The following is a 72,089-nucleotide window of genomic DNA, read 5'->3' on the forward strand; positions in this document are numbered from 1 at the left end:
CAAACAGCAACTGTGAACAGGAAAAAAGCATCGCGAACAAGCAATTCCGCGTGTTTGCGGAATTTCTGCATGTTCGCAGAGATTTTTACAGTTTCGCGGAGATTTGCGTAACACGATTACGCAAATTCCGCCCACCCCTAGTAAATTCGCACTAGGGCAAAACGCGAGCATTGTTTCTCTGAGCTGCGTTATTCTAGATCGAATTTCTCATTCTGGATTTGAAGTTTACTCGCGGGCACTGTTCCTTTTGTGCCTAGCGGTACCTAAAGGCTGCAGGAATTAAACTCGTGCGCACGTTTCAGTTCGTGCCCAATACCCGCAAGGTTACAGAAATTCCTATGCAATATTTATCATCACATTTTTTCCCTGAGAAGGAAAATATTAAACTGCACACGTCTTGGCAGCCGCCGTAAGAGCTGTGATAAATAGTCATACCAAACTGATTATAAGCACCTTCTCTAATTGGCTGGGAAGCATAAATCAGCAAATCTTCCATTTAGAAAAAATCTTAGAGCGGTGCAATTGTCCTCATATCTCTATTTAATTGAAGTTCTCATACTTCAGGCAACAAATTATAAACATCTCAATCACTTTTCCAGTAAGTGCATAGGTAGGAAGGGAACATGGAACTACATTACATACTTACAGAACAGAAAGATAACTTACCTTGTTTTTTCCTTTATCAAGACAGAGAACCTTAGAATACAACGGCCTGCAAGGAAAAGAACAAGTGATTAGAGAGAAGGCTTCTCTGGGTAAACACACACAACGCTCAAGAGAAGTAAGAAGAGTGGCAAGCCCAAAACTACTTACTGGTGAGATCAGTTATTCAATGTATATGTATCTATATTAAGGAAAGCAGTCTGTCAAGGTAACCGATATATCTGACTATTTAATGTTTCTAGCCTAACAACCTGAAGAAGAAGATTAAGCAGGACCAGCAGTGGTTTGGAGCTGTCTCTTCTCTGTCCAATCCCTTTTCCCCCCTCAGAACTTACCTGCGATGGATTTAAACAAACCTAGCAGGGGGGGTCCTGAGAAGGGCATTGGGAGTTAGCGTCATTCTGCTCCTGTGTGATTCGTTAAGTTCCCCTGACAGATTGTTCCTCTTTCATCTGCTAATGCTAGCTGGTATTGCACTTTGATCTCTTGTTTCGCGGTTTGTAGTAAGTTTTTGTTGAGCATTAAATTATATTGGTTTTGATAAGGTTTGTTTTCTTCTTTTGGTTTGTTAGTAATATCTTGAATTGAAAGCATCTGAAGTTATAAACAAAGATGTTAGTAGATACATATTTCTTTAACTGCTACCCATAATGAATTGTGATCACTGTAATAGGATTCTAAAGTTCCATAGTACTGTAATTGTTCATTGGTGTATGTGTATTCTAATAACGTTTGGTTGTTTGTGGTGTAAGTGTTCATTAGGGTGCATTTAAATTGTTTGTGCATACATTGAAGATGGCATTTTGCTTTTAAATTAATGTTAAAATTGCCCATGATAATATATTTATAATTTCGGTAGAAGGGGATTATGTTTGTCATTGTTTGTAATAGTGTTTGTATTGGAATATGTTATGGTTTGTCCAATATTGCAACTAGGTAGTTGTTAATATGTAGTGTAAAATGTATAAAGTCAATTCCTTGTTGTACATCATAAATAGGTAGCAGGAAAAGCTCCTTTTTGTAGTAAAGTGCAATTTCATGGTTTGTTGTTTGTGGTATTTGTCAAATATTATATAATGACATTGCTTAAGAAAGAAGGTATTCCTTGTTGCCTTTCTAGTAGTGTTCTTTTCTGTTAAGCAAATAATGTCTGCTTTCATTAGGTTTTTTATCAGATGTCATTGATTTGAAATATTTCTGGAGGTGAACGTATATTTTTTACAATAATATTTTAATGTGCGCTGTATGTGCCTATTTGTGGTACTGATATATCTAATGGCATATTTGTTCTTAATTGTTGCATTTCTTCTTTTACTTTGGGATGTACGAGTATTTTGTTCGTCATGGTTTTGAATGTATATGTTTGATATAGATTTTGCTCATATTTGTGAAAAACATTGAAATGTCATAAATTATTATTACTTTAAGATGCATTTGTTGACTTTGAAGAACAGTTCTTTGTTCATTATATAGTGATTTATAAGTTAAAGTTTGTGACACAGTTGTTTTGAAAGTGCTATGTAGTATGTTGCCATTAATTCGATGTGCTGTTTTGCCTGTTGGAACTGTAGAAATACATAAATGTTGCATGGATTTTCACCCACTTTGGTATTGTAATAACTCAATAATGTTTGATAGAGTACAGTAATAAGAAAGCTTTTTTCAAACTCCTGCACCACCAGTTCATAATGTATTGAATGGTATTTCTTTAGTTTTGATCCAATCTAAATGATGGTAAACAAAGTTTAGTTGTGCCACTGTTAAATTATAGATATAATTTGTTGGGCTTTCTTCTTCAGTATTGCTTCTAATACCTAAATCCAATGACAAGTCATATATGATTTGCTGTTCATTCTATTGGGCATCACTGTATGTTGTATCATGTGGTATTGTGGTTACTGGTGATAGTGGAGGTATTATTACTGTTTAATTGCTGCTGTTAATATTACGTTTTTAAATTAATTTATAATTTATATTACACTCATTGTGATGTTCATCTACAATCTTCTTAACTTGGATATATCTTTCATAGTATGTGTAGTTATTTAAAATTATTTTGTTTTCTTCCCTCCATTGATAGTATAGCATTAACATTTCTGTATAATGATTTTCGGAGCCATTGTTTTTGTTAAATCTGCAGTAACGTATAATTTTGTTAAATTTGCATTTAGGTAAGGTATAGTCTGTGCCCATGTGTATATAGTCTTCTTCTTGGTTTTCAAGTTGTTTATTTCAAGTTATTCCTTATTTGAGCTGTAAACAGAAGTTTTGGTGGTTAAAATGTAGTTTTGAGCTTTTGTTACTTCACGCTTGGGCTTGTGATTTTATGTAGATGCATATTCAGCTTGCTGTGTTTTAATATGTAATTGTCAAATTATATGTTAGTTGATATATCTGGTAATTAATTTCTAGTATTTAGGTCTCATTAAATATGTTCTTTTTTCTGGAGGATTAGTATTAATAAATGCAAATGACCAAGGACTTTTGCGTAATTGAATTGTAGAATGAGTTAAGCAGCTTCCTGAGCACTTACTTCTGTACAGTTTAGGAATGTGTTACCTATGTGCTAAACCCATTTGGTTTCGAGGACATAACGGTTATATCCTTGACTATGGCACTGGTGTGCCAAGGACGTAACCGTTAAGTCCTTGGCACACTACTGCAAGATCCCTCTGCTGTAAAGCGCAGAGGGATTTCCTTTTTATTTTTTAGCCTCAGGAGGTTAGGAAGAGCTTCCCAAACCTCCTGAGGTATTTTTTTTCAATGTAATGACAATCGTGTACGTGACGCGCTGACGTCAAACTGAAATTACTTAAATGAGCCGATCGGCTCATTTCAGTTTACTGATTTGGTGCTCGTGGGGTGTTCTGCTTGGGTCTTTGGATCAGATAGAACCCGCTCAGCAGAGCCTCTCTAACCCAAACCAGAACGTTACCCCCTCCCTAGGGCCTATTTACACCTAAATAACCACATATATGTACCACCTAAGGACAGGGAATTCCTACTATATATACCAAGACCTACAAGTCACAGCCTCGCGGTCCCAAACGGACCCAGGACTTCCTGCCCAGACGGCAGCCACAGACTTCCTGCCCAGACGGCAGTCACAGCCTCGCGGTCCCAAACGGACCCAGGACTTCCTGCCCAGATGGCAGCCACAGCCTCGCGGTCCCAAACGGACCCAGGACTTCCTGCCCAGACGGCAGCCACAGCCTCGCGGTCCCAAACGGACCCAGGACTTCCTGCCCAGACGGCAGCCACAGCCTCGCGGTCCCAAACGGACCCAGGACTTCCTGCCCAGACGGCAGCCTTAGCACAGCCTCGCGGTCCCAAACGGACCCAGGACTTCCTGCCCAGACGGCAGCCACAGACTTCCTGCCCAGACGGCAGTCACAGCCTCGCGGTCCCAAACGGACCCAGGACTTCCTGCCCAGACGGCAGCCTTAGCACGAGTTCATCCTATAATTACCACGAACTATATATCAGATCACACAGAGACAGCTAGTTGAGCACAACTTGTTCCCTAGTTCGAAGGGCTCCTTTCTCCCTTACTCAGTTACCACCTACCTGATCAGGATTAACATCTGTTCATGTCAAGTCACAGCTTACTAGAAGAATAGGTTACCCTCTTACACAAGAACATGTAGCACATATTGCTTTACTACAAACTGAATACTTTATTTAGTTATTACATGCACACTCACGGAACATAATACATATCACATAACCTGCAAAGAAAAGTGAAAGATTAAGTTGTACACTCTAATAGTAAGGGGTTGACATCACCTTGGTCGTATGTAGCCTGCACTCAATGGTCATCTAGGTTCCCTTCTCGTCTGCGCCTCGGCTTCGCCTGGAAGTCACACCTCCGCAATCACGGGTTTACTCCCGTCTCCCTCTCCGAGTCACTGGGACCTCTTCCTCATCGGCTACTCTCTTCTCTTTGGAATATCTATTTCTCGGTTTTTCTCCACCTCCAAGTTTGTCATCTGTCTTCCCTGGAATAAGTAGCAGCTTTACTACTAACGGCCAGGTGCCGCCTATGGACTAGAAGCAAGTGCCAGTATCTGCCTCAAACTTTCACTAATATAGACGTGTATTTCCTCATGGAAAATTCCAGCCCGTAACCTGCCGCCCACCAAATTCTTGTAGCTCCCCGTGCCAAGGACACGTTCCCAGCCGGCCGGCCTGATGTAGTGTCTTCGGCATGAAGAAAAATACAATCCTTCGATAAGGGCCGGCCTGAACCGGTTCTCTCCAAGCGAATAACACCTCATAACTAAAACATAACTCTTGACCTAGAAGAATCCCAAGCTGCCGGACCAGAAAGAAAGATGGAGTCTCTCCCGTTTGAGGCCTACCAGGCCTGCATTCAGCACGGCTCCATGAAATACCCTCACTACAGGACAGGTTATCCCTAATACTAACGAATCTATCCCCTAGGCTATATGTGCAAGCCCTGATCTATGGGGAAGAGCACAGAATCATGTCGAAGTGCCTAGTAAATAGGCTCCATTCACTACTCTAACCCTTAGACTTGAATGGAAAGAGACTGAAGTCACCTAAATCACCCTTCAACACGATAAGACCGGAAAAATCGAGCAGTACATTTCACCCTTGACTTCAGTCTATTATACATTCATTAAATGGAGCTAACATCTGTGGAAGAATAATATGAAACAAAGCTAACTGATCTATGTCTAGTACCAAGTGTGCAGAATTGAAATAATGAAGGAATACACTGAATAAAGCAACAGATAGAAATCAAAACAGCAATAGTAATCAAAATACCACCTAATATTTGGCGTAGCAAGTGTATATCAGGTAACCAATTAAAGAGCCAGTCAAACCAGCCCTGGTCAATGTGTTTTCTAACTTCTTCTGTTAAGTCACGCAACTTGTCGATGTGAGCACGAATGGATTGTGTATGGTCAGACAAGTTAAAACAACAGAGACCTTCAAAGTCCGAGCAATCATGTCCATGTTTAAGCAAAAGATAATCAATGGCTGCTCTATTTTGCAAAATGGCCCTACGTTCACCCTGGGCGTCTAATAGCATGTCAGACAAAATTGTAGAAGTATGATTAATAGATTTCACCATCCAGCAGGCCATTTTCCCAATAGATTTGGCATTATAAACCGCCAAAGCAGGAACACCAATAATTGAAACAGCTAAGCTAAGGTATTCAGACTTGGAATATAAATGCAAAGATGGGTCACAATCCTCCTGTAACATTACAGTATCTCGAAGCACACGAGAGTTGGCATTCGGATGCGATGCGAACATCAACAAACTGAGTCTCGTAATGGCACAAGGGCCTCCGGAAATGTTTGCAGGGACAAATGGCCAGGAAGTATTACCACATGAGAAAAGCCATCCGGCAGGTAGTAACATCGTGCGATAGTGACTGGGGGTAACTACCAAACTATTACAAGTCATATTGTTCTGAACTGAAACACATGTGGTCGGTGTCCTTTGAAAGCACAAAGTCCGTTCGTGGGTTGTAAACGAAGTGGCGCCTTTTAGTTTTAGGCGCAGACATTCAGAGATCGCACTAGGATTACACGTAAGAAAGAAGCACAAATCACCTTGTGTGATATTATAAGTAAGTATTTGGGACTGGATGGGGGTTTGCTCGTTCGGCAATTCAATACATAGGGGGCAATATACATGGGTAGCAAAATCACCCAGGAGAATATTGGGACGGGCCTTCGAGACATTAAAAATATGAGTTAAAGTTTCCAATGAGGCGGGGACAGCAACCAGGCAGGTCGCCAGAATGTCATGAACAGATCTCATCGGTGTCAAACAGAAGTGAGGGGCGTCAGTCACCTTTTTAGCCAGTGTGGTCCAAAAGTTCGATGATGAATCCCATGCAGCGAAGGAACGCAACACTCGGGTTCCCAGTTCATCCCGGGTTGATAGGATCCCTCCTTTCTCGTCGTACCAGTCCGAAAACAGTCCGGCTCCGACACATCCTGCAGCAACAATCCAAAGAATGATCTGAAAGAGAACCAAATACAGGCATTAATCATTCCCGTAAATAACATTTATCAGCCGGGACCGCTTCCCAGCTATCTTTCCCTGGTCTCATAACCAAAATGGTATTATCCTGACCGGTGGCAATGACCTCTGCTTGTTCAGGGGGATTCTTAGGCGACTGCACCCAAACTCTGGCCCCAGGATTATCCGTGGAGCCAAAACCTTTCTGGCCACGGACAGTTAGCAACGTTGGAGCAGTGCCTTTCATTAATACGCCACTGAAAACAGGCATTATGAGTAATTGAGCCACTCGGTCAGTGCGATGTATCAGTAAGTCAACCTCACTGCTATTTAGCAGGAGCACCTTAATCTCTCCCTGATAATCACTGTCGATAATTCCTCCAAGCACCTGAATGCCTTTTACAGCCAGCCCCGATCTAGGGGCGATCAATCCGAAATTTCCAGGTGGTATCTGAACACCAACACCTGTCTCTATGATGACTCGATCTCTACTTTTTATAACAATGTCATCCATAGCATGCAAGTCTAAACCTGCCGACCCTGGGGTCGCTCTACATGGAGCCAAAGCTCCGGGAGTAATCTCCCAATACATCACAGTTTCTCTGATTTCATTAGGCATAGCCTCAGCATTCGGGGGAAACAAACGCATAAGTGGAGATTCTGCATTTAAAAAAGGACGATTATTCAAAATCAATAGTGCTTGGGGCAAAAAATCTCGCCAATTTTTATACTTGTCATCCGTTAACTTACGCAGCTGGTCCTTTAGCAGGCCATTCAATCTCTCCACCAGGCCCGAGGCCTGTGGGTAGTAGGGGATATGGAATATCCATTCAATATTGTTTTCCGCACAGAATTCCTGTACCAATCTTCCACGAAAATGGGATGCATTGTCAGATTGAATTTGGAATGGCACACCATAGTACATCATAATTAATTCTAATGTTTTAATGGTATTCAATTGGGTAGCTTGCTTACAGGGAAGGGCTACCAGCAGGCCACTGTATGTATCAACAATAGTGCAAACATATTGACAATTCCTACTCATGGGAAGTGGACCAATGTAATCGATCTGCCAAATTTGAGCGGGCAGTTTGCCGCGATGTAAATGACCTTTAACAATTTGGGCACCTTACGCCGTCTGATATGCTGACAAACGGGGCAGTGTAAAATAACATTTTTGATTAAATCTAAGGGAATATAAATTCCTCGATCAGCAGCCCACCTGCTAGTGGCCTTCTCTCCAAAATGTCCTGCCTTCTGGTGTGCCCATTTCGCCAATCCCGCAATATCAGAATCTTGCCTGTCCACCACTGCCTCAGCAATTTTAGACTTCTCATCTGCAATGTTATGAAAAAATTTGTCAAGAGAATCTATCGGGGTGTGAGCGTCCACATGGAAGATTGTAACAGTACTCTGTGGGAGCATTTCCCAAATTTCTTGCCATAACTCTTTTCCCCATAATTCTTTGGAATGTAACTTCCAATTATGGGAATGCCAAGTTGGCAACCAAACAGCCAGTCCATTGGCAGTAGACCAAGAATCAGTGAAAATATGACATGTACCAGGTAACTCTTGTTTCAAAACTTGGTAAACAGCGTAAAGCTCGGCAAATTGGCTGCTTTTACCTTCACCAGTTGTGCTCAACAGTTTCTGTGTGATCGGATTATAGGACACCGCCTTCCAGTGCCGTGTCATCCCTATAAACCTCGCTGAACCATCAGTGAACCAAACATGGTTTCTTTCCGCTGCGGACAAATCATCAAAAGGCTTACCCCACTTGACAGGAGACTCCTGTGCTAAAGGTACGGAACATTCACTCTCAGTCTCAGTCGATGGCGCTCGCGCCACCTGCTCATGTAAAGAAGCAACTCCTTTCGGGCCCACACGTGCCCTGTCTTGTATGTACCACTTCCATTTAATCACACTCGCCTCTTGAGCGTGTCCAATTCGGTGAGTTTTCGGCGAACTCAGAACCCACTGCATGATAGGAATTTCCGGACGCAGAACTATATCATGTTTCAAAGTCAATTGCTCGGTATCCACCAGAGCCCAATAACAAGCAAGTAACTGTTTCTCAAAGGGTGTGTAACGCTCACCAGCATCAGGTAACTTTTTGGTCCAAAAACCTAACGGTACTTTACTCCTGCCTTGTTTCTGCCACAAACTCCAATTTGCATAAAGGCCCTGTACAGACACATTCAAATCCACGTCACCATCACGTACAGGCCATAAATCCAGAGCATGTTGAATTGCCTCTTTTGCCAGACTAAACGCATCTTGCTGTGGTTTATCCCATTCAAATGCATTCTTTTTACGCGTGACCCGGTACAAGGGGGCCAATATTTGACTCAAATGAGGAATATGCTGGCGCCAAAAGCCAAACAGACCAATGAAGCTCTGGGCTTCTTTCCTATTTCTAGGAACTGCAAAATCAAGAATCTTCTGTTTAACCTGAGGGATCACTTCACGGTGCCCTTCATGCCAATTAATACCCAAAAATTTTACAGCCTGAGACGGACCTTGCAATTTATCTGGGTTGATTTCCCAACCTTTCTCACGCAGGCACTCAATGACTCTGTCTAATTGGGTCTGAACTTCCTCTTGTGTTTCGCCTTGGATCAAAACATCATCAATATAATGACAATCTGAATTTGGGGATGAACCGGTACCTCAGCCAAATGCTCTGCCACCAGCCGGTGACATATCGTAGGACTATGCACATAGCCCTGGGGAAGACTTCTAAACGTCATCTGACGCCCGTTCCACGTAAAACTGAATTGTTCCTGACACTCTGGGGCAATCGGAATTGAAAAGAAAGCATTAGCAATATCAATGGACGCGTACCATGTACCTGGATGCTTTTGGATTCTCTCAATTAGTGTAATAACATCCGGTACTGCAACAGTCAAAGAGGGTGTGTGCTTGTTCAATTCTCGATAATCAACGGTCATGCGCCAAGAGTTATCACTCTTACGCACCGGCCAAACAGGATTATTCCAAGCAGAAGTAACTGGGGTTATGACTCCTGCATCCACTAACTCCTGAATAGTGGTACTAATCTCCTCATGACCACCTGGAATACGATACTGCTTCTGACAAACCACTTTTGTCGCATGGGGAACTTGTATGGGGGGCATTCTTAAACGACCAACCCGTATAGGTCTGGACGATATATAATGCGTTGTTCCAAATTGGTAACAACCGTCATCTAGATGCAAAGTCATTCCTCTCAAAATATCAATCCCAATTATGAATTCTAGAAGTGGCACTACTAGTACAGAATACTCTTTTCTAGGAATTCTACCTATTCTCATTTCAAGCAAAGTTTGAACTGCAGGGGTTTCTTTTCCACCTAATCCGGTAATAGTAAAAGGCTGACCTGTAAACTTCTTCGGTTTTCCATGAATAAGAGTGGCCTCCGCTCCTGTATCTACCAATGCTCGGGCCCTTTGGATATTACGATGTCTCCAATAAATGTCAATATCTACATAGGGTCTATTATCTCTGTGAGCCCATCTGTGTACCGGAGCTTGACCTCTTTCCTAATCATTCTTACTGCATTCTGTATACCAGGATAAATCAGGATAAAGACTCTCACGCTTCTTAGGTATCGGTACCTCCTGTTCATATCCATTCCCAGTACGGAACGGATTCGTATCTTCTGCATTGTACTGCGGGTTACGATCGACCAAACTGTGACGATCCTCTCTCCTCCTCAACTCAGGGGATTGATCCCTATCATCTCTACGTCTGCTGTAAACATAGTCAGTTCTCCCCCTTTCTCTTTCCCCCTCTCTCTCCCCGTCTCTCTCTCGACGGGGGGACACATCACGTGCAGAACGTCGATCATCACGACGAACAGAGCGCCCACGGCGGTCGTCATCACCGCTACCGTCAGAACCACCACGATCACACTCAGTGGTCCGAACACGCCGGGCACCCTCCTTTCGATCCAAGCCACGTTTGCGAAACAACTCCCACAAACGAGCGGTAGTCTCACCATCAATGTCCTCCCTCCGCACACCATCAGCCAGAAGACCAGAAAAAATATCACGTCTAGTAAGTTTATTTTCACCAGGAGTACGAGTGTCAGGCCGGGACTGACGTTCAGGTTTAAACCACTCACCCAACTCACCGAGTTGGCGCACCGATTCCAAAACCGTAGATAACACGTTACCAGTCTGATTAATCAATAAAGTCATCATGACCTGCTTATAGGCAACAGGGGAAGATCGAATGATACGGTTCCGCACAGAAGATGTCAACGAACCATCAAGCAACCTGTCAGCAGTACCCAGAAAAATTGCCGTTTTCATCACCTCCTCTTTGAGACGTTTAGCAGCATCACGCAAAGTATACCACGGCTTGTCATTCACAGGCCAGTCAGATTCAGTAGGATATTTTACATTACAACCCTCAGTCGCCAATTGGAGTAAAGAAATCTGACCAACACCATTATAGTTACGAAAATGATCCTGCACAGTAGAATCCAAACTCAAGGAACCGAACTTTAAACAATCGCCAGTATCCAACATAATACCAGCAGCGCCCAGTTCATAAAGGCGCACCATCCATGTGAGCAAGGACTCACCAGCTCGCTGCCGAAATCGCTGCAAAATATCACTAATTTCCTGCTGAGTAAAGTCTTCTAAACAGTCCAAAGAAATACCCTGCGGAGCATTGGGAGACTGCTGCAACTTCCGACGGAAAACTGGATGCGCAGAAACCGCGGGACGAGCATCACAAGGAGCCCGATCAGTACTCGTAGAGGGACAATCAGTGTAAGAAGCATTGATCCCACTCGAAGAACGAGCGTAATCACGGGGTGCACCATCAAAGGTGCGAGAAGCAGACTTACAATCATGGCGGGAGCGAGAAGACTCGCGCTTGGCAGACTCCTCACCCGAGGAACAAGAATCAGTCGAGTTCCAGATATTACCATCCCATTCATCAGGATTCCAATCCAGCCCGGCTGTCGCCACGACCAGACGCACCTTTCGCGTCGAAACCCGACCGCGCCTGTTCTTGTGTTTATAACGAGCAATTCGCACAGCCGCCCGTTCGGCAATAGTTTGGTAAGTCTCAAGTTTATCAGCAAGCAACTTATTTTGACACCGCAACAAAGTATGAGAATTCTGAATCTCAACAAAGTGCGCTTCCACATCTTTAAGAGATATCTGTAACTTCAACAATCTCTCATGCAGAATCCTGTATGCAGACAAAAGAATCCAACCTCTGCGCCCCAAAATGGGAATCTCCTCACCCTTCGATACCGGTGCCTTCTGCAAACAAGCAATCACATTAGCCGGCTCTGCCAGCTCCAAAGAAGAATTCCAATTCTCACTCAAACCAGTAGAATCAGCCCACTCACGGGCCAAGGCTTCATAAGGCGTTGAATCCCATCCGGGAATATCAACGGGCAACTTAAAAGTAGATTTAGACCTTCTAGAAAACAGGAAAAAGAAGAAAAGAAGAAAAAGAAAAGAAGGAAGAAAAAGAAAAACTATACACAGAAATATACAAAAATAAAATGCAAACAAAACCACGCACGCGCCGAAATCAAACACAAGACAACTACAACGCACACAGGTTTCGTAAACGGTTCGTGACGCCAAATGTTCTGCTTGGGTCTTTGGATCAGATAGAACCCGCTCAGCAGAGCCTCTCTAACCCAAACCAGAACGTTACCCCCTCCCTAGGGCCTATTTACACCTAAATAACCACATATATGTACCACCTAAGGACAGGGAATTCCTACTATATATACCAAGACCTACAAGTCACAGCCTCGCGGTCCCAAACGGACCCAGGACTTCCTGCCCAGACGGCAGCCACAGACTTCCTGCCCAGACGGCAGTCACAGCCTCGCGGTCCCAAACGGACCCAGGACTTCCTGCCCAGACGGCAGCCACAGCCTCGCGGTCCCAAACGGACCCAGGACTTCCTGCCCAGACGGCAGCCACAGCCTCGCGGTCCCAAACGGACCCAGGACTTCCTGCCCAGACGGCAGCCACAGCCTCGCGGTCCCAAACGGACCCAGGACTTCCTGCCCAGACGGCAGCCTTAGCACAGCCTCGCGGTCCCAAACGGACCCAGGACTTCCTGCCCAGACGGCAGCCACAGACTTCCTGCCCAGACGGCAGTCACAGCCTCGCGGTCCCAAACGGACCCAGGACTTCCTGCCCAGACGGCAGCCTTAGCACGAGTTCATCCTATAATTACCACGAACTATATATCAGATCACACAGAGACAGCTAGTTGAGCACAACTTGTTCCCTAGTTCGAAGGGCTCCTTTCTCCCTTACTCAGTTACCACCTACCTGATCAGGATTAACATCTGTTCATGTCAAGTCACAGCTGACTAGAAGAATAGGTTACCCTCTTACACAAGAACACGTAGCACATATTGCTTTACTACAAACTGAATACTTTATTTAGTTATTACATGCACACTCACGGAACATAATACATATCACATAACCTGCAAAGAAAAGTGAAAGATTAAGTTGTACACTCTAATAGTAAGGGGTTGACATCACCTTGGTCGTATGTAGCCTGCACTCAATGGTCATCTAGGTTCCCTTCTCGTCTGCGCCTCGGCTTCGCCTGGAAGTCACACCTCCGCAATCACGGGTTTACTCCCGTCTCCCTCTCCGAGTCACTGGGACCTCTTCCTCATCGGCTACTCTCTTCTCTTTGGAATATCTATTTCTCGGTTTTTCTCCACCTCCAAGTTTGTCATCTGTCTTCCCTGGAATAAGTAGCAGCTTTACTACTAACGGCCAGGTGCCGCCTATGGACTAGAAGCAAGTGCCAGTATCTGCCTCAAACTTTCACTAATATAGACGTGTATTTCCTCATGGAAAATTCCAGCCCGTAACCTGCCGCCCACCAAATTCTTGTACCTCCCCGTGCCAAGGACACGTTCCCAGCCGGCCGGCCTGATGTAGTGTCTTCGGCATGAAGAAAAATACAATCCTTCGATAAGGGCCGGCCTGAACCGGTTCTCTCCAAGCGAATAACACCTCATAACTAAAACATAACTCTTGACCTAGAAGAATCCCAAGCTGCCGGAGCAGAAAGAAAGATGGAGTCTCTCCCGTTTGAGGCCTACCAGGCCTGCATTCAGCACGGCTCCATGAAATACCCTCACTACAGGACAGGTTATCCCTAATACTAACAAATCTATCCCCTAGGCTATATGTGCAAGCCCTGATCTATGGGGAAGAGCACAGAATCATGTCGAAGTGCCTAGTAAATAGGCTCCATTCACTACTCTAACCCTTAGACTTGAATGGAAAGAGGCTGAAGTCACCTAAATCACCCTTCAACACGATAAGACCGGAAAAATCGAGCAGTACATGGGGCTATCTCAGCGCCCGAGCAACAAAACACCTGGGAAAGGTATTAATGGAAAGGAGAGAATCTCCCATTTCCAATGGTACTCTTTTCTAGTGAATTCCTGCCTGGGGATTCCTGTAGGAGGGTGATCCCAAAGCAGGGATCCACCACTAGACACCAGGGAGGGGGGAGCGGCCCCTTGAGCAGGGTGTTTGCTCCTTCCATAATATTTTGTGCATAATCAGTTTTTCTGCCCTCGCTGGAGAGCCGATGGGGGCACCAGCCCCCGATCTGTCCCCTGGGAGGCAGAAATCGCAATAGGCATGCCAATGCCCCCACCCCCCAAAACAAAAGGGACAGTCTTTCTGCCCCACGGGGAGGCAGATGGGGGTTATTACCCCCGATCTGCCCCTCAAGGGGGGGGGGGGTCAGAAAGCCTAGTAAACACCAGGGATTTTTATGCTTTTAATATAAAAGAGGGATGGGGCTGCCCACAATGGACAAGACCAATTGTTTTTAATATGTAAGGTTAGGGGCTGCCCAAAAAGGGCATTTCAATGCTCCCACCCCCAAACAAAAAACAAGTCTTTCTGCCTGCCCTAGGGGGCAGATGAGGGCTAATACCCCCTATCTGCCACTGGGGGGGAGGGGGGCAGAGGGTCCAGTAGACACCAGGGTTTTTATTTTAATAAAAGAGGTGTGGGGGCTGCCCACAATGGGCAATACCATGCCTTTACCCCTCAAAAAATAGCCACAGTCTTTCTGGCAGAAAACCCACTAGGAAACAAAGATTTCTTTGAGTGTATATTTATTGGCAGAGGTTGCCCTGAATTGGCATTGTAATGCCCTCACCCCACCTAGAAATAGGCACAGTCTTTCTGACCTACTGGAGGAGGATGGGAGCAATAGCCCCCAATCTCCCCCCGCCGGATGGGCAGAAAACCCACTAGGAACCAGGAATTATTTTATTTTCAAAACATAAGGGCAGGGCTGCTCAAAATGGGAATGCTCATGTCCCTACCCACCAAAAACAAAAGGGACAGTCTTTCTGGTTATTACCCCCGATCTGCCCTTTGGGGCAGGCAGAAAGCCCACTAGACACTACGGATTTTTCAGTTTTTATTATAAAAGAGGGATGGGGCTGCCCACAATGGACAAGACCATGCTCCCACCCACAATAACAAAACAAAAGTCTTTCTGCCCCCACTGGGGGGTCATATGGGGGCACTAGTCTTTGATCTGCCCCACCGGGGGGCAGAAAGCTGGCTAGGCACCGGGGATTTTTTTTATATGTAGGGGTAGCGGCTGCCCAAAAAGAGCATGTCAATGCCCCCACCCCAAACAAAAAGCAACAGTCTTTCTGCCTGCCCTGGGGGTCAGATGGGATTTATTACCCGTAATCTGCCACTGAGGGCAGAAGGTCCACTAGACGCCAGGGTTTTTTTAATAAAAGAGGTTTGGGGCTTCCCATAATGGGCAGGACCATGCCCCCACCCCTCAAAAAATAGGCACAGTCTTTCTGCCCCCCCCCCGAAGGGGGGGGGGGGGGCAGAAAACTCACTAGGAACCAAGGATTTTATTTTATGTACACTTGCTGGCGAAGGCTGCCCTGAATTGGCATTGTATGCCCCCACCCCAATAAAAACATTCACAGTCTTTCTGCCCCTTGGGGGTGTATGGGGGGAATAGGCTCCGATCTGCCCTCCAGAATGGGCAGAAAACCAACTTGGAACTAGGGCTTACATTTGTATGTAGATTTGTGAGTGGGGGCTTGCCAGAATGGACATTGTAATGCCCTCATCCCACCAAGAGATAGATACAGTCTTTATGCCCCTCCCACGGGGGCATGGGGACAATAGCTCCCCATATGCACCCCGAGAGAGCAGAAAGCCCACTTGACACCAGGGACATTTTTGTTTGTATGTTAGGGTTGGCGGCTGCCCACAATGATGGGCATGCTAATGCCCCCCGAAAATAGCCATAGTCTTTCCATCTCCCTGGGGAGCTGAATGCCCATTATGCACCTGAGATATGTTTATGGGCATGTCAGGGAGCGGCCTCTTAGGCAAGGGTCACTCCCCCTTTTTTGTGGACATATTTTGGCCATTTCTGCCCCCCTTCGGGGCAAGTTAAGAAATATTTTTATTCTCATCTGTCTCCAAGGGGAGGGGGGGCAGAAAACAAACTATTAGACACTAGCAACATTTTCCGTGTGTCTGTGAACTGGAGTTCAGCTGATGGTCTGTGTGTACTGGTGTTTGGCTGGCTGTATGTGAACCTGCATTTTGGTGCTGGCATGTGTTGACTTGCGCTTAGTTTGCAGTGTGTGTGGACCAGCGCTTGACTGGCAGTGTACGTGCACTGTCGCTTGGCTTGCGGCGTGCCTGGACTGTCGCTTGGTTGGCGGTGTGCATGGATAGCACTTGGATGGCAGTGTGAGTGGATGGCGCTTGGCTAGTGGTGTGCATGGATGGCGCTTGGCTGGCGGTGTGCGAAGATGGTGGTTGGCTGGTGGTGTACGTGGGCTGTTGCTTGGCTGGTGGTGTGCTGATGGTGTGCGTGGATGCTGCTTGGCTGCGGGGTGCGTAGTTAGTGCTTGGTCGGTGGTGTGGTTTGCATCGATTTGCCAGTGTTTTATTAACTAGAATCCCCTGCAAACCTCAAATTTAGCTAAAAATTTTCCCACCACCCTGCATTCCCCCGGTCTTCTGAAAAATATACTCACTTGTGCGGGTGTCCAACACAGAGAACTTAAGAACGTATAAAATGAAAAACTGAGGGGAGCCAAAGTGGGTCCAAAAGGGCAGTTTTTTAAAAATAAGTTTTTAGTCTAACTCTGCTTTGCGCACCCAGACAAGTGAGGTATCATTTTTATCGGGAGAGTGGGGGAAACGCTAGGTGGTGGAAATCTTGTGCCGGCGCGGTGGTCTCAAAACCTTCCTTGGAGAAATGTGAGGAAAATGTAACTTTTTACCAAAATTTGAGATTTTGCCAGGGATTCTGAGTAAGAAAACGTTGGGGGATCGACGCAAGCCACAAATCCATGGACTACTCCAGATGTCTAGTGTTCAGAAATGTCTGTCCTTGGTAGATTTCCCTAGATAAGAGGTCATCAATCTGTGGAGCACAACTCCCAGGGGGGCCGTGGAGTCCTGGAAATGGGGTTGCGCATTTCCAGGCCTCACTTCTGCCTGGAGTCTAAGACATGTAAAAAGGAAAAAGACAACCATCCAGGGCACATCAATACTTCAGGCAATGCTAATTGAGTCTCCTGTGCTGTGAAAGGAAAAGGTCAGGCAGACAGGTAAAACAATTAACCCTGGGCGGAGTTGGTGGAGTGGGATTACGCGGAGGTCCACGGAGTTGGGAACCAACTCTGTGGAACTGATCTCCGCTGCCCGCCTCCACCCCCCCTAGTAAGAATTAATTAAAAAGGCATTAAAGGTAAAAGACTTACCTTGACTGCGACGTCCCCAGGCTGCCGTCTTCCTCTTCCTCGCCGTCTCACTGTGATCTGCGCATGCACGCGCGCCCATGCATTTCTCGCAAGGAATGTCCATGCACGGGCGAGCGCGCATGCGCAGATTACCGTTAAACGGGGAGGAAGAGGAGAACGGCAGCCTGGGGACCCCGCAGTCAAGGTAAGTCTTTATTGCTTGACCTTTAATGTCTTTTCATTTAATTCTTACTTGGGAGGGGTGGGGGGTGGAGGCGGGTCTGGTCAACTCCGCTCTGCCACGGAGTGTGTTGAAATTTGCCTACTCCGTGTTCTCCGTGGAACACGGAGTAGGCAAATCTCTGCATACTCCGCGGGTAGAGCAGAGCTCTCCGTCCGTGGTTAAAAACAATCCTTCGTGCCAGGGTGCCTGTTTGCGTGAATGAAATGCAAATGTGCAAGCTAATCTGCAAATGTAAAGGGTCCTTCGGAACGGTTCTGGAATTTAATTGCTCGAATCACTCCAAGCATTGTGATGGCAAAGATTTGGGGGGGGCGTTACATGGTAGTAGGAAGAGTTAACAACTGGGCTGTGAAGTGCATGCTTTTAATCATGATTGCATTTACACAGCGCTTAGCACCCCTGAGGAAATGTTGAAGGAATAGTTATGCAAAAAAAAAAGAAATTGCATTACTTATGGTGTGGTATTAAAACAATCTCCATATTGGAAGCTCTATTTCATCCTAAAACTATTTGCACAGTTTGTACCAGTCTATCTTATAATGTGTGTCACATTCATAGTACTTTCAGGCACAGGCTGTGACTTCGTAGCACTAAAAATACACAAGTCACTGTTCTCCACTGCACCAACCAAATGTATTTCTGTGGCACTCTGGTTACACACAGACATCTGCAGTGCATTAAATAATAGAGGTTTTCTAATGTACAATAGTGCAAATCACTGAGTAACAACTTTTTAAAATGTATTTTTCATTTAAGCTACGCATTATTTTATATGTATCTGCCTGATGGTGAAAGACCTAAAAAACTAACAAAATATTTTGGAGCTGATATCTGAGAGGCTTGCGCCACCAAAGCATTACTTTTATTGAACCTCCGGTGACACAATCATATCTATGAGACGATGCAAATTCACCCTGCATGGCTTTGCATGGCCTTTTAGATATTGAGCGCAAGTCACTGCGTTGTCTTACTCTGTCAAGTGGGCGTTCCATGGCCATTGCGGTGGGTGTTCCCATGCAACACCCATGGATTTTGACTCTGCCCCAGATTTACAAAACCATGTAAACCTGGGGCAGCGCCAAAACCTTACGCCTTACCACAGCAGGCGTAATGAGGACAAATGTTTTAATTTCTCCTTGCTTTTTCCTCTTGAGATTTTTTTTGTGCATGAAGGTGCCCCTTTCTGCACAAAAATTATCCTACCTACATTGGCACTAGGCAGCAATTTGTGCTCCAACGCAGTGGGAAAGGACAGGAATGCACCATATTTCATAAATAAGGTGCATTCCTGCCCTTTCACATTGGCGTAGGACAGCGCAGTAAGAAGACTTGCAGTGCTGTCCTACGCCAATTAGTCATAAATGAGGCCATTTGTTTTTAGCGCACCTTTGACCACACCCCCACACTCACTGACCTTTGGTTTGATAAACGCTGTTTAATATTTTTTCCCCACTGTAAAATTATTTGCTATGGGAATTGAGGGCAATAATGGTTGTCAATAGTTGTCAATGATGGGGAGTATCAAGTTCTAGACATTTTTGTCAGGAGGCGGTCATTACACCTCAAATGTTTTGACGGGGGTTCATTTAGATTTTGTACTCTTAATAGTATATTTATTTAAATGACACCATTTGTTCCGCTGCAGATAAAGTTAGGAAAAAGTTTGGTATTCCAAGTTGTCTCATCATAGCAAAAAGATCTTTTTTGCAATGTTCCCAAAATGGTAGGGAACTGTGAATAGTTTTAAGTATTTTGTATCCTTCGTTGTACTGTAAGATGTTTTCTAAATTATATTTTGTCTTTTGCAGTAACACATTTCCCATTGTTAAAATGTTTTTGTAGTGATATGTTAATTTTACCTTGAATTGTTATATGTGTAATCTTTTTAGCCTAAAGAAAATATTAGTCTAAGAAGCTGGCTCTGTATATACTATACCAAAAAGAGGTATAGTGTGCAGAGTCCAGTGAGTCCCCAAAGATATAGCAGAGGATAAAGTAGATATTAACTTACTCTTAATTTAGTGGCAGCTAGGCTGAGCAGTTAGGCTTATCAGAGGGTAGTGTTAAGAATTTATCATAAAGACTAAGGCAAGAAATGATGTCACACACTCAAAGACACCATGAATCATTCGGTGTTAGTGCGGTGGCTGGAGGCCGTGGGGATTAAAGAGACGGCTCTGACCCTCCTCTCCTCCTTTTTAGTTTTCAGAGAGCAGAGGATACACTGGGATAATCTACAATCTGATATTTTCCATCTTCCTTGTGGGGTACCACAGGGATCGGCTTTATCACCGACCCTATTTACATCTATGTCGCCCCGTTAGCCAGACTCATCAGAGAGCATGGTTTCACTCTGGTCTTGTACTTGGATGACTCTCAGATTGTCAAATCCTTCAAATAAGCCATCAGCTTCCATAAGTGCCTGACTGACATTATGAGTTGGATGAATCAAAACGTTCTTAAAATTAACACCGATAAAATGGAGGTTATGGAGTTTGGTAAGGGCCTAACCCTGTGGAATGGAACACGGTGGCCAAAAGAGGCGGGTGAGTGTCCCTGCCTGACAACTAAGGCAAGGAATTTAGGAGTGATTCTCGATAATCAGCTAAACTTCGCAGGCCAGATCAATCACCTGACATCCACTTGTTTCTTTCTACTGAAGATCTTACGCAAGATCCTGTCTTTCATTCCACAGAAACTCAGGAAAACTGTATTAGTAGCTCTCATCCTTTCCAAAACAGACTATTGCAATGCACTATTGCTGGGCTTTGACAAGGCGCAGATTGCTGGCTAAACTACAATCTTTACAAAACGCCACTGCGCGATTACTACAAAATATTCCTAAAGGTCATATCATGTCCGCTAGTATTAGGCTACTACATTGGCTGCCATCCGAACAACGGGTGTAATTCAAGGCCCTCTGTCTGGTTCACAAGGCATTGTATGGAGGAGGTGCTCTGGGTATGCAGAAATTGTTTCCCACGAGGAATCTTAGATCTATAAATGCAGGTTTGGTTCAAATTCCTAAAATTCCCAGAGCAAGATGGGGAGGCAGGAGTCTATCCCACTGTGCAGCTAAACTGTGGAACCAGATGCCGACCGCTATGAGGCTACAGCCTAACGGGCAGTATTTTAGGAAAATGCTCACAACCTGGTTGTTTCCTTCCAACTAAGTACATGTCCGAAACTGAGCAGCTCCCCTCTCACCTCCTTAGTGCCAAGACGCCGTGACATTCAAACGCTTTATAAATATATTTTACTTACTTTATTAAAAACTGTATCTAGACCAATGGTTTGTATAAAAAGTTGTTACTTTTTAATGTACACAATTGCATTTTACAAAGCATTACCGCATTAGCGACAGTTTTCACTTATGCGGTAATGCTTTGTAAAATGCAGTTGTGTACAATACTGTATTAAGAATGTCTTTCTGTAAATGTCAATCAAGTACAGTGGTATATTTTTGCATTGATGAGGTTTAGAAATACAAGGGCTTACAGTGCAATCCCATGGAGGAAAACATTGTTAAACAGTTTGCAGGTAAGTACTCAGCTTACTTCCCCAGGCTTCGGGGGTTTAGGAAAACACAGGCCAAGGCTCAAGACCAGGTAGGCCCCGCACCATCAGTGGCACTGGGGCGGTCAGGTGCAGAGGCCACTGGGCCCAAAGTTATCCAAATTAGCGGGGGTAACTCGAAGAGGCAAGGTTTGCAAGTAGGTTCCTGCAGTCTTGAGTGCCCCAGGGGTTGAGGTGAGCACAGGGTGGGGCAAAAAGCAGCACCAAAGATACACCACCAGCAGCACACGGGTCCTGGAGAGGTCAGCCACAGATGCAGACAATGTCAGGATCACCAGTGAGAGTTCACAGGATATAAGTCACTCAGGCCTGGGGTGTCACATGCATAGTGTGCAGAGTTGCGGATCCGCCTTGATCCGGAGACTTGGGAGTTGGAGTTTCTTTGTTGGACAATTCTGTGTCCATGGGAGAAGAGAGTCTTTGTTGAAGTCAGCTCAGGTCTCTGGAGAGGTGCTAGCCACCTGACATACCGGTTTCTTTGAGAAGGGTCTCTGAAGGAGGAGACAGGCAGGTAGGGCTGAGGCCAAGTCAGTTATTGTCTTCTTCTCCACTGCTGCATGGCTCTTTGGTCCTTCTTCGTAGGTCGCCATAATCTCAGGATCAAGGTTCAGGGTTCAGGGGTGCAACTAAATATGACATTATGGGGCATTAAAGGGATGTGCAGGTCAGGACCAATGTGTCCCTTTCATGTGGTATCTACACCCGTCCTTATGCCACCCTTCAGTGGGAGGGGGCTTATGCCTCATCCTGACTGGAGGCGTCCTCTCATTTTCCAGATGGAGGGTACTGAGATGTGTGCTTCACTTCACCTTCCCCACCTAAGGGGGTGGGGTTGGGAAAGGTGGGCACACCTCCCTTTTTTTCTAGGTTTTCCCACCGATTCCCCTGCCCAAAGTGGGGTTCAGAACCGGTGGGAGCCCGCTGCTGATAGCAGCAGAGGCTGGGGGTAGCTAACAAAGGCAGCAAGCCTTTGAAGCTTCCCCTTCATGGACCCTGCCCATCCTGAGGGAGGAGGTATGACACCTCTGCCAAGGATGTGCTTTGTTTCAGGACCCAGAGAGCCGAGGGGTCTCTACCCAGGGGTCCAGAAACCTGTCCGGTGATGGCAAGATAGCTGGTAGCCAGTCAGGAATCACAGCAGGGCTGGTCGTTTTTCAGAGGGCATCTCTAGGATGCCGTCTGAGTGCAGTTTACATTAGAACCAACACTGGCATCAGTGTGGGTTTAATGTGCTGAGAGGTTTGATACCAAACCTCTGGGCTTTCAGTAAAGCCATTAGGGAGCTGTGATGTTTGTAATGACAAACTCCCAGCCCATGAACTCAAAATGTCTTCACTGCACTTACAGTGTCTGTGAATGGCACATACACTATAGGGGCATATTGCTCATGTAGCTATGCCCTCATCTGTGGAATGGTGCACCCTGCCTTAAGGCTTAAAAGGCCTAGAGAGGTGACTTATCCATGCCACGAGCAGTGTTGGTGAGCATGGCACCCAGGGATGGGTGCCATATCGACTCTTCAGTTTAATCTGCACTAAAACACGCAGCCTGCAATGGCAGTGTGTGGGTCTGTGTGGGTCTCTGAGGGGGCATAATGCATGCTGCAGCCCTTAGAGGGTCTCTCTCCTCACAAGGCCCTTGGTACCAGGAATACCTTTTACAAGGAACTTACATGTGGCCCAGAGGAGTGCCAATTGTGGAAACAAAGGTACTGTTTTGGGAAAGAACACAGGCCCTGGGAGCCAATATAAGCAGGGACCCAGGGCACAATCAGTTACGTTGGCATCAGGATTCTGGCAAAACATTAGGAAGTAACCATGCAAAAAGGGGCCTTTTCTTACAGTTAGTGATAGATTTTGCCTCTCTTCTGTGAAAGTTCCTAAATTCCCATTGACAAATTGTACTGTAATGTATAGGTAAGTGTCTGTCTTTATTATTAGGTCTTCGTTCTCCAAAAACAATTGTTGGAAAAGGTAAAATTCATTATTTGTGTCTTCATTTAAACCTCGTGGTGTGTTATGTTCAACAGGTGGCAAAAGTAAGACATTAACACTATTGCAGTAATAGTTTCATTCGTTGATGTGGTGTCTAAATTTCCTGCTGTTATATTGTCTTAAGTATCCAATGAATCAGTTTTTTCTGATGTTTCACTGCAATAGTTTATTCGTTGTGGTATATACTTCCAAACTGGATTAACAGTAACTCCATATTCTTTGAACATGTTACTATTTATTGCTAACCATAGTACTGTTTATTTGACTTTATTTGGTCTAACATTTTCAAAATATTTGGATCATTTATAAGCTAACTTTCCTTTTAAAATGATAGGAATTGTCATGCCATCATTAATTTGCCTTGGTAATATTGTAACATCTGCAGTTACATTAACAAAGGCACCAGATAATATTTTCTGAAAGCCGCAAGTCAATGTTCTAATTTGTAGGAAATTAAGTAAGTAAGTTTATTATGCATAGTTAATTAAAACCAGTGCAGACATTTTACAAAAATTTAAAATAGCATAAAAGTTTGTTCATTATAATCATCATTTTTAAAAGCGTGCAGAAAAAAACCCCCAGAGTAATTGTCCAGCAGCGTTTTTTCCCTGAAGCAGGGCAGCATGTTCCTTGGCGTCCTAATGACCTCCTACTTATTGTCTGTGTAGTTGATCGCCGGTTTTAGTGAGTTTAACAGTCTGTGCTCGGTCATCACAAGGAACTTAACATATCTGCAGTTCAGTTTCGTATTTGCAGGGTTCATGCAGGCAAGCACTGCTTGCCTTCTAGTGCTAGTCCCTAACTGCTTGAACTGGTCCTTTAGGAGGTGTTGGCAGGCTAGCCGAAGCTCTTCACAGAGGCAAGTCAGGTGGAGGATATCGCCCTTTTCTTGATTACAGAGCGGACAGGCTTCTTGACCTTTGCTCCTGAGCCATGGTGGAAGATGCTCTCTACTCGGCAAGACCCCTAATCTGAGTTTCAAGAACCGCAGTTTTATGGCCTTGGGATAGCCCTGACTGAAGTATGATTGTGGTGTCAGGGTTTTGTATGAGTTTAAGGTCATCCATGCGTGGTTTCTTTTTGTGAATGCGGCCTTGTCCTCTAATAAGGAAAGAGATTTTACGTTTTTCCAAACCAGTTTTTTAAACGTGTTGTGCCCAAGTTGCATATCCCAAGTCGCAAATTGATTGGTGACCCCCAGGGCTGCCTTCAAGTAAGATCTTGCTTGAGATTCGTCCCTGCTTTGGATGTCTTGCCATAGCAGCGAATTTAGGGTGTTAGCCGTGGCCGAACAGAGTTTGTGGCAGCAGATGATGTAGGCTCCCTGTCTGGCACGGTCTTGTTTTAGCAAACCAAACTCCAGCCTTATTTGGGCAGGCGAATTGTAGTGCGGGAGTGAAAACATTATTCTGTAGGCTTTTGTTTGGGTTGTGTCCAGGTTCTTAGAGTCTCTTCCTCGTAGTGCCTCACTGCCATAGCAGATGGAAGGGAGTAGTTTAGCCTGAATAACCTTCAAGTAAGGAGTCAAAATTGGCCCCGTCAGATGGTTGGCTAAGTTTTTCAATGAGACGGCAATGCAGATCCCTCTCCTTTTTGTTTCTTGTTTATGCTGTGCAAATGTGCCGTCTCTGTCGAAGATGACTCCAAGGTATTTGTACTCAGACACTGGCTCTATTTCTTGGCCACCTAGGGCCCATGGCGTCTGATGTTTGTTCTTGGTGTTGATTGACATGGTTCGGGTCTTACTCAAGTTTATTTTTAGATTGTTTTCCGTTGCGTAGCTATGCATTTGGATCAGAAGCTGCTGGAGGCCGATATAGGTGTGGCTGACTAGTACGACGTCATCCGCGTACAGAAGATTACTCAGAGATTTTCCTCCCAGCCTCGGGGAATGGGAGTTGCATGTTTTGAGTAAACTTGGTAGGTCAGCCATGTACAGATTAAACAATATTGGGGCAAGCACACACCCTTGCTTGAGGCCTTTGGTGGTACAAACCTTAGATGACAAGTGTGTGCCACCTCCTAGCTTCACTTGCACCCAAGTGTCAGAGTGGAGGAGCTTCAGCATGTTGAGCGTCGGCTGTGGTATGCCCCATCGCGCCAATTTCCCCCAAAGTCTGCCTCTCTCGATGTTGTCAAATGCTGCACTGAAGTCGATGTAGTACAGGTGCAGCCGAAGTTTTTTAGTTTTTGCAGCGTCTATGATTAGGGAGATAGCCAGAATGTTGGTTGATGTTCCTGTGTCTTTCCGGAAACCGGTCTGGTTCAGTGGAATAATCTGGTTTGCTTCCGCCCATTGCACAATCTCTTCTAGGATAGTTCCCGCAAAGTATTTTGCTTCATTATCAAGGAGGGCTACTAGGCGATAGTTGTTGAGGTCCATTTTGTTGCCTTTTTTGTATATAGGGACGATCGTCGACCCTCTCCAAGATTCTGGGATTCTATTTAGGAGTCTAACTTCCGAGAATATCGGTTGCAGAATGGTTGCCCATTCTGTGTTTTTTTCCTTAAATAGGGCTGGCGGTATGCCATTGGGTCCTGGCGCGCCTTCTTTCCTGCCCTTACAAATCTGCTTTTTTATTACAGCTATTTGCTGAGCGGCTGATAGCTCCAAGTAGTTTTTAGTTTGGCCTTGCTCTCTCTTGATCAGAGGTCCCAGCGTTGGCGTAGTGGAGTCTGCCTCTATGTTGTTACCTCTTTGTACTCCTGTGTATTCCAGATGGTCATTAAAGTGGCTGTAGAGGTAGTTGATCCATGACTCTTCCATGATGTGCGATCCTAGGTCTTTATGTTGTGGACGCAAGATCCTGTTCATTGATTTCAAGAAGCGGGCACTATTGCTGCTTTTAGTGTCATATAGTAATTTTGCCCATGCCTCGTTTTCAGCATCTTTTTTTATGGTCCATTTTATTTTGTAGGAAAGGAATTCTTGGTAAAACGAATCTTTCTTACAAATTATGCAAATGTAATTGTGTTGAGATATTGGGAAATTTGATTCCATTAATAAAAGAACAGGGTGATATTTTATCGTTGCTAATGTGTGTATAGCAAGTGTTGCATTTATAGTTTATGTTTTGGCTTATATTACATTGCATAAATCTTGGATATGTGCTAATACTGTGGGTATTTCTTAATGATTGATTATTCATATTCAATTGCAAAGAGTACAAAAGTAATCTGGCCCATCTATTATGTCTTTATAAACGTGAAAGTTGTTAATTATTGCATCTGTTGGTTGTGTTTGTTTGCATGTTTGAATGATTGTTGTCTCTATTGTGTATGTTACATTGTACACACATTTTTGTTGGTTTTTAGTTGTTCTGATAAGGAAATATTGCACATTATTTTTTGTGTATTTCATAATGTGTCAGTTTCTAAAATATTAATTTGGTTGGTATGTTATTTGTTTTTGATGTATATATTGGTGTTGACGGTACGGATAAACTTTGTGTTATTTTCGCCAATGTTTTTGTCCATTATTTTTTAAGTTTCTCTAGTAGGTATAACTGTATTGTTAACTATTTATACATATTTGTGTTCTACGTATATATAAGTTTTTTATTGTTTGGACTTTTTTTTAGAAGTGCAGCTTGAAGTGATTTTTTGTATTATGTTTATATATATTTGAGTTAACTCAAATGAAACATAACTTCTATGTGGACCTTTGATAATGTTTGTAAATTGTAAAGTATATTGCAATAGTCCTTCGAAGGTCATTAACCCCTTCAGTGCCCCGCCCTTTCCCCCTCCTGTGCCGGGCGTTATATTAGCGGGCGGGGTTCATGACGAGATAGTCTCGTCATGGGCACAGCACAACCGTGCTCCATGACGAGACTATCTCGTCATGGGCATAGAAGAGGTTAATTGAATAGTAATGAATGTACCATTACGGTGAGACATTCCTTTGTTATCTCAGCTATGGAAATGAAATCAAAGAATGTATGTTTAGCTGTGAAAAATAATATGCCTGAATGCAATTTACTGTTCCATTTAATGCAGTTTTAATATCTGGATATAAAGGATCAATATAATGAAGTATGTTGCCATAATAAGGTTTTCACCGCCTAATTGACTAAATGTTGTTATTGAGTTGTATATAATTAGGCAAGTCATCTGGATGCATAAGTATTATTTTATTGATGGAATTCATTTCTGGATATAAAGCATCACCTAAATCCATTGTATAATGTAAATCATTTGCATTCCATCTATTAACAGGTTTATAGTAGTTATGTATAATTACTAATGTACTATTTGGTAGGCATTGTTTGCCCCTTGAATTGCTATTAAATTTTTCATGGCCTTGATGATAACTAGCTTGAATAATTTTATTCATAGTATAGCTATGTATGTATGGATTAGGTGGTATAGAGTGTTTTTGTTTGTAGTTTGGTTGAGTTGAATGTAGTTTGTGATTGAATAAACGTGTGATGAGCTTTTGTGTAAATGCAGTGGGTTATATTTGGGTGTATTGTATTTGAGTGGTTTGTTTTGAAGTTTGGTGTGCTGTAGCAGTATGTAGTGGGGTTTTAATATTTGTATTTTTGTTATTGTATGGTATGTGATGTTTTGGTTTGTGATGTGTTGGACTATATTGTGTTGTATTGGTTTTGATTGTTTGTGATGGGTGTGTATTTTTTGTTATGATAATTATTTTAGTGGTGTGGTTTGGATTAGAGAGGTGTATTTTGGAGTGAATCAGCTGATTCATTTTTAGCTAAATTTATATGAAAAAGTTTGCTTACCTCCTCAAAGATTTGAGTTATCTGAAATGAAGTGATCTGCATGGAAATACTTTTAAAATAGATATTGAGGTGTTATTTTTGGATAATATTTTATAAGATAATAAATATTATGATAAATATATTTATGTGTTTAATGCTATAATGTTGTTTGTCAGGATGAACCACAAAAATCACTAAATGAATCTATTTTTAACCCTCCTGTAGCTTGGCACAAAGCAGTGAGGCTTAAATTAGAGGCAATGTTTAAAGTATTTGTGCAGGATATAAACAGTATTAAAGTAAAAACACTACACAGGAGAAATCCCACACCAATTTAGAGAAATAGAGTAAGCTTTTAGTAAATTATTTGACACCAAAACATTATAATTAGTAGATCTGGAGATATGCAATTTCAAAATGTTAAGGTAGGTAGAGTGTATAAAAGCACCACTTCTGAAATCTGGTTGTGGTAGACTTGTATAAAGTCAAAATGGTAGAGCCCATGTGATGCAGTTGCTTATTCATTACCATATATTTAAAGCGTCCAACAATATAGTATCAGTGTTTTATGATTGTGATCAATTGAATTAATCTGCTAGCAGCCAAATTAAATTCCAAAATTAAATTACGACTTTGAGTAGTGTAATATTTGTAGTCACACAATTTAAAAAGAAAAGGCAGGTACGGCTGTGACTAAGTTAGTGATTTATTGTAGTTAAGTGAATTTTTAATTCTGAGAGAGCTTGCAACGTACCCAAACTACACAAATGAAATATTGCAATGTGAGTTGAGGACAGACGGGCAGAAGGAGACAGCAGCCTTGCGTGCTGGAATGTGAATCCGGAGGTTACCCAAAAACTCACAGTGATTTACAGCAATAAGGATCTTTAAAATGGACAAGACTTTCACATTGCTAGATGGATGGAAAACAAATGCCCCATCTGTGTGCAAATGTTGTGTTTCAAGCATGCATCAGTATCTTGTGATTGTGAGCAAATAAATTAATTGGCTTGTGGCCAAAATAAAAAACAGACCAAAATACACATTTGAGCAATGTAAAGTTTGCATTTACATAATCTAAAAACAAAAGGCACTTACAGCAGGGACTAACTTAGTGACTAAGGGCCATATGTAGGTAACATACTATTTACCGAGTCATAAATACCGAATTTTACCGATTCTGTATTTAAGAATCGGTAAATAGTATGTAGGTAAAAAATCGGTAAATGTTACCGATTCGGAAAGATTCGGTATTACTGATTTGGTATTTACCGAATCGGTAATGAGGCATACCTTCCCATTGACTCCTATGGGCCTGGAGGCCCATAGGAATCAATGGGAAGCCATTCACCATTACCGATTCGGTAAATACCAAATCGGTAATAGGGGGAGCATATTCAAGGGTGGCAGGGTGTCACATTGACACCTTGTTGCACCCCTGAATCGTGCATGTGTGCACATGTGGCGCACATACATGCCCTAAGGGCATGTATGTCTGCCGCATGGCACTGTCAAAACAGCAAGAAATAGATTTTTGAAAGGTATTCGATATTTATCACCAACCTGTATTTGGTGGTAAATACCGAATCCTGAATACAATAAAACACTCACTTGAGTGCTCCCTACATATGATTTAAGGATTCAGTCATTTACCGAATCTGTTTTTTACCGATTCGGTATTTTACCGATCCATTACCGATTCGGTAAATTACCGAATCCTTAAATCATGCCTCCTACATCTCAAATGCCTAAATACCGTTCGGTAACGGGATATTTACCGAATTCTGGCCGTTACCGACCGGTATTTAGCTACCTACCTATGACCCTTAGTGTATAGTTAAGTGACATTTTAATAGTTAGAGAGAATTCCAACATGCCCAAAGTACATAAATGAAAGATTGCAATGTGGATAGAGTACAAAAGTGGAGAAGTAAATAGCAACTGGGCACCATGAATAGCGATGTTGTAGTTTGCACAAAAACCAACAGAGTTTCACATTAATAGGGAGCTTTAAAATGCACGAGACTCACACACTGGTAGACGGATGGATAAGAAATGTGCAAGTATAGCACGTATTAGGATAGAACTGCTACATGAGAAGTACCTGTGAAAGTACCCACAAAGTCCAGTTATTGTTTCTGCTTAGTAAGGTAGGTACAGAGTCCATCACTAGTTAGCCAGTATGTAGCTTTTGGAAAGGGCGGTACTATTGGGGCAGAGTCAGTTATGTTGGATTTTTGTGGTTTTAAATGGCATGTAGTGTTTAGACATGCATCATTTGTGTGAAATTTTAAAGTGTGGGGAAAAGGAGACAGTATTATTTTTAAATATTTAACAATTGAAGCAGAGTTAGTGTTTTTTCCTACTGAGGTTGGCATAAAGTTGGTCACTTATGATAAAATCTAGTTTTGGGTGTATGTAAACATTTTAGGAAGTATAGCTATTTAATTGTTATTCGTGACTGGCATACGGCTGGATAATTAACGCGTTTATGGTGACGCAGTTATATTTCCAACATCAGAGTGAGGGCGTTATCTTATGTATTACTCCTAGGCCAAGTAGACACAGATAACTTTTATTTTGGTGCAGAGCTATTAATATAGGCCTGTAAAGTAAAAACATAATCCCTCACTGATGGAGCTAGGGAAACAGACTTTACAACGCGACTTCAATCACACGTTCCGTTTTATCGCCAGCTGAACCCTGCTTGCCTTAACTACACATATGGCTGACCCACGCATATGTGTGATTAAGGCAATCATCGTTCTATCTGCTGGCTGGCTGGGAGAGGAACCGGAAAGGAGGACCTGCGCGAAGTTGGGCTGGGTCTGGGGGGGTTTTAAGGGCTGGGATTATTTTAGGGCTCAGAGTCAGGGGTGAAGAGGGGTAGGTTTTAAGTGAGGGGGCTGATTTTATGGCTAAGGGCGGGGTCTATGGTCTGGCTAGGTTTTAAGGTGGGGGCAGAGTTTTGGGGCTCAGGGCGGGGGCAGACGGGGCAGTTTCTAGGGCGTGGCAGTTTTTAGGGCTCAGGGCAAGGGGGAAGTCCAGGGTAAGTTTTAAGTAGGGGACAGAGTTTTAGGGCTCAGGGCAGGGGGGAAGGGACAGTTTTCATTGCACAGGAGCAGTTTTTAGGGCAGGGGGAGTCAGGTTAGTTCAAGGTTCAAGGGGTGGGGTCGTTTTTAGGGCTGGGGGTTGGGTTATAGGGCAGGGGCCAGAATTTTAGGACTCAGGGTGGAGGGAAAGGGGCGTGAACTTTACCACCCATCCCTTTACCAAACATTCCTTTACCACAAATTTATGTGGTAAAGGGATGCGTGGTAAAGGGATGCGTTGTTGAGATGCATTTGTGGTTCATGCTGTGTGGTAGAGGCATGCGTGGTTCAACCATGTGTGCCTCTGTCATACGATTGGTAACAGTGGGATTGAAGCAGTAAATTGGATGTTTCTAATGTGCCAGGAGGAATGATACTTAGTCGGCTACATGGGTGTCGCTACAAGGTGCATATAAAAACTGTTCAAGGTGTGTTTCCAATAAAATTAGAGGCGTTTTCAAATCATGAGAAGTGGAATTGTGCTTTAAAAATACATGAAGTTGTATTCAGCAATGATTAAAAAATAGTTACAAATTATATAAGAGCTGTGCGCAGCACAGCCAGGCAAAAGACTGAAATTAGAATGTCTAAAACAATAGTAGTGTAAGCAGTGGGTAACGGCTCCGACTACAGAGGTTAAATGGGTATAGCATGGCAACCTTTAAAAAGAAGTTAGTCTGTGTTAAAGAATTTTTTTTTAAAACATTATTTTGATATATGTTTTTGGCTGTATGGTTTACTTTTACATTCTGATCCTGACCAAAGCAGATACAAAGTATGCTTCTTCCCTAAACATGCATGCAGAAGGCTAGGTGGATCCCAGCTCAAGTTTAGCCAGCTATGCAATGCCCTAAAATCACATATTTATTTATCATCAATTACTATTGCAAAACATAGCTCGCCTGCATCAGTATGCTGTGTGTTAAAAGCAAGGCGCCATCTCCTTATTAAGTGTGTGGTGGAGGCTCATGACACACCTTAAGCTTACCAGACGGCTTTTGAGCAATATTAGTCAACAAATAAATGAGCATATCGTGGAAAAGTAATGCCCTTAGACGAGTTTCCCCTTCATACCACGTATAGCATTCTGACGCATTTACAGATTTACGATTGCTCAAAAATCTGGAAATGCATCAGTGGAAACACCCACAGCTACTCTCATGTCACGCCCATAAAACGCAAAGTGTTGCATGAAAAGGGGCCATATTTACAAGCACAGGTAAAGCCACACATGGTGGCTTTATGTGTGCTTGTAAATATCACCCAGCAGGTTGCGCTGCCTGTGCATCATGAAATGTGGCGCACCAGGGGCGCAAGGGGCTTGTAAATCTGCCCCTCATTGCTCAATGCCGTCAGGACCCGGTCCACGGAAAGCCCTGTCCTTTAAAATGCCAAACCAGTTATTACGTTTAACAGAGAGTTACATAAATGACTGCTGCGCACTGATTTTATGGGAGACCGTTAAGATTACTATATATATTTTATGAATGAAAAGTGATGTGTTTGCTGTGAGATCTAGTAAGTCTTGAAGAGTTAGCGTTTGTGGGGTACAGATAAGACCTAAAACACGGTCATTGTAACCTTTCACCAAAGCAACCTAATGCATTTCAGACCAAAAATTATTTAGGGGCATATTATCAAGCACGGCGCTAAAATTATCGCCGCTTTAGCGGCAGAAAACTGCCGCTAAAGCGGCGATAATGGGCTTGATAATATGCCGCAGAGAATTCCAATAGAAGCCCAGTTTCACACCAGAACATGGGCTTCTATGGGAATTCTCAAGGTCATATTATCAAGCCCATTATCGCCGCTTTAGCGGCAGTTTTCTGCCGCTAAAGTGGCGATAATAGTAACGCCGTTTCTTGATAATATGCCCCGTATTTTTTTATGTGTGACTTATGGATGCTACGTTTGGTATGGGGGAGACAGTCACACCAGGCACAGCAGAGTAACTGTGATATTTGGCAATTAAACATATATGGGAAGGAGAACTTGCAAAGAGAGTTGAAGTAAGGTATAACAAAGGGTGTATTCAAGATTGAAAGTATTTCGAATTGAAAAAGAGTTTGGGCGAATCCCCTACCCTCCTCATCGTGACCCTAAACACACAAAGGGGCTTATTTACAAGCCTCTTGCGCCACCCGTACGTCACTTTTCCCATGTTAAAAATGACGTAAAAGTGGCGCAAGCGGCTTGTAAATAGGCCCCAAAGTGTGTATTTTGTGTTTTTTGTTGTGGTTTGTTTGCTGAAAGCAAATGGCGTATTGTGGCCTACCGTATTAGGGGGCATATTATCAAGAAACGGCGTTAAAATTATCGCCGCCTTAGCGGCAGAAAACTGCCGCTAAAGCGGCGATAATGGCCTTGAAAATATGCCCTTGAGAATTTCAATAGAAGTCCATCTTCTTTTGTCAACATGGGTTTCTATTGGAATTGTCACGGCCATATTATCAAGCCCATTATCGCCGCTTTAGCGGCAGTTTTCTGCCACTAAAGCGGCGATAATTTTAACGCCGTGTTTGATAATATGCCCCTAAAATCTCCCCTTGGACCAATGTAACCCTTTTAATAATGGAAACCCTCTGCTAACACGAAGAAAGAATGCTCATATTATTCCTAAGTGCTTGGCTTACAGGTGAGCATTAATAAGTGCGCAAAACCCAATTAAAATGTAATGTATCCATTTGCAAAATACATTCATACAACACTTAAAGAAAGCACGGAAAGCTTCTATGCTTGACTGAGTGTGTTTTATGCAGCAACCTTAAGCCCTGAGCATAAATATTTAAGTACTATATGTAGTCTGAATAATGCCGCGTGTCTGCTAAACGTAGAGGTGGCCATGCTAGCAACCATAATTAAAACTTTCTTATAAATGAATATATTTTAATGATAACAAGCAACTTTTTATTGAGATCTACAAAGACTGCTATTTCAGATGATCGCTGTTATAATACTAGAGTTGTAATGCCAACATTTTGCCAATATAATTTAAAGGTTTAAAATGCCCGAAATGCCTAAAATGTTGAATGGCAAATTTATTGGTACAAACCTTAGTAGGTTAAATATTTGGGAAAATGTCCACCTTTAGCGGCTATAAAAAATAAAGATTTACAAACACACAATAGAAGGAAACAACAAACAAGAACAAAGTTGCACCAATCATTGAAGTAAGAAAGAAGCACAGATAACATATAAATAAGGCAATGTTTTTAATAGTCACCAAAATATAAGAAAATCTTCCTAGTAAAAACAAGTAAACTTATTTTGCAAAAGATGAAGTAAGGAATATAAGTAGTGTTTGTATTGTATTGTGTCCTATACTTGTAAAGTGCACTGTGACCAGACTGGTATCCTTGCGATAGTCATGATAAGAGGCAGGGAGGAAGAATAATGAGGGAAGATAGCTGTCTTCAGATCAATAAGGTTTGGGAAATAGCCAGGTCTTGAGGGCTTCCCTAAACATAAGCAGGTCGGAATGAGATCTTAATTGAGGCAGAAGCTTGTTTCAAGCCTGAGCAGTTTTGATGGAAAAGGCTCAGCCCCGTTGCCGCATCCTATTAAATCTATATACTTGAATGAGGTTGGCTGTGGCTGAACTCAATGATCTTCTCTGGGTTTATTTCCTCAATCTGGTCTGTAGTGGCTTTGGACCTTTATTCTGGAGGGCTTTCAATACTATACCAAGCGATTTCAGGAGGATTCTCTGTTCGACAGGTAAGCAATGAAATGTATTTGAGAGCATTAGAGGCAGTGTGATTCCATGATGTATTAAGAGTCAATTAGGCTGTAGCAACCTGGACACTGTCCAATCTCTTGATTAGATGGTTGGGGCTTCTAGAAGAAGAGCATTACAGTAATCCAGTCTGCTAAGCACTACACACCTGGCTATTAGGGATTGAGTTTAGTAGGTAGCACTGAAAATACTTTTCTGAGACTCTGGAGAAGTGCAAAGCAGATCCCTAACACTCCATTGACATGCTTTTCAAGAGAGAGGTGCTCATCCAAAGCTCCGTAGAAAGAGGCCAAAAGTTTGATGGCAGAGGCACCAGTAACTTACTGGAAGAGCAGCAGAGAAGCTGTTTTACCTTTGTTTAGTTTCAGCGAGTTTGCACTCATCAAGTTTGGGATGCCCGTTATTCAGGCCTAAAGATTACTGATAGTATCTGGTTGGTTATTGTTTATTGATATAATCAGCTGAGTGCGTCTGCGTAATTACAGTGATTTTATAAGTCTTGATAAGTCAAATCAGTAGCTTAATATAGACATTAAGCAAAAATGGACTAAGTGACGAGCCCTGTGGTACTCCATGTGAAATACTTCTGAAACTAGAGGCAAAAGGAGGCAGAGCCGCTGCCTGACAATGGTCCTGTAATTCTGATTTTAGGCATTTAGACACAGAACCACCAACACCTAAAGAGGCTCATCTTGTGATCATGGTGTGGTGGTTAACCGTGTCAACGGCTGCTAACAGATCGAGATGTCTTGGTGCTCTGGCCTCGTCTAAAGCCAAATTGCACATCCTCTAGCATTGAATACTCCTCCACATGACGAGACAGGATTTTACTGACAACCCAAAATCTTTATAGGAAATGGGAGGGGGGACATTGGTCTGTAATTAGCTAATATTGTCTGGTCAGCTGCGGCTTTTTTTTAACTGCTCGACTATGGCCTTTTTCCAGCATGCAGGCACCACACCTGATTCAAGGGCTTATTAGAGAGTTGCAACAATTGGAGCGCTAATTCGTGTTCCCATTTTTTCCATTGATTTGTAGGGAGAAGGTCAAAAAGGGATCCTGACCTACTAGACCTCAACAAAGAAAGAAAGACTTCCAAATGTTTTAAATCAAGGTTGTCCAGCCTCACTTTAGGGCTCTCAAAAGATTGTGGTCTATTATTCCAGATGCTTGGATATTCATAAATGTCACTGTTAGAGGGAGAAGTAAACAAGATGGCAATGTTATGATTGGGAGAAGGAATCTCTGACTCATGAGAGTTTTTGATGTCTTCTAAAATCGTCTTGATTTTATCCTAAAAGAACACTAATAAGTCGTCACATAACTTCTGTGGAGGTGTTATATCCTGCAGCAGACAGGATGGGTTTGCCTCCGCCATTTTCCACTGGAGTCAAGCTATCCTGGCTGATGAGGGATGAAACTCCGAAACCGGTCCTAGGATGCTTGTTTCCAGTCCAGGGAGGACCTGGTCTGGCAGTTCCGGCGGGACTGTTCCCATTGGGCGCAGGGTCAAGACTGATTTGTATATGGCTGGGTTCAAACTGGAAAGGCATGGGGAGCAAAAAAACAATGGATCTAGGCCCAGAACTCTGTACTGGGGTGAATGTATGACATTGTTCTGAAATTCTGTCCATCAACTGTTGTCTTTGCATATGTCCTGCAGCAGACAGGACGGGTTTGCCTCCACCATCTCCTCTCGAGTTGCCTGCAGACTAATTTAGCCTCTTTTAAGGACGTATTATACCTAGCAGCAGACAGGTGTGAGCAAGGTTTTTATATTTTGAGAGGAATGTGTTAGTCAAGTATTGAATTAATTTCACTCTCAAAATGTATAATTTACATCTATGGAGTTTGTAGGGTTAAAAGCTTTCAAACAATCAAATACAGGGCCTGAACGCAAACTGGTTCTTGTTGTTGAGGTGCTCTTATGGTGATCCACCCTGGCCGTGTGCATACATAAGGTAATAAGTGAATGATCTGTCCAACACAAGGGAGTGATCTTCTCCACTAATATCAGTGCTTCTGGGAAGAAGATAAGGTCATTGGTATGATCACGCAACGGAGTTTGGCCTTGCACCTTCTGATCAAGACCGATCATTTCAAAAGAACGCTCTAGATCCTTATAGGCTGAGGATAGATCTTCTTCAGCCCAGGAATTAAAATCTCCTAGTATAAAAAACTTGGAATGGGTCAGAGCCATTTTAGATATGGTATCAATAAAGGAGAAAAGAGATGAGTTTGGGGTGTACGGGGGCCTGTAACATAGGACCCCAGAAAAAACATTGCCCCTTAATTCTTTCATAAGTAAGCCTAACAATTCAATTCATGTAACCTCATCTAAAGGTAAAGTAGAGAAATTTAATTTTTTATCATATAAGATATCAATATCACCACCTTTCCTATTACGCCTTGGTTTATGAAATGCCTTAAATCCATATGGGCAAACTCTATCAAGGTCAACAGCTGACTCGGTAGTGGTCCAAGTTTAATTAATAATGAAGGGAACGTACAAGCCGGAGTCAAGCAATAAATTGATTTCCTCTGCATGCTTTAGCAAATATCTAGCATTTAATAGACTGCATTTCAAAGGGCCAGTAGATCTGACCCTGATCGAATTACTTTCCAGAGTACCCACTGATTGACTGCAATGGCCAGAGGTAGAAGGACAGGCAGCTTACCGATTTCCAAAAGTTGATTGCGATTATAAGTAACCCTGGTGGGAAGAGATGAATTCCCACCAACAGCATGGCTGGCGCTAACCGCCGTCGGAGCACCAACAGGCCTTCCTTTGGCGCACCTTTTGGCCCGTCAGCAACTTGGTCACGCCAGCCTGCTGTTTTCATAGTCAAAAAGAGAAGAATGTTACTGCAAAAGATGGCAGATCCGCTCTTACTTACGGGCACCACCAATGTACAAACTTTGGCAAGTAAGTGCGGGACAGAAGCAGAAACAGTACATCGCACAATAATTACACTCCACGCTGTTACTTGAAGCGTAAAAGGCCATTTTATTAGGACAAGGTTGTTAACACAATACATTAACCAAAAACATCAATTAACTAAAACAAATCCCAACATCAAAACCTTTAATTCATTCCATCACCCTTCCTTCACACCTGTCGCTCTCAACCCGTTTCACTCTGCAACCTACTCCACCTCTCCACTCTCGTCTTCACTTAACTTTCAACATCCTCTCTTGGACTTCCTGCTGTGGCACTCTTATATCCCGCACCCCCATCATTCACTTGTTCCCCCCAATGGGTGGATGAGCCTGTCAGTGACTCCCCACCCCCCAAAGTACTGCCAACCCAACGACCTACAACCTGTCCTAAACTGGCACGCTCGACCAACCCATCCCTTCACCCGAAAAATTGTAGGGTGGGCGGGTGGTCTAACTTCGACAACCCTCCGCGATGGTGCCAGGTGTAGGAAGAGGAAGAGCCCTCCTCCCCTGCACCTTTATAGCCCCACCCTAATCCCTCCCATTGACCGACCCCTTGACCCCATACAGCTTGTCCTTCTGCCTCTTGCACGAACACCTCGGGGGGAAGACTGGTCTGCGACCCTACTACCCCCAGGGGCTGGCATTGCACAAAATTTACACTCCACGCTGTTACTTGAAGCGTAAAAGGCCATTTTATTAGGACAAGGTTGTTAACACAATACATTAACCAAAAACATCAATTAACTATAACAAATCCCAACATCAAAACCTTTCATTCATTCCATCATACTCCCTTCCCACCTGTTGCTCTCAGCCCGTTTCACTCTGCAACCTCCTCCATCTCTCCATTTTCGTCTTCACTTATCTTGTAACATCCTCTCTTGGACCTCCTGAAGTCGCACTCTTGCATCCCGCACCCCCATCATTCACCTGTCCCCCCCCCAGAGGGGTGGATGAGCCTGTCAGAGACTCCCCACCCCTCCAAACTACTGCCAGTGAGGGAACCCCTGTAGGGCGGTTACCTGCCCCATCCCCTTTTCAACAGTGCACCTTTTGCCTCACTCCTTATCTTCCCTGCGGCACCAAATGGATTAATTCCACAACCTGCTTATCATGTCACGCATCTCCATCATATAGTAAGCATTCCCAAGTTGAGAAAGGTGCACTCCATTGTCCCTAAACAGCAAAGGCTCCTCCAGTTTAAGCCCAACATGCGCAATCATTTTATTGTCTCTTGTATCGCAAAAAACTCTCCTTGCCATTTAGCTTCCTGTGGGCTTTCTCCACAGCAGCATGTTTCACTGCCCCTTTCCACACCTTTCATGGCACAAATTCCGTCCAAACCAGGCACATTCCCACCAGATTACATTTAATTACTTCCAGATCCCTCTGCATATGCTGTAGAATTGCCAAGCCTGACAACCGTATTAAGTCATTTTCGCCCAGATGTATGACCAACATATCACGACAGCCTCTTTGCGATACCATCTTCGTCAGCCAGGGCAGTAATGCCCCCCAACGCATCCCTCCTTTACCCCACCAATGCACCTCATGATGGCTGCTCTTCAGGCCCAGGTTATCACCGTAAACCTGCGGATCTGCGGATCTGGCTGCCCAATGTATGAAAGAAATGTCCAACGATCCAACTAACTGTCTTGGTTCCTGGGCCGCCCACACAACCTATGACAAGAGAGAATATGTTAGTGCACAAAATAAATCTCCTTCTTCTGTTGCTGCATTACCCCCCTGAAAACCCCCTTTCCTACTTGCGCACATATCTCTCACAGCACCTGGCCCTCCACCTCCCAATCTGACATATTCAGTCCAATGACCAACCCAAGCATGCCACCGCTGTAGCTGCGTCAATACTAAAAGAGTGCATACCGTATCTAGCAGGTTCCCTTCCCAAGCGCCTTAACGTCATGCGCAATACCGCCAGTAACTGAAAGCTGTCAGCTGCTCCCTGGACACATGACAAATGATTTCACCTGATGGTCCTCCTGCCTTTCTCAAGAAAATTCGCCATTCTTACATCGGGCACACCTCTTTGCATCTACTCTCATTCTACCAAACCCATATAACTCTTCCTGCCTGATCCGTCTTCGAATGTCCCAGCCAAATCCCCAGTCAATCTCCATCCAATCTTACTTCTTCATATGTTCTCCCCTCTTGCCCCTTCATACCCATCAACTCTGAGACCCTAAATGCCCCCAAAAACATCCACACCATGCATAAATGGAATACTGAAACTTCATACCCAGCATAACAACAATTGGGCAAAACCCCCAGCAAACTCTGCAACAATTCAAACGTAATAGCCGCCCTGGGAGCCCCCCCATCCCCTCACCCTGTTCAAGTCCCCAACCCTTCAACATCTTACTCAGTATCCCATCTTTTGCAGGGTCAAAACCTAGGTATAATTTACTGTAAAATGAGATCCCTGCCAAATTCCCCACTGTTGTTGTCTGCGACAAACTCTTATCAATACAACATAAAAGAAAACGCATAACTCCCTGCTCCGTGTCCTGTTGTGACATGTTCCATGCATCTACGGTCCATCCCATAAAAGATCCAAATTCAGCCCAAGCCAGCCTGTAGCTGCGCCTTGTAGATTCTGCTATAGACTTTTCGACCAGGCCTATCACTCTCACTCCCCCCAGGCCCAGTGCTGTCCGGAAGCTCTGTCTTGCATGCATCTGCTCCAGGTGCAAGTCGTCGAATTCGTCGCTACTGCGAACAAGACAAAGCATCCGCAATGTCATTACTTGCCCCTGGAACATGCTTTGCATGAAATACTACATTCAGCTGTAGGCATTTTAGCATGAAACTCCACAGCAATCGCAAAACCCTAAGATCCTTTGTTTTCTGTTTGTTCACTAGCTCCACCACCGTCATGTGGTCTACATGGAACAGCACCGACCTATTCTGAAATTCTGGGCCCCACACCACCAATGCAACCGACAACAGGAAAAATTCCAGGAACACAATGCTTCTCCCTTGTTTTAACCAGTGGTCCGGCCATTGCTCAGCTAACCATCGCCCATCCCAAAAAACACCAAAACCAGATGCCCCTGCTACATCAGAAGAAATTTGAACCTGCCAGATCGTCCTGTCTTCCACAAAGTCCAAGGCCACTCCATTAAATTCTGTCAAAGAGTTCTGCCATACCCTCAAATCCGCCCTGACTCCCATCGAAATCCTGAGTCTGTGGTGTGGAAGCTCTGCCCCAGACATAGCCATGCTGAGGCGTTGCCAAAATGTTCTCCCAGCTCTTACCACCCGGCAAGCAAAATTCAGGAAACCTATGAGTTGTTGAACCATTTGCAAGTCAATCTTCTTTTCCCCAATCACCCATAACTGGAAGGCCTGTATGCCTGTCACCTTCCCATTGGGCAACCTGGCCATCTACTGGCCTGAGTCCAATTAAATGCCCAGGCGCGTCAATTTGCAGCTGGGCCCAGCTGTTTTTTTCTGGCACTAGGGGAACCCCAGAGCACTACGCCAAAGCCTGAAACTATTGTAGCACTTTCCCACACTCGCCGGAGTTTCCTTTTCCTATGAATAAAAAGTCAACCAGATAATGAAACACTTCCCAGTGACCACTATTCTTCATCACTCTCGTCACCATAGTCCAGTTGCAACTCCGACTCGACCTCTGCAGGCGCCCACATCACTTTGTGCACAGCTCTCTTCTGCCCTTTCCCCTTCTTTACAGACACACCACTGCCATCCACGTGAACCGCCGCCGGTGCCCGATCCCTCAATGGAGGGTAGACCGCCATGGACCTCCCTGCTGTTTCTTGCCAGCGTCTTGGGCCGTGTTGTGCCCTAGTGGTGCTTCTACTGGCCTCTACCGCCAGTTTGTACCCCCCCCAGGCTGTTTCACCCTGAGGAGGCCGGTACCATCGGGTTTCTCTGCCGTCCCGGCTGTCCCTAGCCCTTTTTCTGTGGGACTCGCCTCCCCTACACATACCCACTTGCCTGTGGCTGCCCTTACCCTGTCTCCGTGCTCCGCCCTCGCTTCCTCTTCCCAAATGGAAGTAGGTGGCCCCTCGGCCCAGGGTTCCACACCCCCACCCTCCCTGGCTGCATACATGGCCTTCCACCTCTGTTGTGACACCTGGTGGGTCCGGCATTGGTCACGGATCTTTGCTTCCAGGTCCAGCCTTGCCCATCAGGGTATTATGGGCGGGGGGGGGTTTGACCCCTGTTGTCCCTTTCCCTATCCGTCCTTGTGCTGAGGTATTGCCCCCAGGGGCTCCCCCTTTGCTTGCCTTGTTTGTTATAGGCTGGGGCTCCCCAGCCTTTCCCTCACCTGCTGAGGGTCCTTCATTGCTGGCCTCCATGGGAGTCTCCTCCCATTGCCATGTCTCTTTCTCAGGCCCCATGTTTGCTCCTGTGTGCTGCTGAGCCGTCCCCTCTCCCACACTCCCTCCCACCTGTGGCATGAACTCTGCCGGCCACTCACCAGCTCCAACGTACTGCTGGGCCGACTCTTCAGTGCCCCACCCTCTCCCTTGACTCAATCGAGGGCCCCGTGTCCCTCCAGCAGCAGCGCGTTGCTGTGCCGAAAGGCTCCCATGCAGCCCCTCCTCCTGCCTCATTGCACTGGTTGCGGCCATATCAGTAGACAGACCGGTGGCCAGGCTCTGATGCCGGCCTCTGCGCTTTGATTCTTCTTTCTTTGGCTGGCCCTGCCCTCTGCCTCACGTACCTTTCTTTCCTGGTGGTGGCTCCTCGAGACATGCCAACACCGCAGTCGCAACTCCAGCAGACAAGGACCGCTGGGTTCGGACCATGCCAACCCACGCCTGGTTGAGCACGCCGGGCCAAGGAGGTCCTCACGGCCCACCTGGCCCAGCACCCGCAGTGCGCCCCGGACGGCCTCTGCTTCAGGCTCTGCCATCTCAGCAGCTCGGACCCAGTAAGGGAAACCTCACAATCTCCCCTCGTGTACCTAATATCCGTATTCTTCCCACCAATCGCCGGATTGGGGCAACGACCACTACCCGGCCTCAGTAAATTAACTCTCCTCTCAAACTTCGACAACCCTCCCCGATAATGGCAGGTGCAGGAAGAGGAAGAGCCCTCCTCCCCTGCACCTTGATAAGCCCACCCTAATGCCTCCCATTGACCAACCCCTTGACCCCCTACAGCTTGTCCTTCCGCCTCTTGAGTGAACACCCCAGAGGAAGACTGGTCTGCAACCCTACTTCCCCCGGGGGCTGGCACTGACAGAGTAGATGTGCTTAAAACGTTAAAATGCAAAGCTTTAAAAATATAATGCAGAAATACCTCCAAGGCTGACACTTAACCCCCGAGACACACACTTAACATGAAGCAGTAGCACTGCGCGATTGTGCCAGCCTGCTGTTTCTATAGTCAAAAAGACTAGAATGTTACTGCAAAATATGGCGGACCCGTTCTGACTGACAGGCTCTGCCAATGTACAAACTTCAGCAAGTAAGTGTGGAACAGAAGAAGATACAGTACAGCGAGAGAGTAGATTTGCTTAAAAAGTGAAAACATGAAACTTTAAATTATAATGAAGAAATACCCCTGAGGCTGACACTTTACACCCAAGACTGACACGTAGCATAAAGCAGTAGTTTGGTAGTGTTTACTTACCAAAGTTGGCAAAGGCACGAAAATCTTCAAAGTTGTTGAGGATTAAGAGGTTCAGTCCCGAACAGGTAGAAAGGAGTGTTTGTTGTGTAGCTAAGGCTGGGGTTAAATAAGGCAGTAGGTAATAAAATGTAACGATGGAAAGGGACAGGCAAAAAATATGGAAGGAGGTATTTCTCACGGGTTCTATGTGATTGGCTGAAAGGAAAAAGTAAACAGGCAGGTTGAGTAGTTTTCATTGCATGTGTAAAAATACTGGTATATTTTCCCACCTCTCAGCTTAGGTATATTGGTCACCCTGAAGTCCATATTCCTGTGTCGAATGTTCTGAAAATATGCAGTAAAGTTAGTATGAATTTTTTACTTTCCATTCCTTTTAATAAGCTAAAGTGTGTTGTTTCTAAAAGCAGCAAACATTTTTTCCTGTGGAATAACAGATGTTAAACCAAAAGAACTTTGTCTGCTTTACGAAGCAGCTGTTTTATGTCATTGGCTGTTTGTAGTTTCATTTGTAACATAGAAGAAATTCAGTTTTGAAAATGGAGCTTTGTGTTTTTTAAAATGTAACGGACAAATTAATTAGCTACCCTTGAAGAAATATATTCTTATTTAATTGCCATACACTCTGCAAAAAGTTTAACAGAGACTACCTAATATGACCCATGTTAGTATGTGAAAGTGGTAAAATTAGCGTGAATCCATAAAAATATGTATTCATTTTCTGTAATGAGCCAAATGAAAAATGCACTGAAATGCATATTGAATCTTTAACTACTTTATAATCTGTAATGGTAGAAGGCAGCTAAATCTAATGTTTATGGTGAAAAAAGAAGTTTTGTTTTTAGATATTGTTTTGTTATGAAGCATTAAACCAGTTTAACTCACGCTGTGACCGTGAAACTTTGGCAAGAATAAAAAAAACAATCAGCAACATGTTTCATATCATCTGAAAACGCACAAGTAATCAACTCAGTAAACACATGTATTTAGAATGAGAGATAGCTTTTGCTCGGCAAGGTAGGTACACAGTTTATCACCATTGAGACAGTTTGTTTCTTTATAAGAGCTGTTCTTATGGAGGTAGGATCAGTTATTTGGAGAACTATGTGGTTGTAAATGGCATGTATTGTTTGTCCGAACTCAATCTTATGTAATGTTTTTAAAGATTTGGAAAAAGGAGACAGTATTGTTTTTAGAATGTTTTATGAAACAGTATTCTTCTAAAATGTTTAGTACAGCTGGGATAAATTGGCTTGCTATAAAGACAACAAAGCTGGAACAGAGTTCTTCAACTCTGAAGTACTGTTGTGCTTATAAGGAACCTTGAAGTCTCCAATTGATGTAAACACACACCAACGCACACTTAATAGAAAATTATAATATTGTACCCATCCAGCTTGATTTTCTTGTCTTACTTACAAAACCAACTCCAGCAGCTACCAAATAACTTGTGAGGTTCGGTGAGAAATGAAGGTTTACAAAAAACAACCTTACATACAACGAGCGACTGTGGGAAGCAGCTATTTCCTTATACGGGAGCTCAAGCCTTGATAGCAAGTTGCCTCTGCATGCAGTGCCCCTATAACCCCACAGCTCTGCCAGCTGTAGCCAGTTGGCATGCAGCTATGAAGGCTTGCATAAATAAGGTGCACATGGCAGTGCAGGTCTTTAAAGGCTGTTGTCTTTGTATGAAGGTCCCCTGCAGCGCTAAAGCTGTGCCAGCTTCAAGCCATTTGACCTGTAGCAAGGGGCGCTTTACGTAAACATTAGATACTGAACACACGGGAGCGCAGGCCTTTAAAGACAGGACCTCCACATAAAGGGACCCTGCAGCGGCCCAGCTGAGCCAGCTTCAAGCCACTTTATATGTAGGAAAGGTAGCCTTGCTGAAACATGAAATATGGTAGAAACGGGAGAGCAGGACTTTAAAGCCCGATGCCTCGGCATACACCGCCAATGCAGCTCCGGAGCGACATGCGCTTACTGAATTCCTAATAAATATTACTAAGCAAACTATAAATGCTAGTAGAAATTTTAATATTGCTGTGAAAGAAAAAATGTGTAAAGCTCCCTTTTTCCGTACCCACATATCAATATGAAATTAACTGGAGGCTTGGGACTGAGTTGGTTATGTGGTACAGAGTGTCTTTTTTATTTTTTGAAGCCGATAATGGTGCTGCACAGTAAATAATTTTCAAAATAGCATGTTTGAAAAGAGTCAATAAGTCTTGGACTGGCAGTTATTTGTGAGACAGTTTTCAGGTTTGGAATATTCCACTGTTATAAATACGTTATTAGTATGTTAACAGTAAGTTTGACCCCAAAATTTTAGCCAAATACAAAGAAGTAAGCATAAAAAGTTAAAAAAGGGAGAAATCTATTATATAATGGCTCAAAGAACAAATATAATTCTAATACAAAATGTAAAAGTTACATGTCTCAAAGAGTGTATGTATTGCCTATGTTTACCAAAAGGAGTTCATTAAAAAAGATAAAAGATAGAAAGGGAAACTGGAACTTCCTGCTCCACTCTTTAATATCAAATGTAATAGCTCAAGGCGGGGGGCGTGGCCTGCTGAGCTGCGAATGGCCACTCTGTGAGCTAGCTCAGCTGGCCGAGACCCAATCCAGCATTTATCCTGGAAATTAGAGCGTTGTTGCCAAGCTAATCATGGCCCGAGTACTCCCAGACAAGAGGTGCATTGTGTGAGCTGACCTGCTTCCTGCACGCGGCACCAGCGGCAAGATCCAAGTCCGAGCGGAGAGAGACCCGGCCTCCTGCGATCACCCTCCTGGTGGGCGGACGGACTGCTCGTGAACTCGAGCCCACGGTGCTCCACGTGGTGTAGACCACGCCCAGATTGAGCGTCCGTTGAGGATCCTGTGAGTGGAGGAACTGGCCGCCGGGTGCCCGGGACTGCGGAGGTGAGGAGTGCGCCCACATTTATTTACTGAGCTGCACCAATTTAGCCCTGTTGTCCTTGTGACGCCGTTGTAATGGAAAAAACATTGCCGGCCTGTGGATTGGAGGCACGAGTCCTTTGGCCCTAAGCCACATAGTGAGTACCTGTGGAACGGAGGAAATCACAGGCGCAGCCTGCATCTGAGACAACGCTGCAGAGCCTGGTGGATGTGAGGGGTGCAGGTCATGTGGTGGTTGGGTGCCATTTTCTCATTCAGCGTGCAGTGTGTAGGGGCCCAGACAGGAGTGCAGGCGATCGGACACTGACATTGAGAGATCTGCCGCTGAAGTTCCCTGCAGGACTAGCGGGGGACTGTTAGGCGTGTGCTCGAGTGCCTCTGCGACCCCACCCTGTCTTTTATTGGTCCTTATTTGCCGCTAACGCTGGATAGTGGGGTTTGCTGTCTGCTGTTTGCAAGTGGCCTCCTCCTTGCACACCGGAGGGGTGGGCGCTGAGTCGGGGAGATCACATCTGTGAAGCTGTCTGTGGCGGGTGTGCACTGCGGCCGGCAGGGCTCGAGAGTGCGCCATTCCTCAGACTCCAAGCGCAACAGAGGCCCTACATTGCCCACTTCAGCGCTCCACATTAAGCCGTTGAATTGTGCACGCACGATCAGCGACACTTGCATACACCATGGGGAAACAAGATGCGAAACAACCCAAGCTAACTTTTGATCAGAGGCGCACCACGAGGCTCACGGAGTCCGACCCAGAGGCGAACGCGGAGAGATCATCAGAACCCCAGGCGGACGACCGTGGTGAAGATCTGCACACTCTGATGCTTGAAATGAGATCCAGTCTGCGGAATATCAACACCAAGCTGGACACACTGACTGCCCAACTTGAAGACAGAGGTGGGTTCGCATGAGACCCGACTGGTATTTTCTCAAAAATAGGGCCTCAGACTTTCATGAATTCCAAGTGGGAACCAAAGAACAACTGTTGCATATGGATAAGGTGTTGGGTATAATCCGCGCTAAGAATGAAGATTTGGATGCCAGGTTGCACCGCAATAACCTGCGAATCACGGGCATACCGGAAACGACAGCCATAAACAAGATGGAGACCTTTGTGGATGACTTCCTTCGCAAGCTCTTCGAGGGCCACCTCTCTGCAGTATTTGCCGTAGAGAGAGTGCTTCGCACCCTGGGTCCAAAACCACCGGTTGGAGCGACACCTAGACCCATCCTGGCTAAGATCTTGAACTATCAGGACCGAGATCTTATCCTCCGCTTCGCACGTGAGAAGGGGACCATCACGCACAAAGGTAATCAGATCTCCTTCTACCCTGACTTTACGCCTGCAGTGCAGTCATCGAGACGCGAGCTCCTGCTTGCTAAACGTCTACTGCTGCAGGCCCAAATCCCTTACTCACTTTTATACCCTGCGAAACCCAAAGTCACCTTTGATGGATCTGCCCATTTTTTTACGGATGCCAAGTCAGCCTTAAAATTCGCCAAACACGTTAGTGGGAAGAAGCTCAAACAAGGTCCCAATTCTAAAGACCGGGCACAAGACAGGCTGAGTGATAATGACCAACTTATTGCAGCCCAGATCCCTTTCTTTGCCCTGTCCTACTACGTCTTAAAATGTGGTAGGGACTCGTAGGCCGCTTTCACTGTGGACCTGGGGGTGGTTTTTCCAAGTGGATGCTTTTGGGTCTTCTCTGCTCTGGCGGGTATGTCGACTGTGGGTGCTAACTAGTTGGATGCTGCTGCATGTCTTGTTGGCTGGGTCTATGTGGGGCAAGCCATTTTTCTCTGATTTGTTTTTTATACAATGCTTTGTCACACATATTGATTGTTTCATCAGGATGTTCGGTATGATGGCGTACTGCTATTCCCGTTTGTTAATTTCCAGGCACAGCTCTTTGCAATTCTCTTGGCCACCCTGTGATTTCAGGGGAGTACGCTAGTGGTACTATGCCCCTATGGGAGGTTTCCATACTGGTTTAATCGATTTTCAGTTGTTGGGAATTGGATTTCTACAACCTGATTGGGGGGTTGGTGTGGGAGGTGGGTTGGTGGGGGGGTTTGTTCACTTGTTTAAAGCCAGGCTACAACCACGTGGATTTATTGTCCATAACTGGGTGGCATTGACTAAGATGCGTTGCTCTATTCCTACTTTCTTGTACATTTTGGAGAACTGGTCGCCAAATGGCTAGGCTCAATCTTCTAACCTGGAACATTTATGGACTAAATGATGGGAGGAAGTCCAGACTCGTTCATGCATACCTATTAAGACATCAAGTGGACATCTGTGTATTGTAGGAAACACACCTTAATGTTGTTCCCTCCCCCAGGCTGAAGCACAATAGGTGGGGTACAGTGTACTCATCCATATACTTGAATTACTCCCGGGGAGTCGCTGTACTAATCAGAAGAGGATTGGATTGGGGGATGCAGACTGACCCGGAAGGTAGATTTATTATACTCATGGGCATTTTGGGTGGGCTTCCAATGGTAATAGTAGCGATCTATGGCCCTAATGTTGACTCTCCTAGCTTCTTCCAGGATATCTGGGCCAGAGTCAAAGCGCTGAATTGTGACACCATTATCTGGGGGGGAGACTTTAAAGCCATCTTACATGATGAGCTAGATAGGAAAGGGACATCACGTACGCTCCACCCCTCTGCCAGTGCCACACTACGAGACATTATCACAGATGGGAATTTGGTGGACATTTGGAGGAACTCTCACCCAATGACTAAGGAGGGTACATGCCAATCTGAGTATCACAGGGCTTGGTCACAATTGGATTTGTTGTTGGTTTCCAAAGATGTGGCCAGCTGGACATGCGAGGCCACACACCTCCCAAGGTCCCCATCAGACCATGCACCATGCCTTTTGCTGATAGTACTCCCTGACTCGAGTCCACGGCTGTTCACCTGGAGGCTGCCCCCACACGCAGTCTTAGACGAGGAATTTAAGGAAGAGATCAGAGTAGATATTACTGACTATTTTACCCTCAACACTGGCTCAGTCGACACGGAGACCTCTCTCAGGGAGGCGTTTAAGGTAGTCATCAGGGGTAAATGCATAGCCAGACAAGCGGGTGTGCTGAAGGCCATCCGTGGCACGCTTGAATCTCTAGAAACACAGATCAAGGAGCTCAAAACCAAATTATTTGCCTCTGACGATTCACAGTCCCTAGCCCCCTTGAAGTAGAAGCTGCTTGAATTTGAAGAAGACGCGCAGCGGGAAGTTACATTTTTTGGGAAAATACGCTCAAGCTAGGAGATATGGGGAGGGGGACAGGCCGGGGAGAACTCTAGCGGCAATGATGCGAACCCCCTGCTCCACGGCCTATGTAACCGAATTGTGCGGCGCCCAGTGAGAAGCCATAAGAGGTCAGGCAGGGATTTTAAATGAATTCCACCGATTCTACTCTGAGCTTTACACCGCTACCAAGGAGTCATAACCGGAGGGCCTACTGCCATTTCTTGACTCACTGGAACTGTTATGGCTGAGCCAGAGGTATAGGGATTATCTAGACTTCCCCTTTTCAGTGGAGGTTGTCACTCAGGTGAATAAGAGTTTGCCACTAGACAAGGCCCCAGGGTCGGATGGTTTGACCACAGCCTTCTACAAGACATATGTGGAGGAGCTAGCGCCGCATTTATTGGTGCTATTCGAGGAAGCCCAATCATCAGGTGTATTGCCACCGTCCATGTGTGAAGCAATTATCATAACTCTCCTGAAACCCGAAAAGAAATTAGACTCATATCGGCCATTGTCGCTAATCAACGTGGACGTGAAAATTCTGGCAATGTTGATTGCCAATCGACTACAGACTCCCCTTGGTTGCCCCCCCGCGGACCAATCAGGCTTTATCCCTGGGAGATTGACCTCCCATAATCTTAGGACTGTGTTCTCAGTGCTCCATTATCTCCACCCTGACTTGCAAGCTGCTGCGGTCTTTCTTGACGCCACAAAGGCGTTCGATACGCTCAAATGGCCATATTTATTTGCCATATTGCATCGCATGGGATTTAGCCCGCTGTTCATTCATTTGATTCGACTGCTTTACATGCGGCCCATGGCTCGACTTGGGGTGAAGGGCCTCATGTCTGCACCCTTTGCAATCTCACGTGGCACGAGACAGGGAAGACCATTTTCCCCATTGCTGTTCGTGATAGCAATGGAGCCATTGGCTGCTCGTATCCGGCAGCACCACACCGCCAGGGGGATTGGGTTTCACTCAAGGAGCCTCTTGATTTCCTTATATGCTGACAATGTCACCCTGTATGTCACGGACCCAGCGATACATCTTGATACACTCCTCCGCGAATTCATTAAATTTGGTGGGCTCTCCGGCATCTCCACTAACTGGGCCAAATCGACCATTTTCCTTTTAACGGACGCCACTATTCCAGCCTCTTCTGAGTTCCCCCTCAAATTGGCAGATAAACCGGTTAAATATCTGGGCATTTGGATTAGCAGAAATATGCAGGAAATATGGGACATGAACTACGGCCGTGCCGTAACCTGGCTGGAGGAGAAAGTGATAGCGTGGGCTAAGCTCCCGCTCTCCCTGGCCAGGAGAATTAAACTGGTCAAAATGGTGGTTCTCCCAAAATTTCTTTACTTATTTGCCCCCATCCCCCTCACGCAAACCTTTTCAGATTGGTCAGATCCCTTCTAGTGTCCCTGGTCTGGGAGGGTGAACAGGTGCGCGTCTCGTGGGACCTGCTGACGCTCCCACTGCGGCAGGGGGGACTGGGAGCCACTGACATGCAGCTGTATGCATGGTGTGCTCAGGCTCAATGTTTGTACTACTGGGTATACCCAACTCCATTTCAACCTCATGTGGCTGTGGAAACGGACACTGCCGCGCCTGTCCCACTGCAAGTAGCGCTATATCAGACCTATAGGTGTCCCCATGATGGCGTAGACACAGAGGAGACCTTCCGCTGGGTGCGGAATGAGCTGCGGAAAAGAGCTGGTGCCCCTATATTGTATGCTCCTTCCATACCCCTGGCTCATAATCCCATGTTGCCCAATGTAGGCGACAGCATCAGTAAGGCTGTAGCACAACAAAGACTGTGATTGCACACTTTTGCGGATCTATACCCTGGGGAGACGTTCCGACCACCCCCGGTTTTGGAGGAGGGCGAGACGGTGCCATTCTCCTACCTTTTTATATATTATAAACTCTGCGCCGCCTACCGATCCTTACATGACACATTCCCGAACCTCCCGGAAGCTTTGCCTGAACTAGAAAACGTGCTTAAAACAGCTTTTTCAGAAAGATTAGCATTTCTATTGGGAAGTCAAAACTATGGCAATGTTAAACACTTTTGTGCTCCGAAATTTGTAAATACTTTTCTAATATAAATTTTTGGGAAAGGCAGAAACGTGTTTTATAAAGATGATTACTTTAAAGGCCAGAGCTTGAAAGGCTTTGCAAGTTATTTAGCTTTGTGTGTGTTGTGGGACACAAATGAATACCTGTGAAGGGTTTGTAAGACTGTATAACAGTGCAGCCGGAGTCCATCAACAGCAATATAGCCTGTATCTTTTAAATGACCAAAAATCCAACTTAAAATGCACCAAAATGCATATTGAAGCTTTAAATACTTTTTTATTCTGTATTATTAAAAGGTAGCTAAATGTAATGCTTGCGGTTAAAAAGGGGGACAGTATTGTTTTTTAGTATGTTTTATTGTTTTTCAAAAGAGTTTATTTAGCACTATAGTATACATTAACAAATGAAAAGGAAAAAATAGAAGAAACAAGTATTGCTAAATACATGAAGCATTTAAAAATCAAAGCCTTTTGTAAATTTAAGAAGGGGGAAAGGAACAGGAGAGGGGAGAAGGTAAGAACAATTCTGACACATACAATATAAATAAGTATAACCACATCATATTAACACGTCCTCATCTAATTCACAATATAGGAGAAAACTATAAAACAATTAGCCTTAATAAATATCAAAGTACATTTAAGTGAAATTAAAGACAGAGAATAAAATATTTACAGAGGATAAAAATTCTCAGATAATTTAGAAGTAGTATGTGATACAGTACCACTAACTTGATGAAGACAAAGAATAAGATATAACCATAACTTTGGGGCATTATGAGAGGGTAAACATTGCATCATGTGCGAAGTGTCTATTTTATGATGTAAACATATGGAATCCCACCATATTTTGAATGATTATTTTTCTGCTGATTTCCAATTTAGAAACATTTGTTGAAATGAAAGTGCCAATAAAATGTCTCACAACTTTTCACTAGGAAACAAAGGGACTGAGATAAAGTACACAAAAATAAATAAAGAACATTGAAAGAAGGTTGTATATAGGGGTGGGTGGAATTTGCGAAAGTGACTTTCGCAAATTATCGCGAAAATGTTAAAAATCTCCGCAAACACGCGGAAATATTGCGAAGATGCGGAAGTTTTTTTCCCGCCCGTTTGCGGTATTTTCTGCGTGGTCGCGGCTCGCCAACTTACCCATGCGGTTGCTCGCGGGCGCGGCCATCTTGTTTTCACTCTTCTCGCGGTGCATGATCGCGAGAAGAAAGACGTGATCACGCGACCAATGACATTACTGCGGGCGCGAACTGTCGCGAGACAGCGCAAATGGTTACCAACAATCCAACATCTCGTGGAGAACGCGACCGGATCGGTAAAACTTGTCGGCGAACGCGGGGATTCAGGTAAGGCGATCGCGCGCGAGAATGTATTATTTTACAGCGCGAGCAAGAAACAAATTATCGCTAAGCTGCGGAATGCAGAAATTTTGACATTTTCGCGCTCTCCGCGGAACGCGAAAATGTCAAATTATCGCAATTTCTGCGAGCGGAACGGAAATTTAGCCCAGGCCTAGTTGTATATTAAAAATTAGTCTAATCTGGGACCAAACCCTGTGCCAAAATGGAAGTGTCTTAAAACAGTGAAATAACAGAAGCATAAAATCTGCATGAAGAAAATCACACAACCAACATTTAACAGAACCATCAGAGGAGAACTTTGAACAGTACAGGAGTGAAGTAACGTCTGTGATAAATAAAGAATAAGGATTGATGATTGAGACAACATAACAACCCCATTATTTTTGTTCAGTGAAGGAGAGACAAACACATTTCCCACCCAGGTTCTCTTAAACTTTAAAGCTTCCAATTCAGACAGCTGAGTTTCCTGAAGGAGAACTAGATCTGGACTAGATTTGCCAAAGTGGGATAAAATTCTTTATCATTTCACCTGATTAATAGATCCTTTAATGTTCCAAGATATTACCTGAAATCATATAAGAGAAATCAGAAATATATTTCTTGATAACACTGAAATAATTCAGGAAAGGCCAGATGAAGACCAACGAGAAAAAAATAGAGCTAATAAAGAGAAAAAAGAGAAGAGAAACCAGCAAAGAATAAAGGAGCTAAGGAAGACAAAGAGGGAAAGGGGAAAAGAAATATGAAAAACAAAAAGAAGAGACTGTACATATTCAAGAAAGGACAACTGCAAAAACATACCTGAATAAGTCACAAAAAAAGATAAAAGGGGTGGAGATGAACATGAAATGATGACACACCCAAAGGGAAGGTATCCACCACACATTAGGGTCATATACACTCAGGAGAAAGAACCGCACAACGGAAACATGCAAGATGGATCTGTGAGGATAAACAACAAACAAAATATCAGAATAAAACATTACCAATGATGACTGAAAGACTATATGAAATAATGCAGGACAATCACTGTGAACTATGGGAAAAACTCCAGCAAAAAGAAAATCGAATCAACCCGTAGAAGGACCAGCTGTGTCAATCTTGACCAAAGTATGTGCATGAATAAACATTTTAAGCTAAGCCGGGTTTTCAAAAGTGGTAGTATTATTGGAAGGCCACTTTAAAATGGCGTGGATGAAAAAGACCATATCTGGCACTCAAAAAACATAGAGGAACTTGAAGATTAAGGAACTCCTTCCTTCTGGCTGCAGTAGGATTGGAGACATCTTGAGACAAGAAAATTCATTGACTCATCCAAGTAATTTGCCTTTCCGCCTTAGACGCAGAAAGTACTGTCAATAGACCGGTAAATTTAAAAAAAAAAGAATGATGACTTCTCTGGGTCTGACAGGAGCAGTAGAAAATTTAAAACGAGGGTCTAGCCTAAGAGATCTCTGAATATTAAGCGAGGTTGAGCAAGGCATGTCAAGCAACTATGGAATGAAGGAGGCGAAAAAGGAAACATGGCCATTCCCTTCCAATGACTCAGGAACATCATAGATTATTGTGTCAGTTCTATTTTCTAAATCCTCTGTGTGCTTTTTAAGCCTAAAGACCTCTTTTTCCAGACAAGAGGTTTCATTAGTCTCATCATGCAAGTCTACAAGCTGCTGCTCCACCACAGAAACATGATTCTCCATTGCTGACCATTTATCATCTAAATGCTGTATCTGGTTATTAGTCTCTTCCACAAAAGGGCGCAGCATCTGAATGTCCTCCAACAACAATTCTAAAGAAATAGGAGACATAGCTTTCTCAAGTGAAGGAGGATCTTGCTTCAATCTCTTGGAAGCAGAAGAGGGTGACTGAATTTTACGTGTAGATGGCAATGGAGCCGTACGAGTAGCAATGGAAGTAGCCATGTCATTAGAGTCAAATTTATCTGTGGATGATAGAGTTGGAGGAGACCCAGCACTAAATTTTGAAGAGGAATGCACCTTGGGTGAAACAATAAACTGCAGCTTACTTAATTTTCCTATAAAAAAGGAAAATATAGAATAAGCTAGTCAGGTCCCTCTATGGAAAAATATCTGTGAGGGCCTACACTGCCACAAGTACTGTGTGTAATATCAATGCAGAGATCAATGAAGGATCAAGTAATGCAGCGGCCAGAAAAAGAAAAACCTCCTTAAGCCCCAGCACACGCTGCCTCTGAAAGAAATATATACCTAACAGTATAGTTGCACTTCAAGCTGGGCAAAGGCTGAAGAATTAGAAAAAGAGTAAAAAATAAGACAGTCACATGTTGATTATATAAATTGGAAACATGAGAGGGCGCTGGATGCTTTCTCACTGTTCAAAATACAAAATGGCGGCCGCAGATAATTGAAAGAAAGAGCGCATTAGTTTCATTCTACCTTCCTCCATCCTGCAGAGATGATTTCCCCCTGTAATTCATCAGTAGGGTGCTGAAACCACCAAAAAGGCTCTGGAGCATGGCAGATCTTCACCACTAGGCGACCATCTTAGGTAGCGCTGAAGCCAAGCCCTTTAAGTAAGTTTTATTAAACAGTATTCTTGTACAAAGTTAGGAAGCAGCTGTGCCATGTCCTTAAATCAGGGCTCAAGCATTTGAAGCAACGTACCTCCGCATGCAGGGCCCCTATGGCGCCAGTGCTCTGCCAGCTTAAGGCAGTTGGCATTCAGCGCCATGAAGCCTTGCATTAAGAGCAAATACGGTACACGTGGCATCGTCCACCTTTACAGCCCAGTGCCTCTGTTTGGAGGGCCTGTGCAGTGCTAAAGCTGTGCCAGCTTCAAGTTGTTGACATGCAGCAAGGGGAGCCTTACTTAAACATTACATACGGTACACACAGGAGCGTGGGCCTTTAAATATGGGACCTCCGCATTCAGGGACCCTACAGTGGCCCAGCTGGGCTGGCTTCAAGCAACGTTATATGCAGCAAAGGGAGTCTTGCTTAAACATAAAATACAGTAGACACAGGAGCGCAGGACTTTAATGCCCGGTGCCTATGCATTAAGGCCTCTACTGCACCAGAGCTACAGCTGCACGTGCTTGCTAAATGTCTATGAAATATTATAAAGTAAATTATAAAGGTTTTTACACATTTTAATATTGCCGTGTTTAAAAATATAAATGTGTTATTAGTATGTTAGCATTAAGTTTGACCAAAAAGTCTGTGCAAAATACAAAGCACTGTTGCAGTTTTGAAGGAGCCGTAAACATAAAAGCAGACTTACTGATTTCCAACTGTAAAGCTGATCGAAAATTGGTTACTTGTATTAAAATTTTGTGCTTTTAAACTACCACTTGAAGTGAAGCACCTAGTCTCCTACACCTTTTGTAAATGTTGGAGCCAGCATAATAAAGCATGTGCTCAGTTAGTAACAATTTAATGGTTATGGGGCTATATAGAGTGGAGACAGTCACACCTGCAAGAGGCCAAATATTGCATTATTGTACATAATTCATGTATAAAAAATACATGAAGAGTGAAATAAACAACAAAAGTATAACATTGTTTCTAAGTAACAATGTAAATGTCCCTGGGAATAAAGAGTATGTGTGTGAGAGAGCCCTGACCCACTCTTCAACTACGCTAATTTGCTAAACACCATTTGGAGTTTTCTTTATTGCTTTGTCTGGGGTGATAAGCAAAGGGAAATGTGCACAATAGGAATACAAATCTCCCCATAGACCAATATAACTCCTTTGTAATGGAAGACACACTGCCAACACCATTAAAATGTTCCATAAAATGTCCACAAATGTTTGGTTTATAGATAAGAACTAATCTAACCCCCTACAACACAGTTTTAGGAATGCGTCCCTACGAACCCATGTGCCTCCATATGCAGGCACTTGCAGCACAGCAACTTTGCCGGCTTCAAGCCATTTGACATGCTGTGTAAGGAAGCCTGGCTTAAAGGGCAGATTTAGTATACACAGAAATGCGGGACCTAAAGTAGGTTAGTAAAAAGTTCAACATTGGCGTGCAATAAAAATATAAAAAGAACCCTTTTACAGTACACACACACCAATGCGCAATTAAAAAGTACATAAAAGAATTTCCCCATCTGATGAAAATGTTGTTGTCGTACCTACGAAACAACTCTTAAACAAAAGGGGCAAAACCAGTAACCCGGGGACCTGGGTAAGGCAAATAATATCAGCAAAAGTGGTCCCCAGGAGGGAAGTGTAGCCCTAGACTTCCACAGCAGTAGATATAAATAACCCTCCTTACAGGTAAGGTTTGTGATGCGTTTTGTGTATTTTATTTGCATTTAACCCCTTCAGCGCTGCGCGGATTCCCCCGCGGTGCTGAAGGGTTCGAGCGCGGGCGGGGCCATGACGGAACGGTTCCGTCATGAGCACAGCTCAACCGATGCTCATGACGGAACCGTTCCGTCATGAGCATGGAAGGGGTTAAACAGAAAACTTGTAAAGGAATGACTTGGATTTCAAAAAACTTCACGATTCAAATTAATATAATAGGTCTATGTGACGGCACAGTGCAAATGATTAAAGTGGGCAATTAGTGCACCAGTGTTATTTACAATGGAAATATATACATATGACTGATAGGGGCAATGTGATGTTATAAACAACACTCGTAATACAAGTGTCAAAATTCCACAATAGAATTTTGTCAACGTTTCTACCCACAATGCAAAATGTATTAGAAACGGATCATCAGGATAGAATATTTGTAGGAGGCACCTAGAATGAAAGAATCATACATCAGTTTTTGAAAGAGTGATACAAAAATGTAAAAAATGTCAGACTAGCAGTCCCACGACCTACCAGAAAGATAAAGGCAAGAGTCCTATATTCTGGGATGTGTCTAAACCTGTTGATAAATCATCTGGCTTGTCCAAAGTAGAAAACACGCTGAAAAAACAGATAGACGGCATTATTCTGCTGTATGGTGTCAAAAGGATGATAATCTGAGCTCCTAGCGTTGGTAGAGGCTTACCATAATATTAAAACCAGAAGGATAGAGGCACCACTACTACAACCCTAAGGTGTATCTAAGTTAATGAATACATCATCCAGCTTCCTGCGGGAGTCTACAAACTGTAAATAGAAAGAGGCTATTTATCTCCTATTTTAGTGCCACAAACTATGTGGGACCACCATAATGGTGGAAACTTACCACTGGGTAAGCGGCTTAGTCATCCAAGGTATGAAATTTAGGTGGATATCACAAATAAAAATAAGTTCCCAACATGCCAGTTCCGGACATTAAGTGCTAAGTAGAAGACTACCCTTTGTACCTACTGCGCAACTAAACCTTTTTAAGTGAAACTCGAAATGCTGAGATTCCTCAGAAAGATATGACTGAACCATTTATATGTGGGTGATACTTTAGCACCTCCAACTGATGTATCAGGCCTTAGATCACCATCCATTTTCATACCATCCCTTCACACAATGCCAAGTGAGATATTGGCATTTGAAAAGATGGTATTGAAAGACATAGACACACCGAGTAAAGTGAGAAAGTACGTCAAGTACAACCTTTCTTACAATGACACCATGGCCATCAGAGAATGAAGAAAAACACAGAAGTGGTAATCAAATCGGCCGACAAGGGTGGCGGGATAGTCAAACAAGACATTTCTGATTACCGACAAGAAATGCTGAGCCAACTCAGTGACATGACCTGTTTATAAAAAGATTAATAGGGACCCGACAGGAGATCTATAAAACTGATAGCCCAAATCACAAAGAAAGGCCTAGATCAAGGGTTCATCAGTAAAAAAAGAACAGCAGTTCCTTAACAGGCAACAACCAAGGATACCGTTAATGTAGACCTTACCAAACGTTCAGAAGAGACTACACAAACCACCGGGCAGACCCATTGTGTCCGGTTGTGGATCCATCTTGGAACCATCATGTAAATACCTAGATTTGTTTCTAAAACCCTTTGTACCCCAACCAATTCATACATCAGGGATAGTATGAATTCAATCCACATGTTTGAGGGTATTGCATTTAATGAATCCATTGACATAATAGTCACGATGGACATACAATCATTGTATACAAATTATCCCCTAGACCGAAGCTCTGAAAGTGATAACAGACATATTTGACTCGCTTGTGCAGACAATGCAAGTACCTACCTGGTTTTTGGTGGCTCTAATGGAAATTGCCATGTCCAAGAACTATTTCCAGTTTAATAACTCTTTTTACTTTCAGGTAAAAGGCGTAGCCATGGGTGCAAGCTTCGCTCTAGATCTAACCAACCTGTTTATGATTAACGATGAAGCACAGAGAATTTTACCAATTGACAATCCCTTTACCGAACAGATAAGAGAATGGTGTAGATAAATAGACAATGTCTTTTTGATTGGAAGGGACTCGGTAACTGAACTGCATCTATTTCATACATGGCTCAGTACCAGATCTGTAGACATACAATTCACCATGGAATACAGAAAGAATATCATTCCTTTTCGAAGACCTTAGAGTTGGAATTGAACATGGCAAGGTTTTTGTGTCACTGTATAGCAGGCGTAGCTGGCACAGGTAAGGGCGATGAGGCAGTGGGGCGGGGGGAGGAGTCGATAGATGACAGGATAGGTAAAATTACATAAAAAATAAATAAAAGCACTTACCACATCGGCGATGCTGCGAGCGCAAGGTAAGTATTTTTTAAATTTTATTTTACATATCCTGTCGTCTGTGGACTTCCCCCCACCCCGCCCCACCGCTCTAACCTGTGCGGGACACACCAGCTGTATAGGAAAAACATGGAAAATAATGCAATATTACATTACAGTAGCAGCCACCGTAGAAGTCTAAAGGATTAATTCCCTTTGGGCAATTTTTGTGTATCCGTAGGAACGGCACCAGGAGACTTGACTACTTCAGAGAGTCAGATGCCCTCATAAGCCAACTCATTGGGAGAGGTTACCCTAGACAGCTAGTGAAACAAGTCAGGAAGAAAGCATGGTATAATCATGGGGAATTCCTTCTTGAACCACATCCAGAGGATAACCCCATGGAGGGAATTTTCCGCGTTTTAGCCCAGCCAGCAATGAAGTGAAGAAGATCATTAAAAGACACTGAGTATTAGTGGAATAACATCTAATAATGTGGAATAACATCTAATAATTCAGGAGTTACCCTTTTTTTTTTTTTTTTTAAATGAGGCAGGAATCTGAAAGAGGCCCTTGTTAGGGCTACACTACCCCAACCATGTAAAACTACTCTCAACACACTATGGGACACCCGACAGTAGTGGGACACTACAAATGTGGCCAATGTGTGGCATGTAAATTCAACTTGAACACTAGTGACTTCTCCCATGGCAATGTTGTTTTTACCCTAACCACCTTCAGTAACTTGCAGAATGTCAACTACACGATTTGGTGTCCATGCCAATTAATTAATATAGGACAGATGACACAGAAAGTGAAATGCAGGATCCACAGGAGTTAAATAAAATGTGGAACTGCAGAAGAACTCCTCGTCGAGCACTTCCAGAGTCATCAACACAGCAGTGTTGACTTGAAATGGCAATTGATTGAGTGGATCTCACTTGCACTGTGGGGGGAGACAATGCCAGCCGTCTTTCCAACAGTTAACTTTTTGGGATGGAGAAATGCGGCACAATTGCACAAGGTCTTAGCACAGTGTAAGATTGGAGCCAAGCAGTCTCCATATGAACATTTATGTTGATAGTTGTAGAAGTCGAATCTGTTTCCAGAAACCTTAAAAGTATGAGATTGTGGGGCTTATTTATGAGCCCTTGTAACACTTTTTCGCCACCGGTGTGTCACTTTTTGTGAAGCACCAGCAGCATAAAAAATGCGCCATGTTGCACCCGATTTACAAAGTGACACATCTAGGCAGATGCATCACTTTGTAAACCCCTGCGTTACATTATACCTGCGTCAGGTATAATGTATGCAGGTGGGCTTTCCCCCGCATCAAAGCCTCGCAGAAGTGGCAAATTGAAATCAAAAATATAAGATTTCATGCATCACTTCTAGGATGCCATTGCGTGAAAACCTTACGCCTGCCTCATGGGAGGCGTAAATGTGAGGCAGGCCCTATCACATGGATCTTGCCCCATGTGAAAGGACACATTGCTAGAGATGCGTCTGTTTTCAGACACATCCCAGCAATGCGCCACTTTTGCTCCTACAGATGTCAGGAATACTGACACATCTGTAACTCCTTGCGAAATGATGTGCTGTACTTTAAATACGGCGCATCTATGATGTTGCAAGGAGGGCGCTCTGAGCAGTGTTGCATTGCTGCTCTGTCGCAGCGATGTGACACTTCTCTTAAATGAGGCCCTGTATGTTTATCACTGACAATACAAACGTATTTTGACACCTGTTCACATAGTGTTATGAATAGAAGAATGCACTAACCGAGTTTTCTAAAGTTTGTCAAGGCTTTCATCTTTAAACATACATTACAATGTGTGTTCAGCAACTCTTCTGATTCCGCACTAGACACACCAACTATTTGCTTGATCTTAACCATTCTTCGACCTTCACATAACGTTCCTCATGAGCAGGGACATTTTCATATTATTCATGTCTTCAAAGGAAGAGTCTTTCTTCTCTCTCTAGTTATATTTTTCTTATAACTTTTGAATTTCTTTTTCCAATATTCTCCATTCCAGTTTAAATTTGAGCTTTTAATTGCTTCTTTATTTTTCTAGCAAATCTCCTTCAATAATCACTTCAAATAGATTAGGGATGTTACACCTTTAAATCTTAGTTGGGTGTCACGCCTCCTGACCGTGTGCACACTATGTACACTTTTAGCTTCTATTTAGCCACAATTATGGCCCTGCGCTACCAGCCTTGGATTTGTTCCGGCTGGCACGTGCCTTTGTATCAGTGAGTATTGAATTCCAGCTGTTGCCTCACCGCAGCGATGATCTTCTTTAAATGACACATGATTTTTCTTGTTCTTTCCATAGAATACTGATCTTTTGACAGTTTATACAAAAGCTAAGAGTGAGTTTTTTTGCCCGTATGTTCAAAAGAGAGGTTTGGTTACTGGGACATTTTCGGCACAATATCTTTGTAATTCTACATATATGTGGAGCTAACTGCATTTTTCCCAAATGGGACTCACAAGTTACAAGCACGTTTGATGTTTGAATATGCAAATCCAGCAGTGAGTGTAAAAACACTGAGGACTATAAAGCAGTTTGGGGCATTGATTTTATGAACTGCATTTACAATTTTATGTCTGCATTTTCAGGCGGACACCATAGATTGTGCATATGTAAGTGGATATTTCCAGCTCTTTCCTGGCTTGGGAGCGGTGTACTTGTTGTGAATAATAAAATACTTTGTAACCATTACAGGGTAAATTTGATACCCCAGGGTCCACCAAGTTTTTTGGAAGACCTTTTGTTTGCTCATGGTATGCCGCACACATTGCCCCTTTGATTTTAAGCTGAGGGTTTTTTTGTGCCAAACATTGAATATACAAACCTGATTATTACAGATTCTATCATCCCAAAATGGCGTGTTCAGCACTTACATTTGTGATTACGACCTATAGTTCATACCTTGGATGAGTAAACTGCTTACCCAGTGGTAAGTTTCCACCATTATGATCGTCCCAAGTAGTTTGTTAAACTAATAGTCTCGTTCTCTTTACAGTTTGAAGTCTCCCACAGCAAGCTGTATTGGTGAACTTAGATACACCTTATAATTGTTGTAGTGGTGCCTCTAACCTTCTGGTTTTTAATATTACGGTAAGCCTCTACAGTCATTGCATGCTCAGAATATCCTCCTTTTGACAAACAACATACATCAGAATAATGCTACTTATCTGTTTTTGAACTTGCCCTCTACTTTGAGCAACCCAAATGATGTACCAACAGTTTTAGACACATCCCAGAGTGTAGGACTCCTGCCTTTATCTTTCTGATAGAACCTGGGACTCTAGTCTAATATGTTTTACATTTGTGTAACACACTTTCAGGAACTGATGTATGATTCTTTCATTCGAGGTGCCTCCTATAAATATTACTTCCTGATGATGACCCATTTCAACGTAATTTTGCATTGTGGGTTGAAACATCGACAATATTCTATTGTGAACTGTTTTAAAAAATTTGATAGTGGATTCAACACTTATATTATGAGTGTTGTTTATAACATCACATTGTCCCTATCAGACATATATTAATTGGCATTACAAATAACACTGGTGCACTATATGTTCACTTTATTCAATTGACTGCACCATCACTTAATAGGAGCACCTGTTATATAAATTTGATCTGCAAAGTTCTTTGACACCCAAGTTACTCCTTTACAAGTTTTCTGTTTACATGTAAATAAAATGCACTAAACGCATCACAAACCTTACCCCTAAGGAGGATTATTTATAACTACTGCAGGGAAAGTTAAGGGCTACACTTTCCCCTTAGAGACCACTTTTGCAGATATTAATTACAAAACCAACTCAGGCAGCTACTAACTAACTTGTGGGGTTGGATAAGAAAAGGAGGTGTACATCAAAAAGCATACATGTTGGAAGCGAGTGCGCAATGACCTTAAACAGGGACAGGAGGCCTTTCAAGCCCAGTGCCTCTGCATTGAGGTTCCCTACAGCATCGCAGCTGCCAGCTTCAGGTCACTTTACAAGCAGCACTATGAAGACTTGCTTAAAGATCAAATACAGTACACACGGGAGCGCAGGTCTTTAAAGCCCGGTGCCTCTGCATGCAGAGCCCCTACAGCGCCTCACCTTTGCTAGCTTTAAGCCACTTGATACAGTGCCAGGAAGCCATGCTTAAGGAGCAAATAGAGTAAACATGGAAGCACAGGTTATAAAAGCCCAATGCCTCCACATAAAGTGCCTCTACAGCGCACACCTACAGCTACACATGCTTAGTGAATGTGCCCAAAATATCATTAAAAAAACAGCAGAAACCAGTAAAAAGTACCATTTGTATGTGCGACAGAGCTATGGAAAGACCCAATTTAAAATAAACACATTGTAATGCACACTTCAAAAATAAATACATTACAGTATCCATCTAAATTAATTTCTTTATCGTACCTACAAAATCAAGTCCGGCAGATACCAACTAATTTGTGGGGTTGGGTGAAGAATGAAAGTTTACAGCTTAAAGCACACATTGAGAACCAGCTACTATTGGAAGCAGCAACACCGTGTTACAAAAGCACAAGCCCTTGAAGCCCGCTGCCTCTCCATACAAGTCCCTGGCAGCTCTGCAGCAACAGATGCACATGCTTAGTAAATGCCCCAAAAATATTGTAAAGTCAAAAATGTATCCGAAACAGGGAATAGTCCAATTTAGCCATGGTAAAGAAATGTGGACAATCAGACTTTACCGTAAACACATGCCAGCAGATAAATGCTTCTGCGTTTTCAAATGAAAATAATTTTTACAAAAACACACGCACCTAATCACAAGCCAATATAAATGAAAGAAAACAGGTTTGCATTAAAATGATGTACCTAAGGATATACCTAATTTTCATGTTATTAGCGTACTCCAAATGTGATGCACTCTATTAATCCGGATGTTAACTTTAACCTGACTTAAGTCGTGACTGCAAAAGGTTTCATTATTGACATACTGTGATTTATATTTTTTTTACCTATGCATGACTCGCAATGGTCATGATTATTGCGGCGATTTAGACCCAGGATTTATCTAAATAAAGACTTTTTGTTCACATTTACACAGGATTTCACTGTGGTTTTCATTCTGGATTCTTCTTTGGTCACATTATTTCTGGCTTAGTTTAATTTTTCTCACTGTGGTCTATTTTCTCCTTCTCTCTGTTCTGTCATAATTGAATATATGTTAATAATGTTTGTCTATGTGCTTTTGGTTTTGTATTAGGATTGTCGGATTAATGTTTTCTTTGTATACGTGTTAGACTTAGGGTATGGTCTTACATCAATGTTTGATAAGTGTCTTTTATGTAAACAGTTTTTGTATATATGTAGTGGATTCGATGTTTTCTAAACACTTTATATATGTGCATATATTAATGTTGTATGTGTTGTATAGTTCATGTATTGCAAATGTCGTTTCTATATGTCTTTAACTTACAGCCCTGAAGAAGTCCTACGCTACAGGACGAAACGCGTTGGCTGTTGCCTTTTAAGAATGAAATAATAAAGAAGAAATGGTCTCAATTTGCGCCTTACTGAGCAATAACTATTTGTATGGACTTGTTCGCTTTAAAGTGGTGCAGCTCTAATCTATTTTATATAAATGAAAGAAAACAGATGTACTGAAAATTATAACAAAATTCTGTCACCATTTGCACTTCTGACAGATATGAGAAGTCCCATTTTAAAATAAACACATAGGGGCCATATCTAGGTAAAAGTGAAATACCGAATTCTTAATACCGAATTTTACCGATTCGGTATTAAGAATTCGGTATTTCCGATGTAGGTAAAAAATCAGTATGTGTGTCCCATCAATGCACCCTATGACATGCGGGAACTGTGCCATTTGGTAAAAGTCTGTCTTGGTTTTCAGCAGTTCCGCCTGTGTGTTTGGGAAGCTTATGTAGTGATGCATTCTCTGCATCATGACGTCCAGGAACTTCTTGAAGAAACGGGACAGGCAACTCTGTGACACCCCACCTACCGCAGCTATCACCCTCTGGTAACTGCCAGATGCAAGTAGGTGTAGGCAAAGAGCACCTGCACATGTGATGGTATGGCGTGCGCCCTTGTTGTTGGATGGTCCAGGAGTGGGTGCAAGTCCCTTATCAGGTCCATGATGGTTTTGGGGGTGTAGCCTGTACCTTTCATGGATCTCAGCCTCAGTCAGTTGGAAGAGTGTGATGCGCTGTCTGTAAACGCACTCCTCCCATCTCCAGATCCTCACTCCTGCTGCCTGTAGCTGTAGCCGCCTTGCAATTACATAGAAGGCCGCCAAAGTGATCACATTGTTGCATTTTGGGATTGCTTATATACACTTCACCTGATTATCACCTGCTTTCATTCAGTGTTAATTACCGACTCCTAAATACCAAATTTCATGAAAGTCGGTATTACCGACTTTTCCTACATCTCTTTTATCATTTTTACCGTTTCTTATTTACCGATTCGGTAAATTAGGAATCGGTAATTCCGATTCGGTAAATTCGGACTCGGTAATAAGGACTCGGTATTTACCCATTCCTTATTATCGATTCCTTCACTACATCGCGCATGCCTATATACCGGTCAGTAACAGTGAAATTTACCGATTTTCACCGTTACCGACCGGCATTTGGCCACCTACATCGGGCCCATAGTAACACACTCTTCAAAAATAAATGAATTAGTTTGCCCATACAACTTAAATTGTGATCGTACAGTTAAAAGCATACATAAAGTTACTATCAGAAATAGCAACACTTTATTCATATACAACAGCGTGGTGCCTCCGCTTAATGGTCCCTGGCAGTGTCTTAGTCCACATAGAGGTCCCCGGCAACTACCCAGCAGCAGATATACATGCTTAGTAAATGCCCCAAAAATATTCTAAATTAAAAAATCAATCCAAAATAACAGGAAAAAGCCAAATTTAGCCGTGACACAGAAATGTGGAAAATCAAATTTTACCGTAAACACATATAAACAGGTAAACGCATCTGCTTCTACAACAAAAATTATATTCAAAAAATAACACACACACACAAGAGTATACATACGAAAGAAAACAGGAGTTTCCAAACCAAATATACTGAAAATGGTTACCAAATAAGGATGCCATCGAAAGAGCACATTTTAATCTGAAAGCTAAAAAACGAAAAACAATTCAATGTATGAATGGATTGAAACAGAACGGATGGAGCTCTGAATGGTGATTGAAGTGTGTATTAACACATGAGTGAGTGTCAAGAAAGAGATTCGGGTGAATGAAGGGGCAAGTAAATGAGGGAGCTATAAGAAAAGGATCAAATGGATGAAGTCATGAAAGTCATGTGAGTAACGTGTTTAGATGAGTGGGGCGTTGAACACATGGCGGACTTGATCCTACCACCATCATGGAGGGCACGAAAAAGGGCAAGAGCATTATTGCCCAGAGCACAATTTTTGTCCATACTGGGTCGTCGAGGAATCAATTGGCAATTATGTTGGATTTAGAAATCAGAGAAATGTCAGAGGAGAACAAAACAAGGATTTATGGAGGGCATACAGGACAAGCGGTAAATCATGAGCCCAAAGGACACCAGCAATAGATATGAGTGCAAAAGATTCCAGGAACAGAAAATCCACAAACCATCACAGTAGAGACAGGGGTACAGAGGAGACTGGGGGGCATATGTAGAATGAGTTAACGCCGCGTTAGCGGCATTTTTCTGCCGCTAATGAGGTGATATTTATATCGCCGTATTAACAAGCTGTCGCTAACAGCCGTTAGCGACAGCTTTCTGTCTATAGCGGCGGCATCCAGCATCACCAACGATGTTAGCGATTACTATCGCTAATGATATGCAATGTAGGCATTCCCGTGCAAAAACGCATGCTAACCCCACTTCGCGATATTTACAACGATCGCCAGGACCAGCGATACGTTAAAAAAACAGCCGCTAAAGCCCGTTAGCGGCTCGGACTTAAGACCAGAAAAAAGCTGGTCTTAAAAATAGAGATAACCCTTGGGGCCTCATTTCAGCAGGTTTTGTTGCCGGACCGCGCTGCAAGCAATGTTGCTGCGCTGCCATGCAACAAAACTACTGGGCAGGACTGTGCAGCGTCAATAAGATAGTGTTCATTCCTGGGCCTCACTCATGAAAAGTGTTGCAGCACTGCAACAAGACAGCGTTGCAACACTTTTCACTACCCCCCTCTTGCGACACCACGGATGCACTTTATTTACTGGACAGCGCTCCATGACACAAGTAATGACAGATACGTCTGGAATCCTGATGTATCTGTCTGCGCTAAAGTCACCCATTGCTGAAGTAGTGTCACAACCATGACGCAACCCCAGCAATGCATGGGGTCAGCCTATCCCTGTGGCACTGTGTCACCCTTATGCCTGCCATCATGCAGGCGTAAGGTACTGATGCAGTTCCGTTATTGAGGGGTGCCCGGGTGTCAGCGCAGTTAGAGATCCATCAGTGGCCGTTGCACGCTGCGGTGTCATCGTCTGTAAGCGTTGACAGTGTGGTGGTGCTGAGGGAGTTGACGAGACGTACTTTGATCCCGCTGCGAGGGGGGCGATGGTGGTGGTTGTGTACAGTGGGCATGGTGAAGCCGTGATGTATACAATGATGGTCAGTCCAGGAGAGTACGGTGGTGTGGCTGTAGTTGAAGGTCCCGATGGCGGAGGAGACGTGCTCGACCATGTGTCCTGCTATGTAGCTTGCTGCTGTGACTAGCTGCTTGAGTCTGATGTTGGAGAGCTGCCCCAGGAGGGGTAGTGTTCTGGTCACTGGGGTTGTCCAGGTGGAACTTGAGTTTGCCGAGTAGGATGTCGTCGATGGATGGGAGAGCCTGGTGTGCAATGAGGTCTATCAGAGAATGGGTGTCCATGGCCCGAGGGGCCTACAGATGAGGGTGCCGCAGAGGATGGGGTTGGGGTTGGTCCGGATCGGGAAGTTGAGGTGTTCCATGGTCACCGTTGGGTCATTAGAGTGCGTGGTCAGCCGGAGTTTGCTTCTGCAGAGGATGGCAATGCCTCCTCCTGGACGGTCGGGGTGATCCTTGCGGGTGATTTAGTAGCCGTCAGTGATGGCGACGGCGATGTCCGGTCCGGAGCAGATGTTGTTCCTGGCAGGTGATGTGGCGTCCACGGTTGATAGCGAGGTGGGTGCTGGCGCCGTAGGGGTGGAGTGTCCAAGAGGAAGGGTCCTTGGTGCTGAGTGTGATCCAGGGGCAGACGGACACAGACGGGTTTGCCTATGGCTTGCCTTTGGCATGGGAGACGTCAATTACAATGCAGGCATTGCAACGCAGGTGCCTTTACATCACATTCCATTACAACGAGGTGGCAATAGATTAGGGGGTGGACTTGCTGTGATCGTAAGAAACGATTGGGAGATTTTGCACAAATGGATCGAACACACTGACCTGATGGAAGCTATGTCCTTCAACGTGACAACCTCCCCTACTTTCTCTATTGTGGGAATGCTGGTCTATAGACCACCCGCTTCCAAACCCTCTGAGCTATGGGAGGTATGCGATCGGATCGCTGATCTCTCACTGAAATGTGGGAACATTGTGGTCCTGGGTGACTTCAATGTCCACATGGACAAAGATCAATGTCCCTTGGCCTCCCAGCTGGCTGAGACATTTAAAGGATTGAACCTCAAGCAAATAGTTTCTATGCCTACACACAGGGCAGGTCAATTACTGGATCTCATCTTTACTAACATCCCAACCCTAACAACAGAGGATCCCATTCCCCTCACATGGTCGGATCACAGTCTTATTCCTTTCAATCTAACCACCACCATAAGCTACAATTCCAGGAAACCTGAGCACGATGTTAGAAGAAACTGAAGGAAAGTCACCCCCGAAGCAATTGGCCCGGTATTACTAAAAACTCCCATGTTATTCATCGGAGAACCCAATAGTGACGCTATAACTTTTAATCATTGGGTCACTTCTACCCTGGACAAAATAGCCCCTATGAAAGCTATGAAACTGGCCAGGAATAAACCCTCTGCCCCTTGGTTTACGCCGGAACTCCGATCAGAAAAAAGACGTTGCAAGAAGCTTGAGCGGATTTGTTGAAAAACCTATAACATAGAAGCGAAAAACACTTACAGAACAGCACTATAACAATTCCAGAGGCTAAAACGCAATTCCATAAAGGATCATATTGCCAATCAAATTAAATCGTCAGACAACTCTGCTAAAGAAGTTTTTTATATTGTCCAAGGGTTTATTAATACAAGGTCGATGAAAAGCAATACACCCCCTCTGCCACTCTTTGTGAAGACATCTCGGTCTTCTTTCAGAAAAAGATCCAAGACATTTACGCTTCATTTCCCGGGAGGGAACTACCAAGCATAGCATTGCCTTTCCCTTCCCCAGCAAACACATGGTCTGAATTCAGCCCTTTTAACCCTGATACTGCCCTCACGCAGTTGCAAAAAACGAAATCCGGATCTCCAATTGATCCCTGCCTGGCCAGGTTTGAAAATCAATAGCCCCACTGCTCAATCCTTCGCTAAACCTGCTCTGGAACGCATCTCTAAAATCAGGCACCTACCCGTCCATTTGTAAAACTGCACTCATTCAACCAATACTCAAGAAGGAGGATGCAGATCCAACAGTACTGAAAAAGTTTGGACCCATCTCCCTCCTGTCAGCACCAGCCAAGATCCTTGAGAAAGAAGTGCAGAAACAGCTATCCAACTTCCTAGAATCCAACAAACTACTCCATGACTCCCAGTCCGGCTTTAGATCAGGATATAGCACAGAGACAGCCCTGCTTGAAGTAGCAGAAACAGTCTGGGAGACCTTGGATAAGAGTAACTGTGCAATGCTGGTGCTGCTGGACCTGTCGGCGGCGTTTGATACGGTGTCTCATAGGATCCTCCTAGACAGGCTCAGGCAGCTGGGAGTGATGGGGACCACCCTAGCCTGGTTCAGCTCCTTTCTTGAGGGCCAGTCCAGAGAATACAGCTCCATCCTCATACCTCCTCCCCTCGCACCCTGATCTGTGGAGTCCCGTAGGGCTCGGCCCTTAGCCCGACTCTTTTTAATATCTAGCTTGCCCCCCTTGCCCCACTTGTAGAGCAACATGGTGTGAATGTGATCTCATACACTGATGATACACAGCATGTGTTCTCCTTCAGAGATCACTCTGAGGCAGCATTTACAAACTTCAAGCAATGTCTCATGGACATATCAGCCTGGATGACCGACAACTGTCTAAGACTGAACACCGATAAAACGGAGGTATTGTTTTTCAATCAGCCATCCCCTTCACAATCCGTCCTCTGGAGGCCATCTGAGCTTAATCCTCCCCCTTTTCCTGTCTCCTCTGCCAGGAACCTAGGGTTCAAATTCGACACCACCCTCTCATGCAAGACCCAGATAGGCCATATTTCCTCGTCATGTTTCTGGAAAATGAAGGGTCTACGGAGATTCCTTCATCTCCTACCTATGGACTACAATAGTCCATGCGCTGATCACATCGCAGCTGGACTACGCAAATAGTTTGTATCTGGGTTTGCCAGCCTACCTGATCAGGAAATTGCAAACTATACAGAACGCAGCCGCTAGGCTTATCAGAAACATCCTGCTTTAGTATCACAATTACACCAATCTACGTAGTCTTCACTGGCTGCCTGTTAAAAGGAGAACAGAATTCAAGGCACTGACTCTTGTCTACAGAGCAGTTAGCAACATTGGCCCTCACTACCTCAGTAGTAGAAGAGACTCGGTAAATACCTTAAGACAAGGAACCTAAGGTCTAATCATCGTGAACTCCTAGTCACTCCCCGCTTCACAAAGGCCAGGCTAGGAGGACGGTCTTTTCCCATCCGAACTGCGACACTGTGGAACTCCGTGCCCAAACACATCAGAAAGGCCAACTCAGAATCTACCTTCCAGAAATCCTTGAAGACCTGGCTCTTTGGCCTGCCCTAGCACCCTGAGGCACCCTACAACTTGCCCTCACCTTTCTGTATCCGTTGCTAGTGCTTCGTTGGGGGTAGCCGTGCGCTCTACAAGCTACAAAATAAATAAATAAACAAAAATACAACGCATTGTGTGGTCAGTAAGGGGGCATTTTTAAATTTTAGGGTGGGTATGGGTTTCGGATTAAATGTGGTGTGTATTATGGGGTAATATTTGATATTTCGGGTGTGTTTTGGGGTCAGTCATGAAAATTGGGGTGTGCATTTGGTTCAAATGTGAAAGTTGGGGTGTGCATTTGGGTCAAATTTGAAAGTTGGGGTGTGTATTTGGGTCAAATAAGATTTTTGGGGTGTGTTTTGGTAGCTCACAGATTAATTTTATGGTTCAGGGTTTGCTTTGGGGTGCATCTCCGCAATCCAACACCTTCCCTAGTGTTGCAATATACCTAGTATTAGTATGCATTGTAATGGA

The sequence above is a fragment of the Triturus cristatus genome, chromosome 3_2, assembly GCF_964204655.1.
Source record: "Triturus cristatus chromosome 3_2, aTriCri1.1, whole genome shotgun sequence".
Taxonomy (NCBI): Eukaryota; Metazoa; Chordata; class Amphibia; order Caudata; family Salamandridae; genus Triturus; species Triturus cristatus.